At 37.1% G+C, this 72,089-nt stretch overlaps 1 protein-coding gene across 3 annotated transcripts; it reads left to right on the forward strand.

Annotated features, from left to right (window-relative positions):
- The first annotated feature begins 5,172 nt into the window (after positions 1-5,172).
- LOC103542698 (lipase member K-like) lies at positions 5,173-45,616 on the forward strand. Of its 3 annotated transcripts, XM_070610853.1 has the most exons (8): positions 5,173-5,291; positions 11,675-11,802; positions 28,852-28,969; positions 31,099-31,271; positions 32,763-32,935; positions 34,568-34,701; positions 42,436-42,507; positions 44,888-45,616. In XM_070610853.1, the coding sequence occupies exons 3-8, from the start codon at positions 28,943-28,945 to the stop codon at positions 44,963-44,965; spliced, it is 657 nt and encodes a 218-aa protein (XP_070466954.1). In that variant the 5' UTR covers positions 5,173-5,291; positions 11,675-11,802; positions 28,852-28,942; the 3' UTR covers positions 44,966-45,616. The 3 variants fall into 3 exon arrangements, with proteins under 3 accessions (XP_070466954.1, XP_070466967.1, XP_070466963.1); XM_070610866.1 differs by lacking the exons at positions 42,436-42,507; positions 44,888-45,616 and adding an exon at positions 34,873-38,060; XM_070610862.1 differs by lacking the exon at positions 11,675-11,802 and having other exon boundaries at positions 5,188-5,291.
- Positions 45,617-72,089: the final 26,473 nt, after the last annotated feature.

Consider the following 72,089-nt stretch of genomic DNA (forward strand, 5'->3'; position numbering starts at 1 on the left):
TGCTTTCCATAGCCCGTAGTGCACGTGTAACCTTTAGGCCATCCTATCAGACATGGCGTATGCGCCTCCTCAGAATCTCTCAGCCTCACCTGCCTCCCAGGCCTCAGCCACTTGCTCTGCCAAGGCCACTGATACCCATTGGGCAGTAATGTTATGCTTTACACTGGTTAATTTTGTAGGAAAAAGGTGATTTCTCAATGTTTGCTTTTGCCTTGCTATGCCTTAACAATGAATTTGAACATTCATTCATACCTATGCTTTCTATTTGTGTATAACCTCTGTGATTTTTCATACCTGAACTTTTCTAATTTTTCAAATGGAGTGCTGTCTTTTATTCTTATGTACTCCTTATATATAAAGGTTGTTAACTCTTTGACTACTATATAAGTTGCAAATATTTTTCCAAATTCATTGTTTTTGAATGTTCTTTATGGTACTTTTAGGAATGTAGAACTATTGAAATTTTATGGAGTTTAATCTATTAATGATTTATTGTCATGATTTCTGCCTTTGTTATCATTTTAGAAAGCCCTTCCTCACTCAAAGACTATAAAAATGTTTACCTACATTTCCTTCTGGTTTTGTGTCATTGTGTTTCACATCTAAATCCTTAATTCACAAGGAATTTCTTTTGGTGTTTGAAATGATGCAAGTATCTAGCTTTATTTTCTTCCTAATATTTAGTCAATTGTTCTATTGCCATTTGGGAAATAATCCTTTGTTCACAGATCTTAAATAAGCCTTTATTGTGTCCTAAAGTCATGACATTAAAATACACTTTCCTATTGAAAGGTTTCATTATATTATTCTACCTTTGCAGAGCTAGAATGAACCCTACTTAGTGGATTATATTTGCTCATGTTTTATTTTGTATCAACGTATCACAATATATAAGTAAGCGTATCTTTATTTGCCTTGAACTTTTTTGATTTTTTATTTTTAATGAGAGTTATTCCAGCCCATCAGATACATTAGAAAACTCTCCTTCTTGGTGCTCTGTAATGGTTTGGGTAGTGTAAGAATCGTCTGTTCTTTAATGATTTGACAGAACTATCGTCTGTAACTTCTTTAAAGGTTATGCCTTTTCTCACAAAGAGATCTTTTACTGCCTTTTAAATTTCTTCTAAGATCTATTAAGTTTTCTATTGCTTCTAGAGTTAATGTTGATCATTTATATTTCACAATAAAGTTTTCCGTTTGTTCCAGACGCGTCTATAAATCTAATGTGTATCGTGAATCTCTAAGAGTACAATGTAAAGGGTTTCTAAACTTTTTTGACTGGGAACATTTTCTTATTGTTTAATCTCTCCTTTTGTAGGACTATTATTCTAAGTTATACTCCTTAGGATATGCTGACACAATGTCTTAGAGCATTCATGTAAATTTGTATTTAAATTGTCTCTGTACAAAGAATTGTATTTCTTTTCTTATTCTGAATCTTGTATATTACTTTTTCTCACTTTATTTTATATAATTATTTTTACTCAAAAAATTAGCTTTTGGGTATGTGTGTTAATTCTGTTTTTCTAGGATTTTTTTTCTTTAAAAATATGAATTTCCAAATTCTTTATAAAGTCAGACACCATGGACAATCAGTCTGTAGAGAAAATATTTTGAGTGTAAGGGAATTCTTTTTTTTGCCTCCTTCCGTTTGATAGAAAGGACAGACTTGTACCCTGTCTGTACATATAGCTTATTGGATAATAACATAAACATAGATCAATGCTGACTTAGATACCCCATTTGAACTGAATTATAAACTGTATTTCTATATTTCAAAACATGTAGATAGTGTCTACAGAGGGCCATCTGGACTATGAGACCTGTAGCAAAATAACTAATATTTACCTAATAGGACAATTCAGGCATTTGCTGCTCTATGAATTAAATGTCTTGATGAGTTGTTAAATGTCACGTTATTTTTCCTCTGTCTGCTAGTTCTCTAAGCATGTTATAATTTCTCTGAATTTTAGTTTCCATACTTATGAAGTAAACATTATAATATCTACAGAACAGGAGTTAGGTGATAATTAGAGCTAACGGGTTACCAGCCTCAGGACCCTTTCCCAATAGTTGTGGCCTCATAAATCCCCTACATAATTTAAAGAAGAGATCTTTGGGGCTTGCAGAATTCTAGGTGATTTCTCTTCATGATAGGCCAAAGCACCCAAGTATTTTAACCCATGGATAAATCTGAACCATAAAGCTAACACTTACAAAATTTTAAAGTTCCTGCATTACAATAAAGTATATTTCATTGATTTGAAAATGCATTTTTGTACATTCTCAATGATCTTTACAATCGATGATGTCTTACGAATTTTATCAGGTTTTTTTCTTTCCGAAGAGTACATCATGTAATTTTATAAATGAGGACATCTTAGATTCAACAAAATATTAAGATCTCCAGGCTTTTCAAATTGAACACCCTCTACCTAGGAATATCCACATACCTTAATGAGTTATTAGCCATTAGCAGAGGGAGTAAGTTTTGATGTTTGTCTTGTCCATGAGCCTTGTTTCCCCGTGACTCGTCATCTCCAGTATATTCCAGCCATTCAAGATAACAGACACACATACACACAGGCACATAGAAAAGGTCTTCAATGCACAGCATTGGAGGGTTACATTCCCTAAAATAGGTCCCTACCAACAGGCTCATAAAAAGGTAAACCTCAGAGCATGGTACTCGAAAGCAATAAACCAAAACAATAGAAGTCATTATGCAAACATGAAGGAACTTCCTTGAGGAAACAATGCCAAATTCCTGTTTCAGACTTAAAGGCACAGATTCCCTTTTTTTCTTTTATTTTTACTAAGGTGACATTAGTTTATATCAGATGTTCATCATTATATTTCGATTTCTGTGTAGATTACATCATGTTCACCACCCAAAGACTAATTACCATCCATCACCACACTCATGTGCCTAATCATCCCTTTTACCCTCTTCCTACCCCCCTTCCCCTCTGGTAACCACCAGTCCAAGATCTATCTCTATGTGTTCGTTTGTTGCTGTTTTTATCTTCTTCTTATGAGATCATATGGTATTTGACTTTCTCCCTCCGACTTAATTCACTTAGCATAATGCCCTCAAGGTCCATCCATGTTGTCACAAATGGCAAGATTTCATCTTTTTTATGGCTATTTATATGGTATTCTATTGTGTATATAGACTACATCTTCTACTTCATCCATTTGTCTCTTGATGAGCACCTAGGTTGCTTCCAAGTCTTGGCTATTGTGAATAATGCTGCACTGAACATAGGAATGCACATATCTTTATGCATTTGTGTTTCATATTCTTTTGATAAATACCCAGAGGTGGAGTAGCTAGATCGTGTTGTAGTCCAAGCTTAATGTTTTGAGGAGTTTCCAGACTGCTTTGCAAAATGGTTGCACTGGTTTGCACTCCCATCAGCAGTGTATGAGGGTTCCCTTTTCTCCACATCCTCTCCAACACTTGTTATTTCTTGTCTTGTTAATTACAGCAATTCTGATGAGTGAGGTGATATTTCATTGTAGTTTTGATTTGCATTTCCCTAATAATTAGCCATATTAACATCTTTTCATGTGTTTGTTGGCTATCTGTATATATTTTTAAGAAAAATATCTGTTCAGATCTTTTGCGATTTTTTAATTGGTTTGTTAGTTTTTTTGATGTTGAGATGTATGAGTTCTTTATATATTTTGGATATTAACCCCTTATCTGGTATATGGTTTGCAAATGTCTTCTCCCAATTGTTAGGTTGTCTTTTCATTTTGCTGATGGTTTCCTTTGTTGTGCAGCAGGTTTTTAGTTTGATTTAGTCCGATTTGTTTATTTTTCTATTGTTTCCCTTGCCTGGTCAGACATGGTACTTGAAAATATGCTGCTATAACTGATATCAGAGAGTGTACTGCCTATGTTTTCTTCTAGAAGTTTCATAGTTTCAGGTCTTACATTCAAGTTTTCAATCCATTGTGAGTTAATTTTTGTATATGGTGTAAGATAACAGTCTTCTTTCATTCTTTTGCATGTGTCTCTCAGGTTTTCCCATCAGCATTTATTGAAGAGACTTTCCTTTCTCCATTGTTGGCATGCTAGCAGAATGTATTACTTTGCAAGTGTGATTGCCTGTTAAAAACATAGAGGTATAAAACTTTTCTAATAAAGCAAGTACATCTATTAAATTTCTACTTAAATTGCAGAAACTATTACAGTAATAGAAGCAAAAACAATTCCAACTACAATTTGAAATTAAATTGACTCCAATCTAATTACAAATTGACACAATCCAAAGAAACTTGAAGTTATTTAAATCAGCCTCAAGCCAGTAAGTTCTGGCTGCCTGACTGAAATGCAAGTTCTAATACAAGTGTTTGCAGCCCTGTCCTGTGCTCTGAGTTGATGTAGGCATGTCTGAAGCAACGATGAAAATTCAGGAACTAATTCCAGAATACTTTTCTTATTCTTCAGATGACTTTTAAACACGTAAAATGTTAGTTTGGGAATCATTTTAGAAGTTTGGTTGGTTTAATTTAACCAAATTAGATCTGCATCCTCATAATTGTGAAAACAGAAAATAGAAGTCTATGCAGTTCTGAAATTCCTTACAGGTTATTTCACAGCAAACCTCCCCCCAGTGCAGACACAGGAGCAGCATAGGGTGTAAGAAAGAGACTGATTAGAGAGAAGGAAAAAGTCTGTTTTTTTGCCTTTAAACTACCTGGAGATCTTGAATGAGACGCTATCTTTCTAGATTTCAGTTGAAGGAATTGGATACATTTTCTGCCTTTCCTGCCAGTCTTAATCCCCAATTTACATAACAAGGTTGAGGAAATTTGGGAAAGCCAAAGCAGTAATTGGGAGTGAACAGCATTACAGATGTTGTAGTTGGATGATGCAGGGAGATTAGGCATTTTATAGAGGTGCTTGTGTGACTGGATCTTTGCATCCATCCTTGGGTAAAAATTATTTTCTGAATGGAGAGTCTATATTCTGCTGAGAAGCTAAATTCCCCTAAACTTTGAGACACAGAAGTTGGGAACTGGCTTGGCAGGAATTTTAGTTCATTACCACTCTTTTTTCATCACTAGCTAAGAACTCACCCAATGAGTTTGCGTGGGCAGCATCTGTTATATTTGAAGACATAATTACGCTGCTTCCAGTTGAGAAATTTCTGCTTGCAACATCTCCTGGGCTGTTCCGAACAGAGTGTGCTCCATTGACAGCTGCCTCTGGAAGGAGCTGGAATCAATCTGAAGCTCCCAGGACTGAAAGACAGACCCCTAGAGACTACAGAGATTGGGTAATGACTTTTGATCTATTTGCGGAGCCCGGGTCATGGTATTTCAGGGACATATGGGAAATATTTGGAGGTACAGGACTTTACATGTTGGTGAGGAATGTTGTGTTTTGATTCTGTCAAGTTAAGCAAGAGATAACAATAGTTTAATGTGACCACTCCAGATGGAGAAGATATATTGCAGTCTTCTGGGCATGTTGTGGTGAGTGTTCCCTTTTAGAAAACTGTAGCATTTAGAAAGCAGACGTCGCTATATGTGATCTCATTGAGAAGAGGTATCATAAATCTACACCTAAGAAAGACAAGTGACAGATACTTTTATGTATTTAAGAGAATTTTCTTTGGGGTTTGGCATCTATACATTTGGATAATGTTTTAAAAATTGTTCAGCATTTTCAAAAAGCCCTTTCTTGTCTCATTTCAATGGCCTTGAGCATGAATATTTTTCGTTATGAGCAGGGTCATCTGCAGTAAATTATGGCCCGGTGGTTGGCAGGAGTCACTGTCCTAAGTGACATTCCTGCCTATGGAAATTATGAACACCTTTCTAAGACTTTGTGAAGGACACATCATTCTCCTTTGCTGTTGCTTTGTGATGAATAGCCTTACTGGGTGAGAAGTGAAAAAGTGGTTCATATTAATGTGGATGGTATTTAGAAGTAACATGCTCCTGCAACCCTTATAATTGCAGACCTGCATTCAAGGCTGGGGAGAAGAGGATGAGCCAACCCAATGGATGAACATTCCCCAGACATTGAGAGATTAAATGATTGCCCTTTAATTCAGTATATAAAAGCCAAACAGCTGTTGTTTTTTGTTTTTTACAATATACTTATTCTTTATTTTCTATTTCTAGAAATAAGAAATAAGTTGTTACCAGACTTTCTTCAAGTCTGAAAAAAGAAATCAGTTTAAATATATAATCACTTTAGTACACTTAAAGCGTCAGACCAGAAATATGATAGCATGGAACTAAATTTGGGGATCGGAATATGATGATAAAGGAGTCATTTTACTCTAAGACAGCTTGCTTTAATATTCCTTCACTGGCCTATCCCATGTCTCCTTGACTTTGTAAAAGAATTGAGGGAAAAATTATTTCTGCCACAGCTTCTCCTTTGTTGTCTACCTTATTTTATTTTTAAAATTTTGAAGCAACAATCTTTCAGAGGTCAAGTGCTTTGTCCTTAATATTGCAGAAGAGCCATGAAAATATAGTGCCCTCTAGATGTTTGCTATTTATTTTTCTTTTCTCCCTTGGACACTTTATTTCCCATTCATCCTAAAACTCTTTTCTCTTTTACTGCCTCTGGGCTTGGAGCGCTGAGCTATTGGCCTCTCAATCCTGTTTGAAGATCCTATCAAAAGTGTCTAGTCCTTCTTCCTTTTACACAAAGGTGCTTAATCCTCAAATCTTACATTTGTAAGCCTGGGTATCCTATTGTTTAGTGATTTCTTAGCCAGCCCTAGTGGTCTAATTGTTAAGATTCGGGGCTCTCACCACTCGTCTATCAGCTATTATACTGTGGCGGCGGCATTTGCTATGATGCTAAAAGCTATGCCACCAGTATTTCAAATACCAGCAGGGTCACCCATAGTGGACAGGTTTCAGCAGAGTTTCCAGACTAAGACAGACTAGGACCACTCACTTGTGAAAAATATTGACCATGAAAACCCTGTGAATAGCAGCTGAGTATTGCCTGATATAGGCCAGAATGTGAGAGGATGGCCCAAAAAGACCAGACAGGATTCTACTCTGCTGTACACAGTCACTAAGGAATTGTTACTGACAAAGACACTAACAACAACAAATAATTTCCTTCTTATCTGGCTGCATGCCCAGTTGTGCAAGTAGTGCAGGATAGGTTGCAAAGAGACCAAAGAAACGACTGAGAGATGGCCTACAAGACATGAGGTTTATTGGGACTTACATACAGGGAGTGTCCAGGTGTGGCCAGCTGGACAGAGTTGCACACTGCTACTGCAGGGCAGGGAAAGGGAGTTGCTTATATAGGCAAGGGGCATAAAGGCTATGAGCTTGCCAAGAGGGACTATCTCTGGTATGGCCAGTGTTCCCAGGAACAGTAGCTCACATGCAAGGGCTCTGTGTTCCTTCATGATGTTCTTTGAATGAGATAAGTTAAGATCTGGGGTGGCCAGGCCCGAGATTGTTACAAATCCCAGCAGCTGGGTGTCCTGCCTAGACGGTTGGGGTCCTTCCCAGAAGGGGGCCAGAAGGACACGTGGTTCTAATAGGGCACACAGGTTATTGCTGAGCAGCGGGCCCAGGCCCACACTGCACCTGCCATGTGTTCGAACGGCCCTTACAATCTTATCGCATCATTCTTCCACAGAGTCCCTTGACAGAGACACATAGAGGAGCATTGTAACCAGATACAACAGCAACAGAGAGCACAGCAAGAGAACAAAATCAATAACAAAAAGGCACAAGTGCCAAAGAGCACTTTTCCCCATACTGAGGGGAGGGATTGAATCCAAGCGGAGACCAGGTCAGTGGACAGGGCGTCAATAACCCGTATATGGGTGTGTAAGGAGGCCACTGTAGAAGAAATATTATGAGCATAGTCCAGGATATAGACACAAGCCCCTCCCTGGGCAGCAGAAAGCATGTCCAGAGCCATTCTATTTTGCAACACTGCTTGTCTGATTTGTGATGTTTCCTCATTCAAAAGTGTTATTGCATATCTGGTGTGATCAGAGCTGTTGCCACATGTTGGGCTAAGGCAGACACTTGCCATTCTACATCAATGTCACAGAGGTTGACCACCCTTGGAAAAGGATTGTTACTTTATTGACAGTTCCTTTCCTAATAGCAATGTCAATACTGTCAAATGTTCCTTTGTTAGGGGTGTCAGACTGTTTTGCAACCTGGGACAACTCACCATAGTAAGACTCAGGAGAAGAGAGAGGCTTTTCCTTGGTAAACTAGAGTTGGAAAAGGAGAACGTGATTGAAGCTAGAAATTCTCAGGTCATATCAGTTTTAGGAAAAGTGTGATGTGGGAGTCAAAGATCTAGAATTTGATTTTTTTTTAAACTATATGCCTGTCTATTTCTTGGAAAGTCATTGCACACCCTAGATGGAGACTACTGGGATATACACTTCTTCCTCCCAACAGTTTTTCCCCGTTGACATAATATTATAAATGTATCTTCATGTTATTATGTAGTCTTCATTAACATTTTAGTGACTTTATCTACCATATTTAATTAATTAGCTAATATATTTAATTAACGTATTATAGTTTATTTACTCTGTTTTGAATTTCTTTTTATTGCAAATAACAAGCATAAAAGCAATTTTGTAGAAAAAGATCCACCCTACCTTCAAATTGAGAATGTATCCTTTTAGTATAAATTTATTGAGTGGAACTTCTGGGACATAAGATATGGATGTTCTTAAAAACTCCTGGTATATATAGCAATACTGTTTACCAAATAAGTTGCACTAATTTATGCCAGCACTAGTAATCACTGAGAACAACAGCTTTGCAACACGGTTTCCCGTTTCTTTTTAATGAAGTCATAATTATATTCAGTAAATCAGGACAGATCTTAAGTGTACAATTCAATGAGTCTTGACAGTCATCTCAGTCAAGATACAGAGTGTACCATCACCCTGTAAGTTTACTCTTTAACTCTGCCTGCAACCCCACCATCAGCCAAACACTATTGTGATTTCTATTCCAACATATTGATTCCACCTCTTCTTGATCTTCATAGAAATGGAATTATAGATTAAGCATTCTTTTGTGTCTGGTTTCTTTCACTCAGCAAAATGTTTGTGAAATTTATCTATGCTGTTGCATGTGTCAGTCCATTCCATTGCATAACTATAACATGATTGTGTATCCCTTCTACTATTGATGGACATTTGGGTAATTTCAAATAATTTGCTATTATAAATAAAACTTCAGTGAACAATCTTGCAAACAAGTCTTTACATAGACCTATATTTTCTTTTATTTTGAGCAACTACCTAAAAGTGGAATTGAAATCTCACAGGGTTGTAAGAAACTGCTAGAATTGTTAACAGTCGTAATATTATAAACTGCCACCAGCAACATATGAGAGATCCAGTTGCTCCTCTTCCTCTTCAACATTTGTTGGTTTTGGTCCTTTTCATGTTGGCTAATCTAGTGGGTACGCAGTAGTAGCTCATGACAGTTTTAATTTGCATTTTTCTGATGATGAATAACAATATTGAGCATCTTTTCATGTGTTTATTGGCCCTTTGTGTATCCTCTTTTGTGAAGTGTCTGTCCAGTATTTTGCCCATTTTAAAATTTAATAGCATGTCTCATTATTATTTATTTCTTGAAATATCCTGGATGTGAGTACTTTATCATATGCCTATTGGAATATTTCATTTTGTCTCTGAATTGCCTTTTTACTTTCTTAATCATGTTTTTGATGATAAGTTTCTTATTTTAATGAAGTCTTGTTTGTGATATTTTTTCTTTTATAATTAGTTGTCTATCCCAAATTCATAGAGACATTATCTTCTGTTTTCTTCTAAGGACTATAGTTTAGTTTTTACTTTTAGGTTTGCAACATATCTCAAGTGTATTTTTGTGTCTGGTTTGAGAAACGTGTCAGGGTTATTTATTTTTTTTCAAAATTGATACCCAATTATTCCAGTAGAAATAATCACCACAAAGATTTTCCTTTTCTCATTGAACTGCATTGGAGCCTATGTCAAAAATTACTTGATTGCATATAATTTGGTATATTTCTGTACTCTACTCTTGTCATGGATCTTTTTCAAATCTTTTGTCAATACCACACTGTCTTAATTACAGTATCTCTATAGTAAAGCTTAAAATCAAGTAATGTAAGCTCTCAAATTTTATTATTCTTTTTCAAGACAGTTTAAGCTATTATAGGGTCTTCATATTTCTATAGAAATTTTAAAATCCGCTTGCCAGTTTTTATTAAAAAGGTTGCTGAGATTTTGACTGGAAGATAATCTATAGTTCAAAGTGAGAAATGGCAGCTAAACAATATTAAATCTTTTATGTATAAATAAGGTATATCTCCCCATTTATTTTGGTTTCTTTATGTCTTGTAATTTTCGTGTGACAATCTTACTGGTCTTTTGTTCACTTTATTTCTTGTTTTTCTTTTTTATATTATTTAACTCATTTTTAAAATTTTGTTTTCTAATCATTTTCATTAGTGTAAGGTAAACAATTGCTTTTCTTTATATTGGCCTTGTATCCTGGTACTTTTCTGAATTCACTCATTAGATCTAGTAATTTTTGTGCAGATTAGTTAGGATTTTCTAAATTCACTATCATACTATCTGCAAATAAATTCAGTTTTACTTCTACTTTCCCATCTTTGAGCATTTTTGTTCTATGTTGCTTTGCTTTTTCTTTTTGCTTTATTTTATTAACAGCACCTGCAGTACCATGCTGACTAGAAGTGATAAGAGCAGATATCCTTGTGTTTGTCTCTCTCTTATGGTGAAAATATTTAATATTTTACCATTGATTATAATTATAGCTGTAGAATTTTTTGTTCAAGTCCTTCAACTGATTGAGGATCTCTATTTCTATGTCTATTTTGCTGAGAATTTTTTGTTAGAAAGAGGTGTTGAGTTTTGTCAAGTGTATTTTCCAACTTCGAAACTTGTCATCTTTTATTTGCTGATTTGATTAATTTCCATATTATTCTAATAATCTTGGCTACCAAATTATCCACCCAGAACATTAAGAACAGTTTCTCAGGACGGAGAGTACCCCGATAGCATTCTGCAAGAACAATTAATGTGTTACTGCTCAGTAAGATTGTTGGTGAGTGTAATGACGACCTTGAACTCTTTCAGTTGAAATCATAGTTTTTGCCATTTTTAAATAAGAAATGTGCAATACACTTTAGTAATATTTTCAGCTAAAGAGAGTTAAAATTATCAATGACAACCACAATAAATGTTGCAAAAAAAGCAAGTAAGTTTCTCTTACCTACTTACCATTCTCAAATTTATGCAGCAAATCCATATTGTGTACCTACCATGTTCTGTGTGTTAATGGCCTAAATTCCCATAAATGGTGAACAGATATTTACTATAAATACACTACCACTTCCTCAGGTATTTTTTGTAGCAGTCATATCCTGGTTATTCCAACCAGTGTGTTTTTATTGTTCCATACTCCACACTGTAAGTCATTAGAGCTACAGTTTGTTTTCCTCTTTTTGTTAACATATAGCACCTGTTCAGCCTAATTAAAGCCTTTGTGGGTATCTAAAACTGATTTATCTCTGCTGTTTCCACTTACTCTTCCGTTTATCGGCCTCAGAGAAAATAGTCCTATGTAGAAGCCCTTTAAAACCAAAATACTGATGTCATTTTTCCTGCCACAGAGGGAAGGCAGGAGGAAGAGAGAAAGAGCAAGAAGGAAAAAGAAGAAGGAGGGAGGAGTGAAGAAGAGAGAGAAGGAGGAAGGGACTGAGAGAGAGAGAGAAAATCCTTGAGGTGGTACACTACAATGGTCAGTAATTTCTCTTTCTCTTGAATAAAGAAATTTATCCCATTTTTTTCCAGAGGGCCAGGAATGAGGAAGCTGGAAAGATAACCAACTTCTTTTGACTAAGATTTTCAGCCTGTAACTTTTTATATTCAATTACTGAAAATTCCATGAAATGTAGTCATGCTGATCGTCATTACAAGAACTGAAATGATACGAGGAATGCTCCACCACATATACCAAGTAGTTTCTGGGGGTACTGGTTAAAAATGCAGCTCTTGAGTCTTATACTTTATCTTATAATCAGAATCTCTGAGAGAGAGAGCTGAAGGTTCTAGTATGTTTGACAATTCACCCAGGGATTCTGAGCTTTGAGAAAAGGAGTGAATGGAAATAACGTGGTAAGGATATTGGACCACTGAGGTTGCTTCTTTTTCGGTTTTCAATAACTTTACTGAGGTATAACTTGTATATTATAGTGTAATTAGCCATTATAGGTATACAAGTCAAGAGTTTTGACAAATAAATAAACCTATGTAACAGCCATAAGATCAACCTAGATGTTAAACATTCTCATCACCCTAGAAAGTTCCTTTATGTCTCTTTGCCCCCGCCCAGCCCTAACCCCCATGCACCCTTGATCTGATTTCTATCAGGATATATTGGTATTGATTTTTTTCTAAGATTTCATATAAATGTAATCATACTATACATACTCTTTTGTGCTTGCCTTGTTTCTTTTGCTCAAAATAATGTTTTTGAGGTTTATCCATGTGGTTATATGTATCAGTAGTTTGTCCCTTTTTTATTGCTGAGTAGTATTTCTTTGGATAGATATACCACTGCCTGTTTATCCAGTCTATTATTGACGGACATTTGGGTTATGTCCAATTAGAGCTTATTATGAACAAAGGTGCTATGAATATTTGTTTACCAATCTTTTTGTAGACATACGTTCCATGATGTGGTCATTTTATGTTGTATGTTTAACTCTATAAGACTCTATAAGATGATGCCTAATTGTTTTATCTAGTATTTACCATTTTATACTTCTACCAGCAGTGCATGAGAGTTTCACTTGTTCAACTTCCTTGCCAATAACTGGTCTTTTTAATTCTTGCTATTGTAGTGAGTGTCAAGAGGAATCTGATTATAGTTTTAATTTGCATTTCCCTTATGTCTGAAGATATGGAGCCTCTTTTTTGTGTACTTATTAGTCATTTTTTAATCTTCTTTTGTAAAGTGTTCGTTCAAGGCTTTCATCCATTTTATTCCTGGCTATTTGACTTCTTATTAAACTGTAAGAGATCGTTATATATTCTGGATAAATTTATTTGTCAGATACCTGTTTTACAAATATTTTCTCTAAATCTGTGGCTTGACTTTTAAATTTTTTAATGGTCTCTTTTCAATAGTACAAGATTTTAATTTTGATGAAACCCAATCTATCATTTTTTTTCTTTTATGGTATTTGTGTACTAAGATATCTTTGCCTACCCAAAGGTCACAAAGGTTTTCTGTGTTTTCTTCCAAACTTTTATACTTATAGCTCTTATGTTTAGACCAATGATTTACTTTTATCTTTTGTGGGGTTTTTTCATGTGCATGGTTCTAGCATGATTTTTGAAAGTATGACTCTTTGCCATTAGCTTACCTTGGAAGCTTTGTCCAAAATCAATTGACCATTTGTATATGCCACTATTTGTGGGCTAATTATTGTATTCCATTGAACTATGTATTTGTCCTTATGACCCCACCACACAGTCAGTTTTGATTCCTGTAGCTTTACAGTTAGTCTTGAAATCAGGTAGTGTAATCATTTAAGTGTGTTTCTTTGCAAATATGTTTTGGCTATTTAGGTCATTTTAAATAGATTATAAATTTATATTTTCCTTATAAAATGATTTGGGAAGAATTTCTTCCGTAAATTTTAAATAGGATATTCACCAATGAAATCATTAGAGCCTGGAATTTTTGTTTGTGTGTATGGAAATGCTTTTGAAAACAGACTCAATTTCTTTAACATATATAGAGCTAATCAAATGTTCTGTTTCCTCTTGAAACAGTTTCTAAAGTTGTGTTTTTCAAAGAATTTGTTCAGCTAATCTAATTCATCAAATTTATTGGCATGTTTTTATCATATTTCATTATTATCATTTTATTGTTTTTAATATCTTTAATGATATTCACTCTTTCATTTCTGAGACTGGTACTTTATATAACTATTTTTCACTTGATTAATCTTCCTGGTGCTCATCAATTTTATTAATCTTTTCAAAGGACTAACAACTTTTTAAACTTTTCTCTAATATTCTATTTTTTATTGTGGTCATAATAGTTTGTAACATTTTGAAATTTCAGTTGTAAATTATTATTTGTCAGACACCGTATAAATGTGCCCCTTCACCCCTTGTGCCCACCTCCCATCCCACTTCCCCCTGTAACCACTAAACTGTTCTCTTTGTCTGTAAGTTTATGTTCCACAAATAACTGAAATCATATGGTGTTTGTCTTTCTCTGTCTGGCTTATTTCACTTAACATAATATCCTAAAGGTCCATCCATGTGATGCAAATGGGACAATCTTGTCTTTTTTATGGCTGAGTAGTATGCCACCTTATATATATATATATATATACCCACATCTTCTTTATCCAATCATTAATCGATGAGCATTTAGATTGCTTCCACGTCTTGGCTATTGTGAATAATGCTGCAATGAACATAGGAGTGCATAAGCCTCTTTGTATTGTTGATATCAAGTTCTTTGGATAAATGCCCAGGAGTGGGATGGCTGGATCATTTGGTATTTCTATTTTCAATTTCTTGAGGAATCTCCATACTATTTTCCATAGTGGCTGCACCAGTTTGCATTCCCACCAGCAATGTATGAGAGTCCCCTTTTCTCTAAAACCTTTCCAGCTTTTGATATTTTTTCTTGGTGATTATAGCCATTCTAACGGGCATAAGGTGATATCTAAGTGTGGTTTTGATTTGTATTTCCCTGATGATCAGTGATGTTAAGCATCTCTTCATGTGCCTATTGGCCATCTGTATTTCTTCTTTGGAAAAATGTCTGTTCATGTCCTCTGCTCATTTTTTGATTGGGTTGTTTGTTTTTTGGCAGTTCAGTTGTGTGAATTCTTTGTATATTATGGAGATTAACCCTTTGTTGGATATATGATTTGAAAATATTTTCTCCCAGTTGGTGGGTTGTTTTTTCATTTTGATACTGATTTCCTTTGCCTTCCAGAAGTTCTTTAGTCTGATGAAGACACTTGTTTATTTTTTCTTTTGTTTCCTTTGTCCAAGTAGGCATGGTATTCAAAAAGATCCTTTTAAGGTTGATGTCAAACAGTGTACTGCCCATATTGTCTTCCAGATGTTTTATGGTTTCAGGCCTTACCTTCAAGTCTTTGGTCCATTTTGAGTCTCTTATCATGTGTGGAGAAAGATAGTGGTCTACTTTCATTCTTTTGCATGTGGCTGTCCAGTTTTCCCAGCACCGTTTATTGAAGAGGCTTTCCTTTCTCCAGTGTATATTCTTGATTGCAATGCCACCAACTTTGTTCTTGTTTCTCAGGATTCTTTTCAGGGTCTTTGTTGCCCCACATTAATTTTAAGATTCTTTGTTCTATTTCTGTGAAGAATGTCATTGGGATTGCATTGAATCTGTAGATAGCTTTAGGTAGTATGGACACTTTAAGTATGTTTATTCTTCCAATCCATGTGGATGAGATATCTTTTCATTTCTTTATGTCATTATTGATTTCTTTCAGTAATGTCTTATAGTTTTAATTGCGTGGGTCTTTCACCTCCTTTGTTAAATTCATTCCTAGATATTTTATTCTTTTTGTTGAGATTGTAAATAGGATTGTATTCTTGAGTTCTAGTTCTGTTACTTTGTTATTGGAGTATATAAATGCCACTAATTTTTGTAAACTGAATTTGTACCCTGCAACTTTGCGGTAATTGTTGATTATTTGTAATAGTGTTCTGATGGATTCTTTAGGGTTTTCTATATATAAAATCATGTCATGTGCAAACAGAGAGCGTTTCACTTCTTCATTGCCTATTTGGATTCCTTTTCTTTCTTTTTCTTGCCTAATTGTTCTGGCCCAAACCTCTAGTACTATGTTGAATAAGAGTGGTGAGAGTGGGCACCCTTGTCTTGTTCCTGTTCTCAGAGGGATGGCTTTCAGTTTATCTTTATTGAGTATGATGTTGGCTGTGAGTTTGTCATATATGGCCTTTATTTTGTTGAGGTACTTACTTTCTATACCTGTTTTATTGAGAGTTTTTATCACAAATGGACGTTGGATCTTGTCAAATTGTTTCTCTGCATCTATTGAAATGATCACATGGATTTTGTTCCTCATTTTGTTAATGTGATGTATCACATCGATTGATTTGTGGATGTTGAACCATCCCTGTGTCCTTGATATGAACCCCACTTCATCACGGTGTATGATCTTTTTAATATATTACTGTATTAGTGTTGCCAATATTTTGTTGAGGATTTTTGCATCTGTGTTCATCAGTGATATTGGCCTGAAATTTTCCATCTTTGTGTTTTCCTTGTCTGGTTTTGATATCAGGGTGATTTTGGCCTTATAGAACGTCTTAGGAATTTTTCCACCTTCCTCAATTTTTTGGAATAGTTTGTGAAGGATGGGTAATAGGTCTTTGAATCTTTTGTAGAATTCTCCATAGAAGCTGTCTGATCCTGGACTTTTAGTTTTTAGGAGGTTTTTGACTATTGTTTCAGTATCTTTACCTGTAATTAGTCTTCACTTTCTCTATTTCTTCTTGATTCAGTTTTTGGAGGTTGTAAAAGTCTAAGAATTTATCCGTTTCTTCGATTGTCCAGTTTGTTGGCATATAGTTTTTCATAATATTCTCTTATAATCTTTTGTATTTCTGTGGTATCTGTTGTAATTCCTCCTATTTCATTTCTAATTTTATCTATTTGAGCCTTCTCTCTTTTTTCCTTAGTGAGTCTGGCTAAGGATTTGTCAGTTTTGTTTATCTTCTCAAAGAACCAGCTCCTTGTTTCATTGATCCTTTCTAGAGTTTTTTTGTTACAATTTCATTTGTTTCTGTTTTAATTTTTATTATTTTCCTCCTTCTGCTGAGTTTGGGCTTTGTTTGTTCTTCTTTTTCTAATTCTGTTAGGTATAGTTTAAGATTGCTTATTTGAGGTTTTTCTTGTTTGTTAATGTGGGCCTGAATTGCTATAAATTTCCCTCTTAGAACCACTTTTGCTGCATCCAGTATGAGTTGGTATCGTGTGTTCTCATTCTCATTTGTCTATAGATATTTTTTTTATTTCTCCCTTTATTTCTTTGATGATACATTGGCTGTTTAGTCTCCACATTTTTGTTACTTTCCCAGCATTTTTCTTGTAGTTGATTTCTAGTTTCATAGCATTATGGTTGGAAAAGATACTGGATATGATTTCAATCTTCTTAAATTTATTAAGGTTTACCTTGTTTCCCAATGTCTGGTCTATCCTTGAGAATATTCCATGTGCACTTGAGAAGAATGTATTCTGCTGTTTTTGAATGGAGTGTTCTGTATATATCTATTAACTCCATGGTCTAGTTTTTCATTTAATTCTGCTATTTCCTTGTTGGCTTTTTGTCTGGATGATCTATCCATTGATGTAAGTGGAGTATTGAGGTGCCCTACTATTATTGTGTTCTTGTTGATATCTACTTTTAGGTTTGTTAATAGTTGCTTTATGTACTTTTGTGCTCCTGTGTTGGGTGCATATATGTTTATAAGTGTTATTTCTTCTTGGTAGAGCATACCTTTTATCATTATATATGCCCCTCTTTGTCTCTCTTTACCTGTTGTGTCTTGAAGCCTACTTTGTCTGATATACATATAGCTACACCTGCTTTCCTTTGTTTGCCATTAGCTTGGAGTACTGTCTTCCATCCCTTCACTCTAAACCTGTGTTTGTCGCTAGAGCTGAGATGTGTTTCCTGGAGGCAGCATATTGTTGGCTCTTGTTCTTTAATCCATCCTGCCACTCTGTGTCTTTTGATTGGAGAATTCAGTCCATTTACGTTTAGAGTGATTCTTGCTATATGAGGGCTTAATACTGCCGTCTTATTAACCATTTTCTGGTTCTTCTTCATTTTCTCTTTTTCTCATCCTGTGTATTTCAGACTACCAATTTGATTAGATAGTTTTCTATGATGGTTTTCTTCATTTTCTCCTTGTTTATCATATATCTCCCTGTTCTAATTGTTTGTTTAGTGGTTACCATTAGGTTTGTATAAAAAGTCTCATAGATGAGACAGTCCATTTTCCGATAGACTTATATTTCCTTGGACTATGCCAATTCATCACTTTTCTCTTCCACTTCTAAGTTATTTTTGTTTTTATTCGATCTTGTTTTGTGAGTTTTTGGTTAAAATTATGAGATTATTTTTATGTTTATGTTTTCCTTCTCTTTATCCTTAATGTTAAAGTTAAGTGTTTACTAACCTGATCTGAGAGAGAGCTGCCATTTTCTGTTTATTGCCTTCCTAGTCATCTCCTTGCTCAGGGCTTTGTAGCCCTTTTCCTATTTTTTTTCAGGTATGAGGACCTTCTTGAGCATTCCTTGTGGGGGGCATCTTGTGGTGATGAACTTCCTTAGCTTTTATCCAGGAAAGTTTTTATTTATCTGTGTTATCTGAAGGATATTTTGACTGGATAGAGTATTCTTGGCTGAAACTTTTTCTTTCAGAAATTTGAACATGTCATTCCACTCTCTCCTAGCCTGTAAGGTTTCTGCTGAGAAATCTACTGAAAGCATGATAGGGGTTCCTTTGTAAGTTATTTTTTCTGCCTTGCTGCTCTTAGTACTTTTTCTTTGCCATTGACTTTTTCAATAGGTCTTTTTACATTGATGTAATTACAAGATCAACTCGCTTTGCTAACTTGTATTTCCAGCTCTTTCACCAGGTATGTCAAGTTCTCAGCTATTATTTCTTTGAACAAGATTTCTGCTCCATTCTCCTTTTCTTTCTCCTCTTGAATACCTATAATCCTTATGTTGCATTTCCTAATTGAGTCAGATACTTATCTGAGAGTTTCTTCATTTCTTTTTAGTCTTAGTTCTCTCTTCTCCATCTGAAGCATTTCTATATTATTGTCCTCTAAATTGCTAATTTGGTCCTCCATATTGTCAGCTCTGTTGTTTAGGAAATCCAGAGTTTTCTTGATCTCCTCCATTGTGTTTTTCATCTCCAACAATTGTGATTGCTTCTTTATCGTTTCAATCTCTCTGTGAAGAAGCTCCTGAAATCATTGATTTGTCTTTCTGTGTTTTCTTGTAACTCGTTGAGTTTTTCTATGAGAGCTATCTTGAATTCTTTGTCATTTAGGTTATGAATTTCTGTGTCTTCAGGGTTGGTTTCCGGGTACTTGTCACTTTCCTTCTGGTCTGGAGATTTAATATACTTTTTCATACTGCATGATGACTTGGATTTTTGCCTCTGCATAGTTATCTGGTTGCAGTTTCCACCTGCTACCATTGGGTGGGGATCAGGTGATGCGTATTCTGGACCCAACATGATCTGGGGCTTCCCAGCTCCAGTTGCTGACTTCTTTTCTCTCTGTGCAATGCTCTGACCAACGGCAGATCTGGAGTGCCAGGCAGGGGGAGGGGTGCTTTCTTTCACCTGTGCTTCCCCCAGGCTCTGCTTTTTTCTCTGTGTAGAGCTCTGAGTGATTGCACGACTGGATTGCCACCTGGGGGAAGGGACACTTTCTTACACCTGCACACCTTTCCCAGCTGCCACCTCCCTCTCCCTATTGCACTCTGTTATCACAGAGTGGAGTGCCAGGTGGGGGAAGAGGCACCTTCTTACACTTGTGCACCTTTCCCAGCCACTGCCTCTCTCTCCACATGGTGCTCTGGGTGATTGCAGGGCTGGAGTACCAGGTGAGTGAAGAGGCACCTTCTTACACTGGACCTTTCCAAGCCCCCACTTCTCTTTCCACATGGCATTCTGGGTGATCACAGAGACCTGTGCACCTTTCCCAGCCCCTGCCTCTCTCTCAGAGGGGTGCTCTGGGTGATTACAGGGCTGGAATGCCAGGCAGGAGGAGGGGCAATCTCTTTCTTTTACGTGATCCCAGTGTTCTTCCTGGGCCCTCATCAACTGCTCTCCTGGGGTGCTAGTTTGATGGAGACACCCCAACAAACACTGTCTTCTCTAGGTGTGGGGCTGTCCCTCAGGTGGTGAGGGAACTCAGAGAGCATTGGTGTTCCCATGGAGGGCCGCCCCGTCCCAGTTTCCTCTCAGAGCTGTGTGCTGTCCCAAGGTCGCTGACAACCATTGGGAAGAGAAAAGCCCCCCTTACCAGCTTCCACTTCCTTTGGAGGATTCAGCCCCACCATCTTCAGATGTATGGCTACATGGGTCTCTCAGATGTCTTTTGTGTTGTGTGAATGTCCTCTGTTGGTATATGAGTGTCCTTTTGGTTGTACCTTAGAGAGGAGAGTTCAAGGGGAGAGCTCACTCCACCATGATGCTGACGTCACTCCAATATTCTATTTTATATTTTGTGATTATTTCCTCTTATCTTTATTACTTCTTTCCTCCTACTTACTTTGGGCTTAATTTGATGTTTTTTCTACTTAATAAGATAGAAACTCAGATTACTGATTGTAAACTTTTCTCTTTCCTAATATAGAAAGTTCAATCTCTAAATTTCTTTCTAAACACTACTTTAGCTGCACCCCTAATTTTGATATGTAGTGTTTTTATGATCATTCAGTTGCAAATATTTTGTAATTTCCCTTTCAATTTTTTAGTTATCTTTGGGTTCTTTAAACATGTTCTGCACATATCAATTAGATAAACTTCATTGATAGTATCATTCAGATTTTCTATATTATTACTGATTTTCTGTCTACTTTTTCTATTAGTTTCTGAAAGACAGATATTGAAATCTCCAACCAGGAAATTGAATTCCCTTTAATTCTGTCATTTTACCTGTACATATTCTGAAGTTCTATTATTAGGTGTCTAAACATTTAGGATTGTTTTTTCCTTTCTGAGGAATTGACTTTTGTGTTGCAGATGAATAAACATTATGAAATATCCTTCTTTCTCTCTAATAATACTCTTTGTCTTGAAAGTCTACTTTGTCTGATATTAATATACCCATGCCAGTTTTCATATGCTTACTGCTTACATGATATACTTCTTTGTTTATTTTACTTTCAACCTATTCCCCTTCAGATTTAAAGTTTGTCTTTTGTTAAAATCATGTAGTTGAGCTGTGCTTTTTTTATACAGTCTGACCATATCTGTCTTATAATAGTATTTTGTGCACTAACATTAAACATAATTTTTGATACATTTGAGTTGAAGTTTACCATCTTGACTTCTTGCTATTTGTTTTCCATTTGACATTTCTTTTTGTTTCTCTTTTTCTTTTTTCCTGCTTCTACATTATCCTTTTTCTACGATGATCAAATATTTTTTAGCATTCTGTTTCAATTCTTCTATGGGCTTCTAAAAATATACTGTGTCAGGATTGCAATATTATACCCTGTTGTCTGATGTCTGAAAACAATCACTTGTATATTTTATCAGTGAGAGAGATAGTCTTATATGATTTACTCCATCATAATTGGAAGTGGAAATTTTTCATTATTTTTTTTGAATGGAAATTTGACATTATGAAATAATTTTATAAAAATTAATCTGGCAGCAACATGCATAATGATTTGAGTCATAGAGACTAAAATATGAATGATTAACCAGGAACCCAGCAAAATGATACAGGTATTAGATATGAGACATTAGACTGGAGAGATGGTGGAAGTGGAAATATTTTTAAAAGAATGTCAGAAAAAGAGAAAATTTGAACAAAATTTTGAAAAGCAGTTTTAAAAAATTTGAAAGAAGAGTATGATTATTTAGTAATAGATTGGAGATAGGATTTTAGGAAATCATAGAAAATGAGAAAATTTATAATTTTCCAACTTTCAAGATTAGGGAAAAAAGAGTCTACAGTTAAGAAGACAAAACAGGAAGTGAGAAAGGAAAAGAGGGTAATTTTATTGGTGGGCTTGTTGGACCAAAGATTTCCAAAAGGAGTGAAACTGGATATGTCCTGAACACCCCAGGGAAATATGGGATTAGAGCTTAGATGAGTGGTCAGGGTAAGATGTACAGATTTGTTTTTCTTTCTCAGCTAGGAAATATATGAAAGCTTGTGGTTAGGGAGAGATACCTGAGAGGATGCCTATAGGAAGAAAAAAAGTAAGCAGTGGACGGAATATATGGATTTCATTGGATCAAGGAGAATGGGAACAGCTAGTGGGTGTGGCTGGAGAACAGTTTAGCTGGGAATCAAACACTAGAAGTGAAGGAAGGGATAGGCTACTAGGAAGACAGAAGGAGAGAGCCTACAGGTTTTAGTTGTGGCATTTGTCTGGTTTGCTCCCAGTACATTTAAATGAAAAACACAAGGAAAAGCTCTTGAACCCTCTGCTAAGTACCTCATTGTGAATACCAGCTTCCTTTGGAATGTCTCCTCCATCTTCAAGATCTTTTCATTCAAGGATGAGAAAGGAGAGATTAGGATTGCTCTTTCAACTCTAAATGAATTTAGAAACACAGTAAAAGGCATTCGCTTTCTGCTCTTGAAACTTTCTAAAACTAAGAAGCGCATTGCCTTATATTCTTCCATTTAATAATTCTTCATAATTTAAATATACTGTCTTTAACATTGGCTCCTGGACCCTTGCAACAACCTTATGAGGTACGCTGCACAGGGCCGGTCTTTTCAGCCCCATGTGTTTTCCTAGATGGATAAAGAAAGGCCCAAACTACAGGTCTCTGTCTTCACAGTCTTCTAGAGTTCCTTCACTAACTCCAAGTACCTCTCATAGTTCTACACTGTGATGGAGAATAGGATAATAAACTTTCCCTGCTCTGTTCACAGTTAGAGAAATAATGATGTGCTGATTCCAGAACAAAAATAAGTAAATGCATAATAGCCATAAACTTTCTGCTAATATCTCACTTAAACACATACTCAGAAACAAATGTAGCCATTTTTAAGCCAGGAGGTAAAAAAAAAAAAAAAGAAAAAAATCCAGACTGTCCAAAAGTTTTATGTAATATGTAATTCTTGAGCCAGCCTTGATGGCCTAGTGGTTAAAGTTCAGCATGCTCCACTTTGGCGGCCTGGGTTCACTTCCTGGACGTGGAACCACACCACTCATCTGTCAGTAGCCATGCTGTGGCAGCATCTCATGTAGAAGAACTTACAACTAGAATATACAACTATATACTTGGGCTTTGGGGAGGTAAAGGAAAAAAGAAGATTGGCAACAGATGTTAGCTCAGGATGAATCTTTCCAGCCAAAAAACAAAGAGTCTCTAAGCTAATATGTAATTCTCTCTTTTTAAAAAGTTTTGCCCACTTTTTCTCTCTTTGGGGCAGGGAATATGCTCTTTCAGTGTATTATTCGGCCTGGTTAAAATCATATAGGTAACTCTGATTCATTATAACTTGGATCTTTTATCCTTTCATCCAAATAATTGTCTATGATATGATTGCTTTCTTTCTCCCACTCACTCTCTTCTACATTTCTTTTTTCATCCTTCTGAGTTTATTAGTCAATAAAAGATGAAACAAAAAAGTATGCCATCACTGAAGACAGGGAAGATATGATTTCATGTCTCTTACTAATATGGTACTTGGTATATAGATATAATTTTCATCCCAATTATCACATCTCTCTTGTGCTGTGAGAATGTCACACATTTTATTTACATTTTATTGTGCATGTTCACAATAGCTTTGTCTTGTGTCTTTAATTTGGTTGCCAAACAAGCTGCATACACAGGATGGTTTCTTATTTCTAGGCCCTATCCAATTTTCAGTTTTGTCCTGATAAGAATTTTATACTCAAATCTGTTAAGACAAAATTGCTCTTCTTCTCTCATCTTCTACTGAGTTACACTGTGCCCAAACTTTCTAACATCTATTAATACTTTTATAAAATTTCATTATAGAATAGTTTTATGAGAAGAAGTAAGACTCAGTGAAAATAACATGGAGTAAAATAGATCTTGTTCAAATCCAAAATTGACATTTTCTACCTGTGGAAAAATAATTGAGATGATTAAGCATATAAATGCTATATCTGTGGTATAAAATTTATAGATTAAATAGGTAAGGTACTCTATATAGAAAAAATGAGAACTCTTGGTAGAATTTATAAGCAAACAAATTCTTAACTGCTCTTTTAGGTTTCTATTTGAGAAGACATATTGGTACAAAACAACCTGTCATTTATTCACAACTCAGTTCAAAAAATTATACTATATCTGGCATGAACAAAGCTAGAGACATGAAACATGCAAGCTGTAAATACAGGCAGAGTATAAAATGTGGTTCTTGCCTTTAAGAAGCTTATGGATTAGTATGACAGACAAGACCTATCCATCTGAGACAATCACTGAACAACAGAAGGTATGTTATAACAAGAGCTACCATTTATGGAGTGCTAAGCAGTATTACATGTTTTATAGACATTATTTCTCATCTTATTTATCATTTAGGATTATTTATTGCCTTAAGCTAACCCTACAAGGTAAGTGTTATTATCGCCATGGTACAGTTTAGCAAACTAAGTTTCAGGGAGGTTCAGTTGACTAACAAAAGTTACACAACTAATAATAATAACAAAAATAGCCATCACTTACAGAGTACCTACAAGGTGTGGCCTCAGTGGGGGCACAGTGATGGAATTTAGAGCATAGGACCTGTAGCTCATGTCTAGTTCTGCTCCCTGTAATCGGAGATCTGAGAGATGCATTCTCATGGCCACCATATCCTCTAAAGGACAGAGTCAGAAATTTAATTCAAAACTTTTTGCAAAGCCCTCTGGAATTCATCATTACCTTTATCTCACCATTGAGAAGACTGAGATTAATTAGGATGCCATAAGTAGAAACCGGCCTTTATGTGTTTTCAGAACCAAAGCTTGCTTAGAGCTACCTTAGACCCCTGTGGGGTCTTTGTATCCTCATATTCTGGTCAATTCTCACCTCCATTTCTACAACATAGTTAAGAATTGAGTGTGGATTCCTTGAAAATACTGTCCAAGCTTCGGCATAAGCCCTACATGTCTTCTTGATAAGCTTGAGAGTAACTATAATGGGGCAATGAAAAAAGTAGCACAAAGGTCTCTATTGTTTCTGTTATTCTTTTGTTGAGAAGTTGGTATCCTTGATCTCATCATCAATGTACCTGTCAGTACAAAATGCATTATTTATGAGAGTTTTCTATATAATCCACATGCATTTGATGAAAATGGTCAAGCCCAATATGAAACAGAAAATGCATCAACGTTCTTTTGAAAGTCTCGTATTTCCCTCTTGCTGGAGTAGCTAGAGGGAAAGACAGAAAATAACCGTGAGAGAAGGGAGACTTTTGAACAATGGAGGAGAGTCTTACAAATGGCACATTCTTGGTATTATCTTTTTACAACCAAATTTGGTTAAGTCTGCAGCAGCTCTCACCACAGTCGTGGAGGCCATCTGTCTGCAGAAAACTTTTCAAAGGTTAGGTTCCAATTTTTGGCTACTTGTGTCATTTTATCCTTCCCTTCATTACACAGGTGTGTTTTTTTTTTTGGTATAGTGAATAGAAAAAGAAATAAATATCAAAGCAGCATTTCCCAATAAAATTCAATAAAATTCAAGAGCAAATATGACTACAGAAGAGTAGATTAAACAAAGTTAAACAGTCTTGATTACAGGACTATACTGAGCCTTAATTATGATATTGTAAGTTAAGACTCTCAAAACAAGTCATGTCTTTAGCATTTGTAGATACTTATTATATATATGTATGTAGTCTGTGACTCTGCAAGCAAGTCATATGTAAACCATTTATATATATAATCTAAAAAATATATATACATACACGTTCTAACATTTTCCCATAGCTATTTTCACATATACCATCTTAAGGGAGTCATGTTTTATAAGAAAGCAGGGTGAATGCTGATTTAGAATGATAAATCAATATAATCTATGTAGATTATATATATGCAAATCTATAATAACTATAATCTATATTGATTTAGTCTTGGTATTTGAAGCTAAAGGTCTCACTTTCAAGGACGGAGAATCCCCTGGAATTTATAATGTCTGCTCTCATCTTAGTCTGACATCCTTATACACATTAGTGTGAACCAGCGGGATATCAATGTGAGACACATTCATCAGGGAGCTAGTATAGAAACAAGTCAAAGAAATAAGAGGGCTGTAGGAGTATCATTAAGGAGAGGTGCTTGAACCAGGAAGACTCTCTCAACAATTGTAGTTAATATTGTGAGCCTGAGATATGGCAGAGCAGGTAAACACAGCCCTTGAAAGTACAGGTAGGCACAGTCCTGGTAAGAGGTGCCTGAAGAAAGGCTGTTTGCTTAGGACCTGCTACTCCTTACAAAATGGAATACAGAGACTCCTCCTGCCTCAAGGTGTCACCCTCGACACCCAGGTCCATTACACAGAGGAATGAAACAGAGGCCACTGACTGGGCTCTATGTCATGGCTACGAAACACAATCTGTCATGGCTAGTACATTCTTGTGTCATCCTTGGGACTAGACTCCAGCTTTTCCTATGAGAAGCACACAGTGCTAGCCATTTAGCCCTCCTCCCTGCACCATTATAAGCCCCACAGGCTCTCCAGCTTGCCCATTTCAGAAGAGAACTGGATCTGCTCTAACGCAGTGGCCCCAGGTTCACTTGCCAATGATTGCAATTCAGAGGCCTCAAATGCCAATCACTCGGCAGAAACTGGAGCATCTAAATTGTAAATGCCTTGAGAGAAAAGATTAGTTTTTAAAAATCATCCTACTACCATCTCATAAAATACAGTCCTGAACTTAGAACATAATCAACTCACAAAGCTTACTGTCAGAGAGGACCAATGAAGCAGGGTGAAATGAAACCAGGCAAGAAAGATATGATACAAAATAGTGAGTCGCAGTGGCAGTCTTTAAGGTTAAACGATGTACTCATTCACTCTTTCACCCATCTATTTATTGGACAACCATTTATAGGAACCTCCATACTAGGTCTCAGAGACAAAAATGAGAATGAAACAGTTTCTCAAGGAATCCAGTGAGTCCAGCTGTTTTTCACACCCTGGAATGCATATCAGCTACCGGGAATGATGGTTTAAAATGCAGATCCCTGGTCACACTCCCATAGATTCTCCTTATGTTTGGCTGGGGTAGATTCTAAGTCTTGATTGTTTGTTATGGTGATTATGATGCGCGCCATCTGTATGATATATGTAACTCTAATCAGGCACCTAGCAACCAGAGGGCGCTAGTATATCTCTTCTGAATGGACTGAGGGGTTAGGAGCATAGTGATTAGGAGCATTTCTTTTAGAGTCAGGCAACCTGAATTCAGATTCTGGCTCCGTCACGATCTGTTTGAACTCAGATAAATGACCTGACCTCTTTAAGACCCAGTTTCATTTGAAGTAAAATGGGGATAATGTTTCTTATCCAGTGGCTTTATTTTGAGAATAAAATGAGATAACGTGTGTCTGGCACATTACTTGGTATATAATAGGTGCTCAATGCATACTTATAACAGTAACAACAATTATTACTGTCAGTGGTGCTATTGTTATCACTACCAGAGTGATTCACCAAAATTAAGCTATATTAATCAAAATTAGTTATATATAAATTTTTAACATAAAATTGCATATTTACTATATAGTTCACACATTATTAATCATTAATTATAGTATAGATTAATTATGTTAATACATATAACCAGCAGAGATTATGACTGACAAATCCAAGAGAGGAATTTGTGGAATTTTCTATAAAAGAATAGTGAAGGTGTCATCTGAAAAATCCTTCCATTTCCTACAAGGTAAGACTTACCATCTCTCTTATATGTTGATTTGATATAAAAATCCTATTTGCAATGTAGAATTGTAATAATTTGACTAGGAAAGAAAAAAGAAAAAGAAGGAAGTTGAGGAAGTGGTGTTGAAAACACAAAGAGAGAGAAGTGACTGCTCTGCTTTATACAGCCCATAATATACACACACCTCTGCAGGCCTGGAAGGCAAATGCATGACCCTGTGGTACAGGTATATGGTTTGGAGCTAAACTTATTTTCGCTTAAATTTCTACCTAGTGAACCGTCTTGGACAGATTATTAATCTTCCTGAAATTCAGTTTTCTCAACTGATAAATGGGTACAATTCTATCTCAAAATCTCTTTCTTAGAACCTCCAGTTGTAAGGATTAATAAAACAGAGGATATAAATTGTCCTCTATGCTAAAGATGACCAACAAATAGTAGTTCCCCTCTTCCTTGCGTATCTGTGGATGGGGTACCTTCTGTTTACCCCTCTAGATCCACTCTCTAGTCTTTACAGTTTTCTGCCCAAGAGACTGACTTGTGAGAACTAGGTCAACAAGTCCCCTTGACCATCCATTTTCAGTTCAGTTAAGACAATGGAAATCTTGAGCAGGAGACCTGAGGGAGGCAGGAGAGTGACATCAGATGATTTATTGCCCTGGCTCCCTCCATGACGTGACCTTACGCAGGCTGTCTCCTTCTGCTGAAGGTCATAGCTCCTTTCAGTGTGGCTCTCTCTACTTGACTTTCTCATTCTGGGTCTGGTAACTACTTCTTTTCCTCTCTAGTTAGGTCTAAGGTTGGTAACAGCTCACTTGTTACTAGCCACAGGGCATTGCACAATCCCCTGGGGTTTCCCTCATCAGATGACCATTTAATTTTTTGTCAAACATTCTGAGCACAAACTAAGTTGCGTTAATAATACTAAGCCAAGCAAACCAGGATGTGTGGTCACACCACCTTGCCTTACGCATGCCTTTGCATGCATCCTCCTTCTAGTTATGCTGATTTTCCTGCTATATTCTGTCCCAATACATAGGTGGACTGTAGGTTGTGACTTCAAGTACTATGTTGGAATGTATGTATAAAAATCAATAGATTACATCATAAAGGTATATATTTTTCTTTCCTCTTTCAGAGCCAGATTATTTCCTACTGGGGTTGTCCTTATGAAGAGTATGATGTTGTGACAAAAGACAATTATGTCCTCATAATTTACAGGATTCCTCATGGAAGAGGATGGCCAAGGAGAACAGGTAGGATTTATTCTGTAATGAAAGGAAAAAGACTAAAGCAGAGATTCCCACATGTGCTGATTGATGCCAGCAGGGCAGCTTTTGTCCTGAAATAGAACCTAGTCTCTTCCCTGAGAGGAGGAAATTCATCACCTCCACCTCTACTACTCCATTGCATGTGTATAACACTTGGAGTTTTTAAACATTTTTATGTTACTCTATTTGGTCTTTTCTTCTCTCCAGCATTTTGTCCTCCTTCCAAACAAACACAAAAACAAAGAACACTTGGCCTTACTCTGGAGATACCACTTTCTAGGCTTAAAAAACAGAAACTTAAGAGATATTTTTGACATTTTCTTCTCCCTCACCTCCTATATCCAGCCAATCACCAAGATCTATCAATTTTGCCTTCTAAATTTCTCTCTCTTCTGAAAAGTTCTCAACTTGATTATTGCTGAAGTCCAGTCTTGGGCATCATCATCATCTTTTGCTTCAGCTACTACAGTAACTTTGAATTATTTCACTTGTAATTCGTTCTCTACCCAAGTCAGAGGGATTTCATTTTTTTAAGTAAATCTGACATTATTAGTTCTATACTTAAACTTATTTAAAGAGCTCTTTCTAGCTCCTTACAATACAGGTTGATATCTATAGAGGGATCCACTTGACAAGAAGTGCTTGCTTTCTTCTCTCATTTCTTAGCTCTTTTTGTTACTGCACAAAATCGAGCTTCTCTTGCCTGATGCAAATAAACAAGCCAATTAGTTACAGCATCGGCCTTTGGGAAAAGAAAGCAGCTTTATTCTGCGAGATTGATCTGCAGGAAGAGAGGGGCTGTGTGCCCTCAGATCTGTTTCCCTAATTCAGGATTTGAGGTGAAATTTAAGAGGTTAGGACAGCAGGCTGTCACACAGAAACGCTAGTGGGCAGGTTTTGATTGGTGGACTTCAAGCATTTATGGTAAGGTTCTAAACATTTAGGATGAGGTTCTAAATATTTATGATGAGTTTCTAAACATTTATGGTAAGGTGGGGAAGGAATTTTAACACTGGACCTTCCTGAATGATGGACCCCTTTTTTCTGATAAGAGTCCTCCTTTTAAGTTCTGGTCATATCCCGCTCCTTTGGTTCATTGGGGAGGAGAATCTTTGGTTCCGCAGTCATTTCAGGTCAAGATTTCTTCTGTATGTGCTCTGCTTAGGTGACTTTGCAAATTTTCTGAAAGACAATTTCCTAATTACTCTGTTGATAAGAGGGGGTCAGTCTAATTTGTCCTGGAGGGCCCATGGTTACAATTTTATTCTTTGGAGTCTTGCATAACAAAACTTCTCAATAGCAGAAATGTTAACTATTTAAAGAGAAAATCTAGAGTTTTTAAAAGAGAAGGAGATGGAATGGTGGTGTTAACTTTGTAGAAACAACCTTCCTCCAAATAACTCCATTACCTTTGTGAATACCCAGGAGAATTTTGTTTTCCAAAACTTTCATCTTGTCATTTCTGCCAGGTTGCTGCCAAAATGTATGAGATGAAAAGCTGTCTCCACAGTGATAAGCTGCCTGAGGGCTCTGATAAGAGAGGGGCCCTGGGCTATGAATGCTGTTTGTCAGTAATTTAGCAGAATTAGTAACACCTTTTCTTTCTGTTTTCTCAAAAGGTGCATAAATGGACGTAGACTCTTAGTTCCTTGATTCCAGATGGCTGAAGACTCTCTAAGAGTCCAGTCTAGCCTACACAACCTGAGGAAGCTGATCTAGCCACAAAAGCATCATAAAACCATTTATAAAAGGCAGGAAAGTTTTGGTCATTTTTCTCTCTCCTCTTTGTTTTCAACACAATTTCCCCACTTCCTTATTTTTTTCTCTCCTTCTTAGTCAAATTGTTCCAATTCTACATTACAAATGCATTATGTATAATCTCAATGTTACAAAGAGAAAGATAAGACATAAGGAAAACAAATAACTTACGCACGTAACTAGTTCAGAAGGGATTAGAACCCAGGTTTGCCTGGTGCCAAATTTCATCTCTTAACCTCTCATCTACACTACAAGAAGTCAGGAAAGATTATTTTCTTGTAGACACTAAGGAAGTTTAGACACAAAATTCTTGTTGCCTGTGTTTCCCAGCTCTGAAGGCTGTTGTGTATTTGCAGCATGTCTTAATTGCATCTGCTGGTAACTGGATTTGCAACCTGCCCAACACGAGCTTGGCTTTCCTTCTGGCAGATAATGGTTATGATGTGTGGATGAGGAGCACTCAAAGAAATACCTGTTCCAGAAAACACTTCAAATTTTCAGCCAAGTCACCAGAATTCTGGGCTTTCAGGTAAGGAGATACCTACTAATGAATAAAGTGTATGCTTGCTCATTTATATGGCTGAACACCCTTTTTTTAAAGATTTTATTTATTTTTTCCTTTTTCTCCACAAAGCCCCCTGGTACATAGTTGTATATTCTTCGTTGTGGGTCCTTCTAGTTGTGGCATGTGGGACGCTGCCTCAGCGTGGTTTGATTAGCAGTGCTATGTCCGCGCCCAGGATTCGAACCAACGAAACACTGAGCCGCCTACAGCAGAGAGCGCGAACTTAACCACTCGGCCACGGGGCCAGCCCGTGACCGTATAGTGGTTAGTACTCTGCATTGTGAACACCCTTTGTTTTTTCCCTTTCTGTGCAAATGTACCCAATGGAATCCACCAGAAAGAAATAAACATTTTTTCCTCTTTCTAGGCTTTCTTCACAGGCTCTGAAGAAATCCCATTTTTATTACACTTTTATTTGTTTTAAAAATCCCATTGGTTGGCATATCTGTGTGTGCATGTAAAATATATATGGGAAAAACTCAAAATGCAGAAGTCAACTTTCAAAAGATTAATACCAGGACTATCACTTTGTCAATGTGGATGCCAAAGGAAATTTATATGGTATCCTCACTAAATGGGAAAAATGAAACTGATCAAGAAATGGAATAAGATTCTGCTTGAAAAATCCTGAGAACTACTCATTCATAATAAACCAAGATTGAGCCTTGTCCTCAGGCATAGATCATTCTCAGATGTTTATTGGCTGAGTAGTGAAGGAACTCTGCCCTCCATAGGCTGGTGGTGCCGGACACTGTTCCTAGATTCTGCTCCAGGAGAAGTAAGGAGAAAGCTTGATCACAAAGGATGACTAAAGAGCAGAGCTGGCAGCAGTGGCCCCTGGGGGCACTGTCTGTTCTAGAAGTCAGGCCAGCTTGGTCACAGGGAAAAACTCCTGCACTTGCATCAGAGCTAAGAACCAAGCCTTGAAGGTCACTAAAGCTGTTTATTCCTTGTCCTCATTACTGCCTTATTCCTGGAAGCCATTTGGCATTTCTTATTCCACACCCCAGTGCAGTTGTGTCATTGCACTATTGCAAATAACATGATGATTCCCTAGGTGGGTGTTTTCCCAACTACACAGAGGAAAGAAGCACCTGAGGTAATTGGTAAACAGGCTGATGTCTGCAAATCTGTTTGTTTCATTCTGTTTTTTAAATAAACATTCCTAGTCATTTTTCTTTTTAAGGGATTTTGGTAAATCTGCTATAGAATTAAGTGAAAAGCCTCTGTTGGCTTTTGCAAGTCAGATTTTTCTGATTTCAGTTTCTTAACAGTGTTACTCTTGCAATCAAGGTGACATTCTCAAAAGTTGCACAGACACATAATATGATATATTAATTTTAGTCTTATTTTTAACAAAAGCTAAGTATCTGTATCTGCAATAAATATGTTTAAATATTGCAGGCCAAACAATGACATGTTTTGTCCAATTTTGTTGCTGTTTTTCTTTGACAGTTTAGATGAGATGGATAAATATGACCTTCCAGCCATAATCAATTTTTTTGTAGAGAAAACCAGACAGGAGCGACTCTACTGTGTGGGCCACTCCCAGGGCTCCAGCATTGGTGTGTTTGCGGCAGATGTGATTTCAGAGTGTCAGAGGATCTTCTTCCATATTCATGAAAGGGGTCAGGATTTCTTCCCTCTGTGCAGTCTCTAGCTTGGGAACCTGAGTTGGGAAACCATTTCATCTGCCTGGTTTCTGAAGAATAAATAAAATGAGGATGATAATAGGGATTTTTCCCCTCAGGACTGAATTTGGAGACTGATGGATAAGTCTGAAGGAGAGAGAATTATTTATTTATTCATTTGTGTACCCAGCAAGCATTTGTCAGACACTGGGTTAGATGCTGGAGAGCCAGATATAAATATGGTATACATCTTGCAGTCTAGCGAGGGACACCAAAAATAAAGCAGAGAATTACCAATCTCAGTGATTATATGCCACAATCAGTGTGACTTTCAGTTCCCAGCAGATGCTGGAGTAGGCTAAATGTGGATAGGGCCATGTTGGCAGTGCCATGAAGCACTTCATTCCCTTCTCTGCTCTCCATTCAGCTAGAGACCTCGACAATACCAATAGAATTTCCACCAGTCTCTTTTCTGTGTCTTAATCGTTATCAGGTTTCTAGTGTAAAGTAAGTCTCTATATGCCTGTACTATAGTATACATCTTACATGCATTCTCTCATTCGAAACTACAAACATTTGAGAGCAGTATCACCCATATTTTACAAATGGCTGAATTTAGGAATATTTTCTAATGATGATAATGCCAAATAACACCTTAAGTGTAATATATACAGGCGATCCCTGACTTACAACAGTTCGATTTACAATTTTTCAACTGCATGATGGTGAAAAAGTGATATGTATTCATTAGAAACTGTACTTTGAATTTTGATCTTTTCCGGGCCTAGCAATATGCAGTATGATGCTCTCTTGTGATGCTGGGCAGCAGCAGCCAGCCACAGACAGCACAAGATCAAGGAAAACAACTGATACACTTGCAATGATTCTGTACCCAATGCAACCATTCTGCTTTTCATTTTCAGTAGAGTATTCAATAAATTGCATGAGCTATCCAAAAGTTTATTATAAAATGGGCTTTGGGTTAAATGATTTTGCCCTACTGTAGGCTAATGTAAGTGTCTTGAGCAGGTTTAAAGTAGGCTAGGCTGAGCAATGATGTTCAGAAGGTTAGGTGAAATAAATGCATTTTTGACTTGCGAAATTTTCAACTTGTGGGTATATTGGGATGTAATCGTATCATAAGTCAAGGAAGATCTGTATATAACTTAACATTTGAAAGAATCATCTTATAAAGCTTCTATTTTCCACATTTACAGATTGAGAAAACTGAAACTCACACTGGGAAGATAACTTGCCCAACTTTTCACACAGCTAATGAATGAGAAGCCAAGATTATAGCCCAGTTTATCTGATACTAAGTCCATAGTCAAACTGGAATGGCCCTTGGAGTTTACCTAGATATGCCCCACAGTGGATGTTTGAACCTGCTCTGCAACATTCTCTTTAGGTAGACTTGCACTCTCTGGGGGCAGGAAACTCAATTCATTCTGAATCAGTCAATTCCATCCTTGAGAAATTTGGAAAATCTTTCTCTAAACATGCTACTTTCTCTGAGTGTTTTTGTCTGTTTATTTTGTTATGTTTTTAATATATCTAATTTTACTATAATTTAAAAAACAAGTTAAGAATTGTTTTAAATCTATGAACTTCTATCTTCTTCCTTATCAGCTTATGTAGCATTCTCTACAAATCCAGAGGTGGCTAAAAGGATCATGATACTTTTTGCATTGGCTCCAGTCATCACGGTGAAATATACTCAAAGTCCTATGAAAAAATTAACTCTTTCCAGAAAAGTAGTCAAGGTATGTGACTTCCCCAAGTTTAAATCTGTAGTAACTAAAATTAGCTCTATTTCCACTGACTTCAAGAGAAGGGGATCTCACACAAATAACATTTTACAAACTTTGTAAGAATATAATAGGTGCTCAAGGGATCCATATGTGTTTACTGATGATGTACCATTTTACCAACAGGGTTCAGAGAGCTCGCTCTGATGCTATTCTACCCTATTGTCTTCATCCATGTCCAGAGGCTTCTCTACCATGTCATTCTTCAATCACAGATAAAGGAGGAGGTCATTTGATCAGTTGAGTTGTTTAATATAGTAGGTTAAATTTTTCTCTGAGGCCCCCCCAGTTTTTCAGAGGCACGATAATGTAGTAGTTGAGATTACAGCATGGTGCCAGATAGCACAGGTTTGAATCCTAGCTAGATGAGTGATTGGTCAAAACCTTAAGTGTTCTAGGAGTCATTTCATCTAGAAAGTGGGAGTAATAATAGTCCCTACTCATAGGGCTGCTGTGAGAAATAAGTGAGTTCCTACATGTAAATCCCTTAGAGGCAGGAATTGCACACTGTATGCCTTTAATAAATGTCAGCTATTGTTATTGCTGTCTTGATTTTCATAGAACACATTATCCCATCACTAAAAGTCTAATCTTGTTCTATTGCCCACACTGCACAGACTTTCAATCAACTCCTCAAAACCTAGGCATATCCTAGACCTCAGGTCCTTTCTGCTAGCTGACAGCTAACTAAGCTGATCGTTTACTCAGCTTAGGAGAATTGATCTATGTGAGTTGGTGTATTTTCTTGTTGCATGTTAATATGAGTTACTCCCATGGCAGACTGAAGGTGATCATACTGTTCAGTGACTTCAGTGAAAGCATAAGAATGTGAAACAATTTTTATAAAAGCCAGGATTCCGGTTCATGAGAGATCGGAAAATTAGGCAGAGAAATGGATTGATCAGATTTGTATTTTTAGAAATATTGCCCTAAAAGGGCTTTAACTCCAATAGAGGAGATACCACATATGACTCACTAATTCCTAATAGAAATTCCAGGATCATTGTAATGATAGAGCAAAGAAATTGCTAGACAAACTCAGAGAAATGTGAAGATGTTTCTAATTGTTGGAATCACAGAAGACTTCTTGGATGAGACGACATTTGAGTTTGGACTTAAGGACAAGATTTCTACATATAGGGTGTTGTAGAAAGTCTTTCCAAAACCAAGAGGGAAACATGAGCAACATTAAGTGGTGAAGTTCAAGCTGGGAGAAACCCCATGTAACTGACTTTATTAGGGCTTTAAATTTGTGAAGAAGAGTATGAGAAAGAGTATTGGAAATGTAGGAGTAGCTTCTGAAAAAGCTTGAATGCCAAGTTAATAAATTTGGAATTTATTCTGTAGCTAATGGGTGACCATGGAAGGTATTTGTAGAAAGGAATGACATGCATAATGCTCTTTTTTGGAATGAGTCTCCTGGTAAACAAGTGGAAGTAGATGGGAGTAAAAGACATCAAGAGGGGCTAAAGATAAGACAATGGTTATGGGATTACTGTTACATGTCAACTGATAGATGTTGGGAAACTGAGCCAGAGTTGTGCAAAAGAAGATAAATCTACAGAATTTGACAATGAAATGATAGACAGCTTTATAAGCATGGTATAAACTTTGAGAGGGTGGGACTTTCACTTCTTCTCTCTTGTTAGCCAAATGTTCTCAGGCATGTTGGAGAATGGCTTCCCATTTTTGCTGGAGAGCTCCTGGACTGGGATGACCCTTTTGCTATCTCTGATTAGAGAATTCTTTTTATTGATACTATCAGTCCTTTTCTATTGCTCCTTCATTTCAATTCAATTCAATTCAATTCACATAAGACATTAGCATAAGGTCTTGAGTCAGACAGAACCAAGTTCCCATTCTGCCCTATGTGACCTTGGATAAGTTATTTAACCATGCTAAGCCTAAGTTTTCACATTTATAAAATTAGTAGAATTTGAAGTTTTGACATCAGCAAGACGGTGGGTTAGGAGGTCCCAACACTTGTCTCCTCAACAAAAACAACAAAAACAACAAATAACTTCAAACTGACAGAAAAAGCTCTGGAAAAGCTCTGGACTATAACGAAGAAGCAGCAGAAATGCTGTGGATCTCAAAACTCAAGCATGGCTGTAAAGAAAAGCATAGGAAGCATTTTACCTCCATCACCCCATCCCACAGTCTAGAGTAGCTCAGAGCCAAGAGGGATCCTCTTGGAGGGATTTTATTTCCATGGGGGAAAGGAGAGGAGGAGAACACCCACAAGACTTGTTACTACCATGGACATTTTTGGCTTTTATTACCAAGGATCCACACAGTCTTCATCAGTGCTGAACCCAGCTCACAGAAAAGCTTGGCATCCTTGCTGCTGCTTCTGGTCCCTGGGGCTAGAGCAGTCGCTGAGGTGAAACCTGTTCCTAGGGGCTCCAGTTACTGCTGTGGTCTATACTCCGGGATAAGGACAACACACTGTCTTGCCATCTATGGAACCAGACCTGCCACTGCTCTGACCCAAGTCATGGCTTTGACCCACCATTACCAGGGCCACACTGCTGCCAGTCTGTGCTCTGGTCCCTGGGTCCTGAGCTAGGGCTTCAGCTCAGTATCACTAGGGCCAAGCTGCTGATGCTCTGCCTCTGCCTCCAGGGCCAGAGTTGTGAATTTGACCTGCCATTCCTAGGACATGTTGCTGCTGCATGCTGCACCTTGGGTCCAAGCCACCACTGCATCCTGTCATCCCTGGGTCCATGCTAGTGCTGAGTTTCCCAAGCTCTCCCCCTAGCCCAGGGCCCAAGTCATTGCAGCAAGCACCACAGACTCAAATTCCAGTTCCATAGGAGATATGTACATGCCTATATCTCAGCCACCACCACAGCAAGTGCACCTATTCCCCAACCCAGATACTGTGCTAGTTCTGAACCCAGGACACTGGCTCTGCTACTGCTGAGTGCCAGTGCCCCAGACCCAGCACCAAGGATACCTCAGCTACAGCTTCTCTCCATGGGAAAAAAAGAACAGGAGGATATCAACAGTCTTTGCCACTGAGGAACACAATAACTCTAGCCGCCACTACCACCTGCAGGACCTCCACAGTCTTGACCAGTGAAGATCCCCACAGTCTTCAGCATTGTTGACCTCAGCGGATGGAGCTGCTCAGAGGCTGTGATTCTGGGTACTCCCTAGAACCAAGACACTGCACCCTATGAGCTGGCACCCTTGCAGCCAACTTTAGGTGAAAATCTTTCCATACTAAAGTCAGTCTGAAAAGGCTGGAAGAGGTGACTACTCCCTCAAATATGCAGATATTAACACAAAGCCACTAGAAACACAAAAAAGCAAGAAAACATAACACCACCAAAGGAACACAATAATTTTCTAGGAATTGAACCCAAAGAAATGGAGATCTGTGAGTTACCTGAAAAAGAATTCAAAATAATTATTTTAAGGAAGCTCAGCAAGATTCAAGAGAACACAGATAGGCAACTCAATGATCTCAGGAGAATGATGCATGAACAAAATGAGAAGTTCAACAGAGAGATAAAAACCATATAAAAGAACCAAGAAAATTCTAGAGCTAAAGAATAAAATGAATGAAGTAGAAATTGGGATAAGACAGCCTCAACAGCAGTCTCAATCAAGAAGAAAGAATCTGTGAACATGAAAACAGATCTCTTGATATTATCTAATCAGAGGAGAAAAAAGAAATAAGAATGAAAAAGAGTGAAGAAAGCCTGCATGAATTAGGGGGCACCATAAGCATAGGAAAATTTCCATTATAGGAGTCCCAGAAAGAAAAGACAGAGAAAAAGGGGAAGAAAGCTCATTAAAAGAAAAAATACCTGAAAACTTCCCAAATCTGGCAAACAAAAGCTGAAGGAATGGTTCATCACTAGTCCTGCCCTATAAGAAATACCACAGCTTGTTTCTTCAAGCTGAAACAACAGTATGCTAATTAGTAACATGAAAATATAAAATTCAATGGTAAAGGTAAATATATAGTCAAGTTCAAAATACTTTAATACTGCTGGTGGTGTGTAAATCACTTTGAACTCTGGTGTGTAGATTAACAGACAAAAGTGTTAAAAATAACTATAGCTACAATGTTTTGTCAAAGGATACACAATATAAAAAGATGTAAATTGTAATATCAATAACATAAAATGGGGGGGCACAAGTAAATGTGTGGAACTTTTTCATGTGATTGAAGTTAAGTTGTCTTCAGTTTAAAAGACTTTTAAAAGATGTATTGTAAAAGTCTCATGGTAATCCCAATGCAAAATCCTATAATGTTACAAAAACGATAAAGAGAAAAGATTCTCTTCAATAAATTGTGTTGAGGTAACTGGATAGCCACATGCAAAAGAATGGAATTAGACCCATATGTTACACCATTTACAAAAATTAACTTGAAATGGATTAAACTCTTAATCTGGACTTAATTCATAAGATTTGAAACCATAAAACTCCTAGAAGAAAATATAGGGGAAAAGCTTCTTGACGTTGGTCTTGCCAATGATATTTCATATCAGAAACCAAAAGTACAGGCAATAAAAACAAAAACAAACAAGTGAGACTAACTAAAAAGCTTCTGCATAAGAAAGGAAACAATCAATAGATTGAAAATGCAAACTGCAGAATGGGAAAAAATATTTACAAACCATGTATCTGATAAAGGATTAATATCCAAAATATATGAAGAATTCATACAACTCAATAACAAAAAACAAGTAATCCAATTAAAAAATGGCAAAGGACCAGAATAGACATTTTTCCAAAGAATACACATAGATTGGCAACAGGTACATGAAAATGTGCTCAACATCACTAATCATCAGGGAAATGTCAATCAAAACCATAAAAAGCTGTCACCTCACATCTCTTAAAATGCCTATCATGAAAAAGACAAGAAATAACAAATGTTGGCAAGGGTGTGGAGAATAGGAAACCGTTAGACACTGTTGGTGGAAATGTAGATTAGTACAGGCCTCGTGGAAAACAGTGTGGAGGTTCCTCAACAAACTAAACTGGAAAAATTAAAAAGAACATAAAAAATACTGCACTTGCGATGACACGGATGAACCTGGAGGGCAGACAGAGAAAGATACTGTATGGAATCACTTACATGTAAAATGTAATTTTAAAAAGCCATTTTCATGGAAACAAAATAGAATGGTAGTTGCCAGAGACTGGAGAAGGAGGAAATAGGGAGGTGTAGGTCAAAGGATACAAATTTTCATTTATAAGACATTTAATGTCTTATGGTGTCAATTACTGCTTAATAATAAAGTTGTAAACAAACAAACAAACAAACCACCTCGGTAGAATTTGTCAAGTTGTTTGGGAGAGTCACTGAAATAATATATGTTTAAGCATCATACCTCATTTATAGCACGTGCTCAATAAATATTGTCTAGTATTATTAATTGAGTTTATTGTAGATTCATGGCTACAGCACTTGGTGTTTCAGATCTCCTGCTTATTCATTCTTTCCTCCGCTCCCCTCCCTTGTTCTGCCCCTGGGTATTTATGCTTTTGTGTTCTTGTCTGTTTTTTTCTGACCTATAGCTTGCTTTGACCCTTTGCTTTTTACGTGCTACAGTAATAAGAATTCTAAGTATTGTGTCCATTTCTTAAAAGAAGAAACTGAGGCTCAGAGAGGCTAAACATCCTGTCCCAAATCACCCAGCGATTGGGTGGCTAGTCAGAATTTGAATTCAGATCTCACCAGGCCATCTGTGGTTAGTGCGCTTTCTTATATGTTGTCATTTCCCCCACCTTTTCCAATGTCAACCTAAAGAAGTCAGTCCTGGATCCTCATGCAGCCATGCACAAAGGTGCCCAGCACAGCAGGCAGTTGAGGGCTGAATCCAGCAAGCCATGTGCCCTGGCATGAGGCCATGTGCCCAGAAGAAGGAGTACTTTTTCTAAATTTTCACAAAGGTACCAAAAGAGCTAACAGAAGCAGGCTATGTCCACACTGTTATGTGACAAATATGCTCCCTCCAGAACCAACTTGGAATTACATCTACAAGTCAACACGTTTGCCACTCTGCAAGTAGGTGCTGCATGGCTTGCTGGCCTGCATTACTATCTTCTCTTTTAGATTAGAGTAAATGAGCAAGTATTTATGTTATAAATGTTTGGTAGTTTTGATGAGTCGCTCACGTAAGGATATAGAGGTGAAGTGAAGTCAGAGACTGTCATACTAATTCACTCTGTATTTGGGAAAGCCAACTATCAGAGCAAAGAACAAGGACCTCTTCTGGTGGATATAACCTCTTCCTTCACATCATATTTCCATGGTTGATTACTTCTATGAACTTCCTTTCACATGGATTTTCTGCCAAGTGTAGATCACAAAGATACTGGTAAATGAAAAATAAAAATGTTGACTGATTAGAGCCAGATCCTACCTTCTACTTTAATTACTTGTTTATGTGGAGATCTATTTACGTTATCACACTCAAGAACATAGAATAGATGTCAATAATATTTTAAAAGATAAATTCACTCTATATGTCTCCTGCTGCTATTACTAAATTATCATATAGACAGTGATGGCGGAAGAGTTACAATTTTGTTTTTGTTTTGTCTCTGATCTTAGAAGAAAGGCTTTTAACTTTGTATCATTTTAGCTGTGGGCTTGTCATATATGGCCTTAGCCACTGCCTTTTCACCTTCCTTTCTCACTTTCTCAATTTAATGGGGAAATTATGCTTGCCTGTCACTTAGATGGAAGCATATCGTATAGTCAGAGCTAAGTAAAGAGACTTTTGAGCAAACTCAATAATTTCAAAAGCATTGTCTTGACATGGCCTAAGAGTTTGCTAAAGAAAGACTTCACAAAATGACACCCTTGAACTTTCACTGGGGGCCCTCACTGTACATTTACATAGTCAGATTACCTTTTTCCTCACTGTTGGAGACTGGACTGTGGAATGTTACAGTGCCTGCAGGGACGTTTATTTTAGTGGAGCATCACAAAGGATACATAGTAGCGTTTGTGGAACTTTGAAAAAATACACATGTCTAGAACTCAACCCTAGAGATTTGGATGTTGATTCATAGGCTTGGGTAGCTCTAAGTAGTTGTATCTTTTTTTATAGCTCCAAGATATTTCTGATGCCCACTTTCATAGAAAAATAACTCTTTTGCATAAAACAAAATGCAATTGAAAATATGAAAAAAATCAAGGTTATTTTGTGATCCAGAAGAAATCTAAATGTTAATGGACATTAAAGTACTGGATGGATTATGTCCCACAAATTTTCAAAGAGCCCTGTAGAACATTTACCACATTTTTAAAATGAGAAAGCAAAAGGAAATATTCAGATCTGTTCCCAGTGCCTTATGATGAACTTTCTCAGAATGTCCTCTGGGACTTAACACAGAGTGAAGCAGACGGTCACTGGGGCTTTTAGCCCTTGACCTCCTACACTCTTGGATCTGTCTGAGGTGAGACTGGGAAGAAAAGGTGCATTACCTCTGTCTTTGACCAGCAAGATGCCCTCTGTGGGCTTTATGAAGAAACTGCCCAGGACAAAAGAATAGAGCTAAGAGAAGTTCTTAAAGATGGGCTTCTTTGGTTAATGTGTCTTCATGTTATTGTACGTGTTTATTCCCTAAAAAAAGGAAAAAAATATTCATATTTACTTGTGGCGTGATTATATGATTAACCTACAGATGAGAAATTATTTCTTTACTTGGCAGAGTCGCTTGGATGTGTATTTGGCACAGAGCCCCACAGGAGCGTCTGTTCAGCACATGCAGCCCTGGGCCCAGGTACATGCTTCCTGTTCCTGAGATGACTCACACGTATCTCTGCAGGATCCCCGAGAAGCGCTCCCAGAGAGCTCACTGCACCGTTTATAGGCACTGTCACTGGCATTTGATGTTTCTAGAATCAGCATCAACTCATGTCGATTTCCTTCTTTTCATTTCTGTGTCCTAGGTGCTTGATTTTTGGGCCTGGTTCCCAGATATGCAGACTGAATTCTGATCCTTAGATTACCTAAAACTGCCTTTTCTGGGGAAAGCTTGTATTTCCCCTTTTGGGAAATCATCAGCTTTATACGACATGATACAGGCTATTCCATATCTGCTCATACTCCAATTGTCATATGGGCCATTTCAGAGTGTGGAAATAATGCTTTATTCACAGCAAATTAAATGTTAGAGAGGGGTTAAAATAGATTAATGGTTTCCATTTTTACCCTCATTTTAAGGTTTGGGTTTTTTTTGTTACTATATTACTCAATATTTGGCAAGCTCAGAGACAAGTCAAATTCAATTGGTATGACTTTCTGAGCCAAGTATGAGTGTGTGTGTGTGTGTGTGTGTGTGTGTGTGTGTGTGTTTGTGGTGGGGGGAGACAGAAAGAGAGAGAGAAAAGATCTTCCCAAAGTTTTAATATATTTGTGTTCTCTAGGAATTTGCATTTTAAACTATGCCCTAATAAATTCATTCCATGCTTTCAAGTTGAGAATCACTGCTATAGATATACTGAAACACTAGTTGAGGATTTCTGAAATTCTCTGAAGAGCTCTAACCACAGGAGATAAGCCTGCAAGTTCCTATGGGAAGAAATATGTTCAGGACACAGGGCCTCCTACTGGTGAGGAGACAGATAGACTCTGGTGGGCATGGCCTTCCAGGTAATACAACTTCAATTTCACGTTTATTGAGCACTTACACTGTGTCCTTCTTGCTGTTCATATACATGATGTCATTCAGTCTCACTGAATTCTCCTAACAATCTTTCAACAAAGGCATTGATAACCGCATTCTACTAATGTTATAGCCAATCTCTTACACATCTCACTGCTGACTCCTCTCAAAGAGAACTCTTGTCCTTTGACAGCAAGTCCTTTTCAGGATAGAAATAAGTACAAAGGGGAGATAAAATATTTGGTTATAAGTTATGTAGAAAGCTAAGGCAAGGATGCTGCTGCTGCTGCTGATGGTAGTAATATTAGTAAAAAGAGCAATTTTTTCAGCATTCTTAAGTGCTACATGGTTTCTATGCCTTACCCTATTTAACCTTCACAACCCTGTGAGAAGAATGTTACCGTCTTTCCCATTTCACTGACTAGAAAGTTTCAGAGAAGACGAATACCTTGCTCTGGATCACAGATTCAGTAATTCCTTAAGCCTGTATTCAGACAAGCTCTGTTTGATGCTAGAACTCAAGTCCTAACTAGTACATTCTGTTGCTTCCCCTTGCTGAAAACCTGCAGAGACTCAATAGCAGCAGACTACTCCCTCTGTAAATATAAACCATGATTGGAATAATTTTAAAATAAAAATCAGGATTAAATCAGTGAATGTGAAAAAAAATCTGAGATTCAAGTTAAAAGGCATACCTGAGATTTGGTATAGTTTGAGAATGATTTAATGAAATGCTTGAGGTAAATGTGAAAATTATCTGTCTCCTCCATCCTACACGGGTAACAAATAAAAGGAAAAGGAACCCTAGGTATATGAATGTTTCTACTCTAATATCTGAAATCTAAAAATTAAAATGCAAAAATGGCTGTGTGGTCGCTCAGCCTGCGGCCACATTACTGACAACATGGCAGGCTGCTGGGCCCTGCAGACGGGAGACAGACAGCAGCGCTGCACCTCACACAGAAAGAACCGAGGGCGTTCTGGGGGTGAACATTCCTTCCAATAGCAACAAAAGTGTTTCAGGATAGAGAACATGGTCATAACCTCCTAGACCATCTGACAAGGATAATAATATACAGAGTTGTTTAATAATAATAGCTGTCATTTTTTAATGTAGGAGATGTATAGGTAATGCTTGATTTAAAAAAATTTATAAAAATTCCTGAAGCTAAGATATTCAAGAATCATTCAGTTCGGCATCTTTTGAAAAATTTCTTTCTATAACACTGTAACATATAAAGGCCTCATTGTCTGAGGGTTGTCAGTGGAAAAGTATAAGGGGATGTAAAAGATAGTTGCGTGGATTGATATCAATTTTCATCATTTTTATTATTTGACTTACTAATCTTTATTGAATTTTAGTTTATGTTCCTAAAGAGTGGAACATAATATCAATTCTTTTCTTTTGTGTATCTCTTGTTTACTGTCTTTAAATGTGTGTTATTGTCCTACATCATTTTAATGCTTAGTGTTTGTTGTTTTTATTTTATTACAGGCTGTTAATTCTGGTCTGTTCCAAGCTTTTGATTGGGGGAAACCTGATCAGAACTTGATGCATTTCTGCTGGGTATGATGATACTACTACTCAACAGTTGCACACTGCTGATGAACTAATAAACGTCGTGTCCACTCATTATGCACCTACTAGGCCCCAGGCACTATGCCAGATATTTTATATAGATCAGATGCTACTTATTGTGTTCTTATCATGTGCCATATCATTATTTTTGATCCTCATGGTGACTTTGTATGGTAAATATTATTGTCTCCATTTTTCCAGAGGCTCAAAGAAGTTAAGTAAATTGTCAAAATTAACTAGTAAAGACCCAGAATATGACCCAGGGGTTCCTGGATCTTATGTCCACTCTTCTTCCACCACACTTATTCCTTCTCAAAAACCAAAAACTCTCAGGACTTAATTAAGACCGTACTTTAAAGAGAGAATTAATGATATACAATCTTTTTTTCTAGAGCATATTCTCTGACTTCTTATCCATCTCTCACAAAATAAACTAACAATGTCCTAACAGTACTTTGGGATGTCATTTACTACTCATTGTTTTTACAAAGCCAATATATGGATCATTAAAGATACACTAGACAGAAATATCACCTTTAGCAAGAGCCTGTGCTACCTGCCAGAGAATGGTGTATCAAGATATTTCTTGCCATTATCTGTGAAACTTTTGGAGCAAAAATTCTATATTAAAGGGAAATACACATTGCTGTTGTTGTTATTGTTATTTTTTTCTAATATATAAGGAAATCCAGTAATGATTTTGGCTTCTGGCTGATATCCTGAGCTCTAATTAAATGAATGATCATCAGAGATACATGGGTTTTTCAAATCAGGGATGTGGAAATTTGGAAATTTTTTAAAAAGTACATTTTAATGCCACCATCGTAACTACAATAGTGAAAATGTATAACTTCAACTGGTGTGAAAAATCTGATTTTTCTCCTAAACTGTTATAATTATTATGTATGTGGGAGTGAGTATGTCCACATACAGAGACTCATACACTATGCCAAAGTACTAGTTGTTCTTGTAATTAACCAATTCCTTGTCCCAACAAAGGTATACAGTTGGTTTAGGAAAAGTTTTTTAGATGAGGACCTTACCCTGTAAGACTCAGATACCTACTTGAATGAGAGTTGAGTCAGATATTAGCTTTATCATTGTGCTTGCAGACCCTATCAAAATACATGGGGATTCAAGTTCACTTATGCATCTCTTGCTTGGGACTGGGGGGAGAAGAAAAGAAAACCCAAAACAAACTTAAAATGAAGGATATGTGTGTTTAAAAGCAATAATCTTAGTCACAGCTATAAGCAATAACACCATAAATTAGACAGGTGTAATTACCAATGTAACCACCAATCCTTTATTACTATGAAAGTAAAATAAATTTATTACTATGAAAGTGAAAAAATTTATTAGCCAAAAGCCATCATATGCCATTTGGATCCTGATCTTGATATTCATTGTTGCTTTGCCATCTTCTGGGCTCCCCCATTCATCTTTAGCAGAGTATTAAAATCATTGTAGTAAAGGAATGCTGATTTCAGGGACTCCTCAGGCCCACTTTGTGCCTTAAAGCTTGCTAATATTTATTGCTGCCTCTGTGTTGTGTTGTTTTTCTATTCTTTGTCTCTCTCTGTCTTTGTATTTAAATGTTTATACTTTGCATTATTCTACGTAGAAAAACAGGAGAACATGCCCCTTCTTTCTTCAGTTGCACTTTGCATGTGGGTCCCTGTACCAGCCTTTCCTGAGCCCATCTTCCCCTGGCATGCACTGCTGGTCAGTGCTAATCTGCCCTCATTTCCGTCTCTGCCCTTTGCATTGGCTTCTCATTCTCATTTACCACTTGCTCTTAAGCCCAGGTTATTATAGGGTAAGAGTGATATACTTAAGATGTTTAGTAATGCAATGACCCAGGCACTAACCAATCAGTCAACATCTCGAGTGACTATACCAGTGTGCTCTGCCTGACTGTCACCCTGCTAAGAGAACACAAGATGTACAATCACCAAAGTAGAGTCTCCCTCAGAAACATTTCTAGTCCTCTAAGAAACCTCTCCCTGGCCAAGGTTACTGTTTCCTAAGGATCTACAACTTTGTCCGCGTTACCTTCCCTTCCTTATCTTGGTGCCAGAATTAACTATGATGTATTAATTTGCTTGGGCTGCAATAAAAAAAAAAATACCATAGACTGACATGGTTTAAACAACAAAACATTATATATCACAGTTCTGGAAGCTGGAAGTCCAAGATCAGAGTGCCAGCATGGTCGGGTTCTGGCGAAGGCTCTCTTCCAGGCTTGTAGACAGGCACCTTCTTGCTGTGTCCTCACATAGCCTTTCCTCTGTGTGTGAGCTGGGAGAGAATGGCTCTCACTGTTTCTCCCTTCTTATAAGGACACCAATCCTATTGGACTAGGACTCATTACTTATGACATAATTTAACCTTAATTACCTCCTAAAAGCCTTATATCTCCAAATTCAATTACATTGGGAGATATGGTTTCAACGCATGAATTTTGGGAGAAAACAATTCAGTCCATAGAATATGGTAACAGTCAAGACTCTTTTAGTTGCAGGTAGCAGAAACTAAATCTATTTTATGTTAAAATATACATATATATATACACTGCTTTGCTGAACTAAAAAGTATAATGGTAAACTCACAAGAGCCAGAAACTTGTCCTCAGGGCTCTCTCCCTCTCTCCCTCTCACTCTCTCTCAATTCTGCTTTCATATGCTCTTTCAGTTCTTAGTCTGTTTACAAGAAAGTAGTAAGATGGTGACTGGATGCACTTACCTCATATAGTGCTTTTAATTGCAAATCCAAAGAAAAAGCCAATATTTTGGCAAAAAGTTCCAGAGAGAACTCTGGCCCAGTTTTAGTCACGTGCCCATCTCTCACACAATCACTGTGGCCAGAAGAATGAAAGACAAATTGGCCAGACCTGGTCACCTGGACCACACTGGAACTGGGGGATTGGGGTTTGTTGAATCAGCACAAGAAAGATTGCGCTACCAGAAAGAAGGGGGAAGGAAAAATTTGCCAGGAGCTTAGCACCACAGCCATTCCTTTTCTCTATAACAGGCTGACTCCTCTTGAACATCATTTTTCAAATGTCTGTGTTTGTACATTGGTCTCAATGCCTCCTGAAGAGGCTCCCCAAGTGTCAATAATTCCCTGGAGCCCAGATCTCTGCATATGAGAAGGGGCATTTTTATTTACCCTATTCAATACTCCCAGACCAAGTGCTACTACAAAGATCATCCCCCATAGAAATAAGAGCCCCTTCCTCTAGGATCTTTTCCTACTTTTCAGAAGTGCAAATTAGAAATATAATGGTTGTCTCTTTTTATTTACAATTCATATTATTGCACAGAAGTGCTTTCAAGTATTTTTAAGTTTTAATGTTTATATATCATTAAATGTATCCTAATTGTACAATTTTATCGTTTGAATAACTTGCTTAACAACTGATTGCTAATGTTACTTCTATAATGTGCTTTTCTGTGAAAATTCTTTTTTTCTCTCTCTCTATTTAATTATATTTAGCTTACACCTCCCTTATACAATGTTACTAAGATAGAAGTTCCAACAGCGGTGTGGACTGGTGGACAGGACCTTGTGGCTGATCCCAAGGACGTTGAGAATTTACTCCCTAAATTACCAAGCTTGTTTATTACAAATTGATTCCACACCACAATCACGTGGATTTTTACCTTGTCAGGATGCACCCCAGGAAATTTACTATGAGCTAATTAGATTGATGGAGGGATGTTTACAAAATTATATATACTTTTTTTCTGTAAGCAAGCAGATTTTCTTAACAATTATGTGGCACATAGACCCTAAGGTGACCCCTTCAGTCATTTTCACTTCCTAGTCTCCATACATTTGTGTAATCCTCTTACCTTGAATTTGCAGGGACCTGAGACATGCTTCTAGCCAAAAGAATTGGCAAAGGTGATGGGATATCACACCCTTGGTTAGATTATGTTTATGGCAAATGTGATGGGATGTCAGTTCCAGATTACATTCTATTATATGAGAATCCATCTTAGCAGACTGAAGCAAGATATTCTCTTTGTTGGCTTGGTGAAGTAAACAGACAAGTTGAGGAAGCCCACGTGGAAAGGAACTGTGTGTGCCTTCTAGGACCTGGAGATGGCTTACAACTAATAACCTGAAAAACCCAGGACTCTCAGTCATACAAGGAAATTAATTCTGCCTAAAACCTGATGGAACTTGGAAGCCCATTCTTCCCTAGTACAGCCTCCATTGGGAAAGCAGCCTGGCCAACACCTGGATTGCAGCCTGGTGAGACCCTGAGCAGAGGACCTAGCTGTGCCATGCCCAGAATACTAACCCACAGAAACAGTGAGATAATAAATATTTGTTGTTTTAAATTGCTACGTTCGTGGTAATTTGCTATCAGCAGTAGCAAATTACTATTACTATTAACAATAATAAATTATTATTATTATTTTGTCTCTGGATAGAAGCTTGAGAGACCCTGTTTCTTATTTCCCTTGGACTGATCAACTTCCTTGGCTATTTCTTGTTTTGCAGATCTGCTAGTGATTGATGCCCTCAGTGTTTGTCTGAAAAAGTCCTTATCTAACCTTCATTTCTTTTTTTTTATTGTGGTAAGGACACCATTTGAGATATACCTTCTTAATGGACTTTTAAGTGTATAGTACAATATTGTTAACTGTAGGCACCACATTGTACAGAAGATCTCTAGAACTTTTTCTTTTTGCATAACTGAAACTTTATACCTGTTGAACAACTCCCCATTTCCTCCTCTCCCAGCCCCTTTCAACCACTATTCCACTCTCTCCTCCTCTCTCTTTAGATAACTCACATAATTTGAATCATGCAGTATTTGTCCTTCCGTGACTGACTTATTTCACTTAGCATAATGTCCTTCAGGTTCATCTGTGTTGTTGCATATGACAAGATGTCTTTCCTCTTTAAGGCTGACTAGTATTCCATTGTATGTATATACCACATTTTCCTTATCCATTTGTCCGTCAATGAACATTTAGCTTGTTTCTATGTCTTGGGTATTGTGAATAATGTTGTTTGAAACTGGGAGTGCATATGTCTTTTCAAGATCTTGATTTCGGTTCTTTTGGATCTACATCCAGAAGTGGGATTGCTGGATCATATGGTAGTTATATTTTTAATTTTTGAGGAACCTCCAGCTGCACCATTTTGTATTCCCACCACAGTGTGTAAGTGTCCAATTTTGCTAGGAATTACATTTAAATCTTTTTTATATCTTCTGCATCTCTCTTCCTTATTTTCATGTTTTTTTAATATCCTCAAGCATAGTAAGCATATTTTAATACCTATTTTAACATACTTTCTGCTTGTTCAATTATCTCTGACATTTATGAGTTTGTTCTATAGACTGACTTTCTCCTGGTTATGGGTTATATTTTCCTGCTTCATTGCATGCTTAATAATTTTTTTTGGATGCTAGACATTGAATTTTGCATTTCTGAGTGCTGAATTTTATTTTATTGCTTTAAGATTGGGAATATTTTGGAAGTCAGTTAGTTTACTCACAGCTAAGTTTCATTGTTTTGAGACTTGTTTTTCATCACCCTAAGAGCAGGTCTAATGTAATTTCTCCTCTAAGGAAGTTTTGGCCTATACTGAGGGATGCACTTTCTGAGGTCTCTATTGAACATCCTATGTGTTCAGAAAGGTCTCTCCATGCTAGCTGGTGGGAATTCAACTTAATCCCTATGTGTACTGTGTACACTCTAGAAACTGTCTTACTTAGAGTTCCCTGGCAACTGTTCTTTCCCTGAAAGTTTTACTTTGTCCACTCTTCTGGAAATTGCACCCTGGAGATTATTATTTAGCCAAAGGCTCAAGGGGATGCCACTCGATATTTCAGGAACTCTTTCTCTGTATTACTGTTCTTTCTCCAGTGTTCTGACCCACAAATCTTATTGTCCTCTTCCTTGAACCGCAGTTTCTCTCTCCTTAAGTCAGCTGGACCACTGAGCTTTCATTGGGTTCCCCTACATTGACTGCAGCCCAGAAATCGCTGGTAGGCAGAAAATTACAGTTTTCATGGGGCTCACCTCATTTGTTTTCTTGCTCTCAGTGATCACAGTTCTGTGCTGCCTGATTTCCAATATCTGAAAACTGTTGTTTATTACCTTTGTCCAGTTTTCCAGTTTTTATGGTAGGATGATAGTTCCAGACCCTGTCATTCTCTCATTTCCTGAAGCAAGAGTCAAGATTCATTTTTAAAATTATGACATTCTGCTAATGCATACCCAGTATAACTTGACATAAAGAAGGTGATTGTAAAAAAAAAAAAAAAAAGATAACTATTAAAAATTTTAAAGTTCCTCTATGTGCCATCTAAAATTGTCTATCTTACTATCAATATATTGCAGGAAACTGTGATGGAATCTAACTGATCTTAGATATGAGTAAGCAGAGTCATAGAGAGTTTAAGTGACTTGCCCAAGGTGTATGAGTTAGTGAGTAAAATGAGATTAGAACTATGCTCTCAGAATGCTGATACAATGTAGTGTTTCTACTACACTAGCTTTTTTGTGCAAAAGTTTTATGACTTTCTCCCTAATATCTTGAATTACGGGATTTCCCACTGATCCATCTTCTCTGTTACTCTTTCAAAAGGTGTTTTCACCGTGAAATACTACTGTACCAGAATTAAAGTGACTCTCTACTTTTTATTTTCTAACTCCCCTAACTATCTTTCAGAGTTTCCCATAGTCTGACTTCACCTGCTTTTCCAGTTACACTTGCCTCTGCTCCCTTAACCAGATGTCCACCTTTCACTCAAACAAGGTTTGTATGCCTGTCTTCCCACACATCTTTCCTATTCTCATTGACATTTGCCCATACTGTTTGCCATAAACTGAATGAAATTTAATTCAAATTAAGTCACAACGTTGCATTAAAAGAATATTATCCACCCGTGAAGAATTGAATCTTAAGGCATCTTTTTTCCTCTAAGTTCACACACCAAAATCTGTAGACTCAGTTAGCCCTCTCGTACTTTTAATCAATCCTGTTGCCACCATTTCTTTTCTCAAAGTCAGAGGCTGGGCTTCTCAGTATGAACTAAGCACCTTAAAGTAAAATTTTCCAATGTTTTCTAGACTGACATATTTAAGGCTATTTATTAGTGGAAACGTAGATCAATTAAGTTGTTTCAGAGCATCAAAACAGTCAATCAGATCAATCAATTTTTCAATAATGGATTGAATTGTTAGAGAAATGATCCTACTAGCCTTTAAGAAAACTGTAAGAGCTAGACTATGTGTATTTTTATTATTTTTTAAATGAGCTTGATTAAGGTGTGGTTTACATACAATAAAATTCCCTAATTTTATGTGTCCAATTTAGTGAGTTTTAACAAATATATTCATTCATGTAACCACAACAAAATCAAGATCTGGAACATTTCTCCCATTTCCTTTCCATTTCTCCTGCCCTTCAGACTATGTATATTCACAAATGCATATATTTGCAAATTCTTAGGAAAGGACCAGAAAAAAATAAACAGAAAATGTTAAAGTGGTTACTTTCAGAGAGGGGAAGAAAGGAGGAGGGAAGTAGATGGACATGAAGGAATAAAGGAGGCTCCCATTTTGAATTTTATATACTTCTGTTTTCTTCCATTATTTTTAATGAGCTTGTTATATTTATACATTGTACATTTATACATTGTATACATTATACATTCCATTTACAAGAAAATGGAACCTGAACAATCACACACACACCGTTAAAATCAATTTCTTTTTTTTCAGCTTTATTGAGGTATAATTGACAAATAAAACTGTAAGACTGAAGTGTACGTAATGATGACTTATGTATGTGAGAGTGTAAATGTCCTTAGAATTTGTCAATTGTTCGCTGGTTCTGCCCTGTTCCAGGCCAGTTCTGTTTTGTTTGTTCATGATTTTAGATCATTTGAAGATAATTTTTATTACATTCTAGTCTCAACAGTTTGCCCTCTCCTTAAGTTCTCAGCACAATCTCTATTCTCACTCTATGTTTTATCAACAATAAGGGGATTAGCCTATGTAAGCACTATGAGGGTAGGGTTCCTTCTATTTTGTTCACCAATGTTTTCTGACCTGGAAGAGTACCTGGCACGTACTGGGCCCTTAATCCTTACTTGTTGCATGAATGAAATTTCTTAACTTTCCTCTTATCTACCTCAAAGTGTCTCTGTCCTCTTGATTTGTTCCTTCCTTTCTCTCTCAGAAAATGAAAGTCCTATTATTTTCCAAGTTAACCTGGTCTCCTTGACTCCTCCTCCCCCCTCGACTCCATCTCTCCTCATCTCCCCTTCCCTCTGGCTTGTTTTATTATCTTAAATGAACTCCTGTCTCTTATGAAAAACAAACAAAAAAATCTTCCCTCACTCCATCAATTCTATCAAATCGTGATCTATCATTCAGTTTTTATCAGCATTTTTTTAATATTTAAAAGGTCTGAGTATCTTTTACTCCCCTCTTCCACTCATTCTTGAACCCTGGAAAATATAGTTTTGGTCTTCATCTTTTGTTATAGCTACTCTATCTAAAATCACTCATGGCTTTTAATTGTCAAGTTCAATTGCCTATTCTCACCTTCAGAAATGTGTTACGTTAGTTACCAGAGTCTCCTTTTAACTCACTCCCCTAGATTGGACCTCCATAATGCAATGATCTCTGATATTTTTCCTTCCTTTTAGTTGCTCTTTTTACCCTCTACATTGGCTATTCTCTTCCTACAATCACCCTCAAATTGTCAGCGGTCTTCTAAGTTTCTTCACAGCTCTCTCCCTTTTGTGGAGAATTTAGCCATCACCATAGCTTCAATTATCCCATCTTTGGATGTCCATATTGCTTGTCTAGATTTTTTCAAGACGTACCTCCAACCTACCCCTTTCTCAAGTCATCCCATAAACTGATGCCCATAGAGTGATCCTAAGGCAGAGTTCTGAGAAATGACCTTGCCTTGTCTCCAAAACTTCTGAAAGCTGTCCAAATACCTTAGCCTGGCATTGAGACTTTAACTGTTCATCTCCAGTCTTATATCCTACTGTATTCTTTCCCACATTTTGTTCTCTGGGCACACTGGAGAGCTTGCCATGCCTGATCATGACACGCACAGCTCTTTCTACCTGATAGGAATCCCTCCTACGGAGTTAAAATTTCCTTCCAAGCCCTTAGGAGGCTTTGGAGAAAATGCTGAATAGCAGTGAGGTTTACTCCAGCGTCCTCTACCTTGATGCTGTTGTTGAGGTGTTCCCTTATCACAGCATCCCAACTAGCAATTATTTCAACTGTTCTGTTCTTTCTCTTAGAAATGCCCACATCTGAAATCTCAGAATCTCTTCCTCTCAGTCAGGGCCAGGTCCTCTTTGTCATCAAAGATAGTCTAGTAAGCTCTCCTCTGCTAAATGCACACTTGGGAGCAGAGTTAAAAGATCCCTTTTCTTTCCTATTTCACATAGAAGCATCCCTTGTTTTATTGTGCTTTGCTTTATTGAGCTTTCAGATATTGCGTTTTTTAAGACCCTCCACCAGCAAAAATATTACAAGTCACTGAAAACTCAGATGATGGTTAGCATTTTTTAGCAATAACGTATTTTTAAATTAGGGTATGTGCATTTTTTTTTAGATATAATGCTATAGCACATTGAATAGACAATATAGTGTAAACTTAACTTTCTTAATGCACTAGGAAACAAAAAATTTGTGTGACTTGCTTTATTGCGATATTTTCTTTATTGCAGTGGTCTGGAACCAAACCCTCAACATCTCCACCCATATATATAGTGGCTTTATGCAAACAATACCTGCTCCCCATCCCCTTTTTCAAAGGATTGAACATAACCACAGGAATTCTGGCCTAGAGAGAAAGACCCTTCTAGGCAGCCAATTGGGCATGTATTTTGGGTGGCTGTGATCTCGTGGCTTACTCAAAATTATAATTAGGTCAATAGTCATTATGGTCATCTATGAACAAGCCATGAAATAAGCCCTGGCCCACATCAAGTGCAAAAGGAAAGAGTGGAATGGAAAATGAATAAAATTTAAGTATTCCAGGAGATGATTTTACTGTTACAAGCTTAAAAATAGAGAGAGACAGAAAACTGAGAGTGACTAGAATAAACTGAATTGCTAATTGATAAAATTTTTCACTACAGGCCATTGTGTTTGAAAAAAGGTTAAATTAATCAAGCTTTCTGATAACAGTGTGTTAGAGCTCATTGACAGTGGGTAACAGTCTTAAGTTATAACACATGATAAATAATTTTCTCTCATTTTTCTCTAAAGATATACTAACCTGATCAGCCATTATGTCTTCATTGTCAAAGTAGAATTTATACTACTGCATTTGTACCCAAGTAACATCTAAAGCAGCTCCCAGACAGCCTAATTTAGAACCAGCAAGGGAGGCACTAGAAATATCCAAAGTCTTGCTCTATTTCAGTCTCTAAATGACGCTAGATGTTGATTTTAGGATTTAGTACAAAATTCCAAGAGTAGCAAGAAATTTTGTTGTCAGTTCCTGTATTCCTGAAGGCTGTGAACTTGGGAAACTCCTGTATCTTCTATCAAGATGCAATTAGTGAAAAACTGTTTGTGATCCTCAAGAAATCATAATAAATGACATATATACATGCCTTCAACAGTTTGTTTTAACTTAAAAAAGGTAAATGTAAATTAGTTCACTAGTATTTGCAAGTAAGACCAAGGTCTAAGATGTTGGATACCACATCATCATTCTTCAGTAAATAATCCATAATTCATCATTTTTAACTTTTAGTTTTAGTGTTTTTAAATAGGATGAGAATTTTAAAGCACTTGGGAACCAATTTTGAGTACAAATCCCTCTATATTTTTAAAATTTGTATTTACCAAGATTAGACTGCCTAATTTTATCACAAGTTTTTTGTTTTCATTTTGGTGAGGTAGATTGTCCCTGAGCTAACATCTGTGTCAATCTTCCTCTATTTTGTATGTGGGATGCCACCACAACATGGCTTAATGAGTGGTATAGGTCTACACTCGGGACCCAAATTCACAAACCCCAGGCTGCCAAAGCAGATCAGGCAAACTTAACTACTATACCACCAGGCTGGCCCCACCACAGTTTTTAGTGGCTAACTTTTATTGAGCTTTTCCAAAGAGTGCAATGCAATGTATATATTTTCATACCAGCAATAAGTTCTTTTTTTGTCACATTTAATCAAATTAACAATTCATTACATAATTTAACTGATATAATGAGAAGAACAGACATAAATCGGTCTGAGGACAAATATCTAACTCTTAGTAAGAATACGATTCAAGTAGAAGAAGTACAAGGATGTGGCTGTACTAGATTAGCCTACTAGTGATGCACATTTAGGCACTGGACATTAATTAACATGCTCACACAGAGGAAAGCATTGGTTAACATAAGAATCTGGCTATGTGGAGGTCAGTTAAGAGCTCCTGTGGGATTTCTCTTATCCAGCTATTGCTTCAACAATGCTGTGAAACAATCATGAACAACTCTGTGGCTTACAACAGGAAACACTATTTTCTGTGCTCACAGGTCTGCACTTTGGCTGGGGTGGCTCTGGTTTAGACTGAAATCACCTGGACTTGACTCAAAGCTGTGGGTTGCCTCCAGGTTTGCCCCACATGTCTCTTCATTCTGGAACTAGCAGCTATAGGGATTATGTTCTCCATATGACAGATCTCAAGAGCACAAGAGGGCCAGCTAACTCACACCAGCATATTTAACCTTCTGCTTGCTTCTCATCTGCTGCATGCCTTTAACTAATGCAGACCATGTGACCAAGCCTGATCACAGTGGGGTGAGGTGGTCTGCCTCACCTACAGTAGGAGGCCACAAACCACATGGCAAAGATAAGGATATGTAATGCTCTTATGCAGGACTGTATAACTGGGGAAAATAATCCATTCCTCACACACAGACAAAAATTCAAAAGACAAAAGTAGAGAATACAATAAAAAGTAAATCTCCCTCCTTCCCCCGGCTCCAGGTCATACAGTCTCCCCTTCAAAGACAACTAACTCTTACCAATGTTTTTGTGTATTTTTCTACAGATTACACCATGCATTTTCAAATAGATGCATAGATACTCATTTAGTTTTTCATCTAAATGTACCATACTATACATATACATACTTTCCCACATCTTACTTTTGATCGCTTAATATATCTTGGAGATCATTCCCTTTCAGCTCATATGGAACATTGTTAAAGGCTACATGGAAATCTATATAAACAGAGATTTAGATAGATTAGAATCTTTTGTATGTTCACACAGTGCTGTAAAGAATATTGTACAAATATCACTTTAGACTTTATAAAATACCATTTACACCTACAAGATAAACATCTTTGGACCAGAGTTGATGGTTCAAGGAGCATAGTAGAATTTTAATTTTGGATGAAAATATTTCTAACTTTGCTGGATGACATAAAAATCCCAGCTTTGACAGTCTTCTGTTTGAAACATGCAACCAGCTTAGAAACTGAGTAGAAGGATACACACAGTAATAATATCTGTTGCTGTTCTAACCATTCTAGTGAGCTTTGATAACATCAACTTTTGTGAGATATCCACAGACAGGTTGTTTTCTAGTAGAAGGGGTCAAACAGAGTTTGTTGCTCTCCCTAAGTGAGGCCCAGTGTTCATGATGCCACGTCTCTTGTAAGAGTTAAAGAATGGAAAGTTATTGCTGTGTCCTTCCCAAAACAGGAGAAATGGGAGAAAAGTGGCAATAATTCCAGAGAATGCCAGGAAAATGCCTAGTAGTTCTCGAAGACAGCCACCCTCTGGTCCTAGGCATAGTGTAGTCAGAAAGGTAGAACCTTTTGACCTCAGTATATGTTGCAACCTGTTTAGGGGCTTCCGTTGGAAGATCGTGAATACAGCTGTATTATTGTAATGCTGCCATAAAGAGAACTCTCCTAACTCACACTTGGAATAATTAGAAATGTATTATTTCTAGATTTAAACTCTCAAAGACTATGCACTCTATTTTCTAAGAAATCCCCAAGTATCACAATTTCTTGTTTACTTGCTTTACCCCTGCCCTGGTAGAGAAGCTCCCAGAGGGCAGTTACTATGTCTGACTATATTCTCGAGCCTCACATATTTTCAGCCTGCAAATAGCTGGTGATCAAACATAATTTGTTAACAGAATACATGTTAAAGAACAAAATTAATTATTAGAATGGATTCCTAATATTAAAAAGTTTACTGACTTAGCAGTAAGAATGACTTCAGTAGCAGAAAATCTACCAGTTTCAATAACTGTTCCAAACACATTATCTTACAGCAGACTGACTATGAAAGTTCAGAGAGATGATAATCGATTTTCTTTTCCAAGCTCATTGCATTAGCCTTTTATTTATGTTTAGAGGCATCTTTGCATGGGGCCATCTGCAGGTCTTTGTGAAGAATGAGATAGATTGGGCAAAAAATAAATAAATTGTTAACCTATTTGATATTTAAGCCTAATTAAGTTACAGTTTTTAGTATAGAACATGGCGTGTGGCAAAGTCTAAAAGTTCAAAGGAGAGTTGGGATTCTTTTAAGGTCCTGTGTAGAAACTTCTCTTGTCTTTTTAGTTATATTGGTTGCCATGGCAATGGGAAAGCTATGGATTTGGGAGGAGGATCAGCAACTACTCTGTGAAAGTTTCTTGACTCTGCTGGGCATATATTAAACACTCCTAACTCTCTAACTATTTCACATCAGAAATCCAGGAAATTCTCCTAAGATTCTTGCAGACAAGCAATCTCTTCCTGTAATCTTACCAATGGCTATAGGGTATGTGGTTTCTTGGATCCACCATAGAACATGTGCCTACAATTATCTTCACTGCAGCAGAAATCAATTGTACGGCCTCTGCAGATCAACTTATAGGGAGACTGCCTTATTCAGAGCGCAGTGCCCCTTTACAGGCTTTTTTAAAAGCTGTTTTAATATTCCATATAAAACTGACAAATGAGAGCACAGTGAGTTTAAGCTAGAGATGGAAGCTGAGGGCAGAGTAGGTGGTATCTAAGTATTAAAGGTTTTCTTTCTTCATCCTAAGATAAATGAGAAGCCACTGAAAGAATTTACCTAAAGGAAACTCAATCTCTGTATTTTGAAAAGATCAGTCTAGCAGCTGTGTAGAGAATGGATTGGAAGGGACCAACAAAGGATTCTGGGCAAATTTGTAAATCTGACCAAGTCTCCTGATGCAGGCTGCACCCCTCCTACAGTGTTCTCCAAAAGAGCTGATTCCTGATAATCTAGAGCCATCTCAGTAATCGTACCCTGCTCTGCTGGCACATCCACAAGCTGCAGGCTCCTGGAGCCATTCTTCCCCAAAACGTAGATTAGTATTCATCGACTTAACGTACAAGTATTGATGGAGAACAGCAATCATTATGAAAACCATGCAGCAATGTAGAAAAATATCCATGATATAACATTATGTGAAGAGAAGTAAAATAAAAATGGCATAATTCTATGATTTTAAACATACACACATATTAAAACAATTATATGCATTTATTAAATATAAAACTGAAATATAAAATAATGTCAGGGTAGTAACATGAGGAGTGATTTATTTTATTCTTTTAAATTTTTTATGTAGTAATGATATAATTGTTAGAACTAACCGTTGAAAAAGATAATTCAAAAATTAACTTTATGTACACATGAAATCAAATGTGAAGAATAAAGCTGCAGGCATCCTGAATTCAAAATGTATTATAAAGCTACAGTAATTAAAACAACATAGAGCTAGCACAAAGACAGATACATAGGCCGATGACACAGAATAGAGAGTGCAGAAATAAATCCACGTGTATGTAATCAACTGATCTTTGACAAGGGTGCCGAGAACACATATGGAGAAAGTATAGTCTCTTCAAAAAATGGTGTTGGGAAAACTGGATAGCCACACACAAAAGAATGAAATTAGACTCTTATCTTATACCATACAGAAAAGATCAACTCAAAATGGATTAATGACTTAAATACAAGACCTGAAACTGTAAAACTCATATGAGAAAACACAGGAGACAAGCTTTATGACATAGATCTTGGCAATGATTTCATGGATATGACAACAAAAGCCTAGGCAACAGAAGCAAAATTAGAGAAGTGAGACTCTATCAAACTAAAAAGTTTCTGCACAAAAAATGAAACAGCAGAGTCAAAAAGTAACCTTTTACATGCACCCCTAATGTTCATTGCAGCATTATTCACAATTGCTAAGACTTGGAAGCAAACTAGGTGCCCATTGAAGAACGAACGGATAGAGAAGATGTGGTATATACACACAATAGAATACTACTCAGCCATAAGAAATGATGAAATTCTCCCATTTGTGACAACATGGATAGACCTTGAGGGTATTATGCTAAGTAAAATAACTCAGTGGGAGAAAGTCAAATACATATGATCTCACTCATAAGGAGAAGATAAAAACAACAACAAACAAACATATAGCAACAGAGACTGGATTGATGGTTACCAGAAGGGAAGGGGAGAGGGAGGAGGGCAAAAGGGGTAATTAGCCACAAATGTGTTATGATGGATTATAATTAGTCTTTGGGCAGTGAGCATGATGTAATCTACACAGAATTTGAAATATATTATGATGTACCTCTGAAAGTTATATAATGTTATAATCCAATGTTACTGCTACAAAAATTAAAATTAAAAATAATTTAAAATTAAGAAAAGATTATTCTCCCCAATAAACTATATCCATTTTCTCTCGTACATAATAAAGTTTCTGTTAAAAAAAAGTAACCTACAAAATGAGAGAAAATATTTGCAAACTATATATCTGAGAAAGGATTAATTTCCAAAATATAACAGAAATTCTTAGAACTCAATGGGAAAATAATAACCTTATTTAAAAATGATCTAAAAACTTGAATAGACATTTCTCCACAGAAGACATACAAATGGCCAACAGGTATATGAAAAGATGCTCAGCATCACTAATCATCAGGGAAATGCAAACCAAATCACAATGATATATCACCTCACACCTGTTGGAATGGCTATTATCATAAAAACAAAAGACAACAAGTATTGATGAGAAAGGGGAGAAATTAGAACTCCTGTACACTGTTACTGGGAATACAAAATGATGCAGCTGCTTTGGAAAGCGGTAGGTTCCTCAAAAGCTTAAAAATAGAACTACCATGTGATGCAGCAATCCCACTTCTGGATATTTATCCAAAATAATTGAAATCAGGATCTCTTGTACTCCCAAGTTCACTGCAGCACTATTCACAATAGCCAATATATAGAAACAACCTGAATGTCCATCGACATGGATAAAAAGAAATGTGTATACATTAATATATACGTATGTATATATATATGCACACACAATGGAATATTACTCAGCTTTCAAAATGAAGGAAATTCTGCCATTCAATAATATGGATGAGACTTGAGGACCTTATGCTAAGTGAAATAAGCCAGACACAGAAGGCCAAATGCTGCGTGATTCCACTTACATGAGGTATCTAAAATCGTCAAACTCATCGATGCTGGGACTAGAATGGTGATTGCCAGGAGCTGGGGGTAGGGGCAATGGGGAGTTGCTAATCAACAGGTGTAAATTTCCAGTTATGCAAGATAAGTAAGGCTAGAGATCCGCTGTACAAGGTTATGCCTATAGATAAGAATACTGTATTGTTCACTTAAAATTTGCTTAATAGGGTAGATCTCATATTGCGTTCTCACCACAACAAAAAAAAACCTATCAAGCTATACATATATAATGTGTGCATTTTTTTCTGTTATGTATGTTATATTTCAATAAAGAGTATTTTTTAAAAGAGCTAAGCTTATCTGCTTTAAATCAATAAGCTAAGAAGTACAGAAGAAAAGAATGCCCCATTCTTGGCAACATACTACTCTTGATTCTTTAGCTCTGCATGTGGTAACAAATATATTGAATAATAGTTTACTCTTTGCTAAGAGTTCTACATAAAATATCTCATTTAAAACTTATAACCCTATGAGATAATACAGTCATCTTCATTTCACAGTTGGGAAAATTGAGGCACGGAGAAAAAGGATGGTAAAAGCCAAATTGCCTAAGACTGCATAAGCGAATGAGTCATGATTTTAACTCAGGAAATCTGACATCCAAACACTTCAGCCTATACCTACATAAATGTGTTCAAATGGTATATAAGCGATAATGGCACACCATGGCAAAGGTCATATTTGTATTACCCTATGCCAAAATTACTTGGAAAATTAAGGCAGGGGATGGGAAAATGATTTTTTTCCAAACTGTAACTGTCAAGTTGATATGAATGGCTAGAACTACCTATGATGCAGCAATCCTACTGCTGGGTATGTATTCAGAGGAAACGAAATCACTATTTCCAAGAGATATCTGCACCCTATGTTCATTGTAGCACTACTCACAATAGCCAAGAAATGGAAGTAACCTAAGTGTCCCTTGACAGAGGAATGGATTAAAAAGATGAGGTTACGTATATACACAATGAATTAATATTCAGCCATAAAAAAGAAGGAAATCTTGTTATTTCCCACAACATGGATGAAACTTGAGGGCATTATACTCAGTGAAATATGTCAGAGAAGGACAAATACTGTATGATCTCACTTATATGCAGAATCTAAAAATATCAAACTCATAGAAACAGAGTAGCATGGTAGTTGCCAGGGCCTGAGGGGTGGGGCAAATGGGGAGATGTTGGTTAATGGGTACAAACTTTCAGTCATAAGATGAACAGGTTCTGCGGATTTAACGTACAGCAGTGACTATAGTTAACAAAACTGTGTCATATACTTGAAAGTTGCTATGAATGTAGAGCTTTAATGTTCTCACCATAACAACAACAGCAAAATGGTAATTATGTGAGTTGAAGGATGTGTCAAGTAGCCTTATTTGTAGTAAGCATTTCCCAACGTATACCTGTATCAAATCATCACATTGTATGCCTTAAACTTACACAACGTTATGTGTCAATTATATCTCAGTAAAGCTGGAAAAGCATTGAGATGAATGGAAAATTGCTAGACAGGTCAATTATAACACATTTTTCACCATTTTGTCTGAAATATCAGGATCACTTGAAGTAGTCATGGAATCTAGCAATCTTTCATTAATGAGAAACTTGGCTAAAACCACCACTACAATTAAGATATAGGACTGTCCATTACCACAAAAATTCCCCTTGTGCTGTCCATTTATACTCAACAACCACCTCCACCACCCCTCAACCTTCCTTGAACATAATCCCTGACAACGATTAATCTGTTCTCCATCTCTGTAATGTTGTATAAACAGAATCATGCATTTGTGACCTTTTGATTATGGCTTTTTTCATTCAGCATAATGCCCTTAAGATCCATCCAAATGGTTAATGTCTATCAAGTTTCTTCCTTTTTATTGCTGAATTGTATCCCATGGAATGGATCCACCACAGTTTGTTTAACCATTTACCCACTAAAGGACATCTGGTTTATTTCCAAGTTTTGGCTTTATCGTCTAGCTTTTCAAAGCTTAGCAAGGTGACTTGAAAAGAGAAAACACTTAATTCAGATTCATCAATTTGAATTAATTGCAAGTCCCACCCAAAGCTGAATTCTGTGCTGATATCATCTCAAATGTGTATATTGCCGTAAGGGGACATGTCAGTGTCTGTAAAAGCTTCCATTGACTTGACTTCACAGTCCTTCACTCACATCTTGGTCTGACATTTAGAAATTGCAAAACATTGAAGTTGTTCTCCTTACATTTTAGAGTTCTAATGTGACTTAAGAATTGCTTTGGGTAGAGTGAAAATAGACTGCTGGTATTCTTGATAATGAAATACCTCCCCCAGCCCGTGACTAAGTGTGACAGGTTTTAGTTCTATCAAAACCTCCATTAGCATCATGACTTCTCCCAGATAGACTTCTCCCAATTCAAATGATTAAAATAATAAGACGAAGAGCAAGAATATTGTGCAATCATTAAAAATCTTGTGTAAAGTACAGATAAAAGCACCAATTTTTTTTCTGTACCTCCTCCCTTTGTTTGCCATTTTAATTTCTGTGCAAATTGCTTTCCTAACAAAACAAGTCAACTCAGCTGAGAAAGTCAATTTATTTGGAATACTGTGTGTCCTTGATAAGCTTCATCAAAATAAGCACTTTACAAAAAAAATACCTTCCATGCTATGCCACTGCCCATCCCCCACTCAGGAAAGGATCCCTTGAAACTCTGCTAAAGGTAATGGACACCTGGTTCTGGACTCTGTCAAAGCATGCTGCCAACAGTGTGGGGTGGAGAAGCTCTGAACAGCAAAAACAGAAGCCAATAAATCAGCACAGAGGTGGAGCAAAGGCAAAATTACTAACCACATCCTCTGCAAGACTTGTCATAAGGATATTTGGAAACTGCACATGTTTATGTGTTATAATGAAATAATAGTATTCATATTATAAAACTAATATATGTCCATGATAGGAAATTAGGAAATGCAAATGTTATAAAAATTATTTAATACAAGTAGCTTCATTAAATGGATTTTTTTTTGGCATTGGTGTAACACATATTTGTATTTCCAGATATTTAAGGTATCAGAGACAAATATTGAAAGTCACATGGTTTAAAAAAAAAAACCTTAGCACTTTTAATATTGAAAAGACTTAGTTTTTCTAAGTAATCAAAGACCTGATAGAGATAATGTGACGCACAGGAAATATTTGATAAGATATAGAATCTCTGCTTCCTAGGCAGATTACATAAAAGGTAAAGAAAAACCTTTTATAATATTTTATTAAGAGAAGACGAATAATCTAAGACATTTTATGATTTTAACAGAGAGAAAATTAAACTCTAGCTTTGCATTTGCACATTTTTTAGTAAGTCTGGCAAGCAGTTGGTACTCAGAAAACCTTCTTTATACTAAGGATGCCAGCACTGAGAAACCTAAAGAGCTGACAGTGATGAAGCTCCCACCCCAAGTGCTTCTTGGGGAAATTCCTGGTAAAGTCCCTGAAGAAAAATTATCTTCACCATGAAGAGATCCTTGATCCTCACCATTCTCGCTCTATTCCATCCTTACCCAGTCCTGGCCACCTGCAAGCTGAAGGAATCATCTCCCTGATTGAACTCAGTAGTGCTTTATAATTCCTTTTCCTAAGGACCCAGCCTTTCCCTACTCTATATTGTGCTGATTTGTCATCATCCACCAGAGTGAGATCACATGAGTGCAGGAACTTACCATTTACCGCTCAGCAAGCCTGCAAGAAGACTGCACATAGCCAATGCCCAATAGATGATACCCCACCGATTTTCCACTGGAGATTTGCATTCTCTGTGAATGAGAAGGAAGATCTTTCTCCCTGTCTTACTGGTTCATCCTTTATTCATGTACAAAACCAACTGTCAAAGGGGCTGAAAGGAAATTTTGTCACATTCCTCAAAGGAGGCCTCATGTAGAGCTAAGCAGGGAGCAGAGTTATGCCTAACTGTCCTGATTCTTCCCTAATTTTAAGTGGGGTGGTGTTCTACTAAGGCAATATTTCCTAAACTTTTGTCATTCATGATATTCACCACAGCTAAATGCCACCTATAATACTGCTTATTTAAAAGTCTCAAGATCTATTCACCTATTTAACTTAAACACATTTGTTAAAGTAACTTTCTACAGCTACTACAAGTGGGAGGAAAAACTATTATTTACCAAAACTTGATGTCAATAAAAAAAGACATCAATAAAAAGCAGATAATTGATAATAAAATGAATAGATGCCATGACTAGTCAGGGTATGTGAGTTTCAGAAATGCCTTCTTTTGGTTAACTATCTGTTCTTTATATGAAAGGGGCTAGAAAGAAAGACATAAGTCAAAGTAGACTTTCTCCTTGATACACTCAGAAGGTTGAAAGAAATTTGATTGGGAGACTGTGGTAGGATGAATAACAGCCCCCCAAAGATGTCCATGTCCTCATCCCAGAAATCTGTGAATATGTTACTTATGTGGCAAAAGAGACTTTGCAGATGTGATTAAGTTAGGAAACTTAAGGTGAGGAGTTTATTCTGGCTTATCTGGGTGGGCCCAATGTAATCACAAAAGCCCTTAAAGAGGGAGACAAGAAGGTCAAAGTCAGAAAAAGGAAATGTGACAAGAGAACAACCGGAAGTTAGAGTGACGTGCTAGGAGCCAAGGAATGCAGGCAGCCTCTAGAACTTGGAAAAGACAAGGAAACAGATTCTCCCTTGAAGTCTCCAGAAAGAACGCAGTCCTAACAGCACCTTAGATTTCTGAACTTCAGACGTGTAAGAGAATAAACTTATATGATTTTAAGCTGCTAAATTTCCGGCAATTTCTTAAAGTGGCAATAGGAAATTAATACAGAGACTAACTCTCATACCGTGCGATTCATTATTATTTAATACCATGGCCATGTATCAGCTAAAATCTTCCACAGCCTTAGTGAGGTATACCCTACACCTGGGGAAACACTACCTAATGAACTCCACTAGGTCATCAGGGAAAATGGCAGCCTTCCATTAAAGCAACTGCAGGAGAATTTAGACCCGAGTCAGAGAAGCTGGTCGCTAAGATGATGGCTGATTATAGCGGAAGCTCTGTGTGGTCAGTGTCCTGCTTCCTCCTCTAGTTCAACCTTCCTTTAAACTGTAGCATCCAAGCTGAGGAGACATCATTCCTGAATCAGCCCTCCCTCAGCAAATGGGCTCTGCACTCAGGTAGGTCACAGCTATGGTTCTTTCTGCTTCTAAACTGCACTGTCTTTCTCTTAGATTAAAATAGGCTTGGGAATATTTTCTTAAGTTAAAGATTTATTGTGTTTTGTCTAATTGAAAAGTAAAATCTGTTTATTATAGACATTTTAAAAAATAGAAACTAACAAAGAAAATACTGAATAACCAGGGGCTGGTCAAGTGGTGTAGCAGTTAAGTTTGTGCGCTCCGCTCCGCTGGCCCTGGGTTTGCTGGTTTGGATCCTGGGCACAGACATATGCGCCGCTCATCAAGCCATGCTATGGCAGACATCTCACATATAAGATAGAGGAAGATGGGCACAGATGTTAGCTCAGGGCTAATCTTCCTCAAAAAAAACAAGAAAAAACAAAGAAAGAATAAATAATGAATATCCTCACCATTTAGTTAATATTTTGATAGATTTCTCTTTGGTCCCATTTCTAGTCATATCCATTTCCAACTGAAAAATATTCAATAAATTCTACTTAGTAGACTTTATTTTCCCTGTTAAAACACTTTATCAACACTTTTGCATTGCCTATAACATAAGTCTGCAATATTTTTGAATGATTGGGTAATATTCTGTTGTAAGGATGAACTAGAATTTCACTCACATGGCTATTTATGCTGATTCAAATTTTTCACTCTGTCTATTATAAATATTTTTATTTATAATTGGTGACTCAGAAATAAATTTCTGAATTAAGAATATTTAATTGTTTATACATATTGCCAAATTTCCATCAGAGAGTTTACACTGAAAAAAAAGGAATCCCTTTAAAGGGAATTAATTCCCAATGCGAGTGAATAAAAAAGAAGGAATGAAGTAGTAATCTTTATTGGGAAAGAATGAGAAGAATCCTTTTATTTCATATTTCATGTATTAAGCAAGAAAATAGGCTTGCCTTTCTCTTGACGTGACCATCTATTGTAGGAAGAAGAGGACAGAAAGAGATGCTCTGGAAACATCTTAAAGGGGAAAAAAATAAGTGAGGAAACTTTTTCCTAGGAGTATTTAGGTGGATTTATAAATACTTCTAGTGTCGGTGTTTTGATCAAAGACAGGTGTAGCAAATGGACAATCCTCATTATGGCAAAACATGGAAGGTCTTTTCTAAATCTGCCTATTTCAGAAAAGTTTCATGGTACACACTCAGCCAACCATAGATTTGATGATTTAATCAATACAACAATCAAGTTGTGTAGCGTCAAAGTAAATTTCTGCTTTGGCTGCCTACAAAGATTGTTAGATGGAGAAGTTCCAAATTATTCACATGCCATAAAGCCCATGCAGCTGGAGCAGCCGAGCACCAGGCCAGGCAGCTTTGCCTAAACTTCACCCGACAAACTCTAACTGCTAAAGAGTGTGGTCTGTTGTCGGGATCACCTGTTCCAAGGTCCTCATATATTTTAACTAAAACATAAGATGGAAAATTTCCAACTAAACACCTTTATTTTCAGTCTTCTCCACCTCAGGCCTACAAGTTGATATTAACCCTAATAATAACAATAACTGGCAACAATATATTAAGTAGCATCTGGGTGCTAGGCACTATGCTGAGCACTTCACATATACATTTCACTCAGGCTTTACAATGATGCTGCAAGGAAGGTGTTATTCCTATCAACTTATAGGTAAGAAAAGGGAAAATCAGAAAATTGTCCAAGAGCCCACAGCTGGTGAGAGCAGAGTTGGGATTTGAACTCAGGTCTGTCAGATTCCACGATTCTCTATTGTGTCTTGTAGTTGGGACTCCGTGCTAGGTGTCCCTATGGCTTGAGGCTAAGATTGGTATTTCCAGGGTCCATAACTAAACCTACTCATCTGCATGCTTACCCCCTTAATGGCCCTGGAAAAAATTTTTGAAGAAACACAATGACAGCTCGAGTACTTTATGATCCTCAATTATTCCATCTTTCATTAGGTATATGTCTGAAAGGGCAGGGAAAAAATTTTTTCTTCTATATCTTTATAAGCATTTTTGGAACAATGTCCTTAAAGTTTTCTCGCTATTTTGTTTGTTTTGATCTATTTTGTTGGATGTGTATTAATGTGATTAAGGATAGGCTGGATCGTCCCTGTTGGAAAGATATACTAGGCATATTTCAGACCATCAGATAAACATCTCAGGGCTGGAACCCTTGGGGAGAATCTTCTGGGAATGACGTATGTCAACGTTAGTGGCAGGATGAGGTAGGCAACCAGTGAGGTAGACTAACCCATGCTTGCCTTAGCCCCCATCATGCTCAAGCTGGTTTTAAACATTTCGACAAGTTGTTTCCCTCTTCTGGGCCTGAGCTTCTTCATCTGTAAAATAAAATCCCTGATCTGTCAGATCTTGTCGGCCTCAATGTGTTATACTATAGTCCCCTCTTATCCACGGGGGATATGTTTCAAGACCCCCAGTGGATGCCTGAAACCACAGATAGTACAGAACCCTGTATATACACTATGTTTTTCCCTACATACATATTTGAGGTGCAACAACAAAATCAACACAGATTTCTTTTTCCTTCTTCATAATTTCATGGATAGAAGATTCATTTTTACTGAATATCTTAGCAACCTCAGCATATGATGTTTTCCTTTCATTATTAACTCGAGAACTTTCACCTTTTCCCTTAAAGGAAGCAATTTAAGGCTGCTCTTCGCATATCTGAATTGCTAGCTGCACTACTCTTGTGCTTTGGGGCCGTTATTAAGTAAAATAAGGGTTACTTGAATACAAGCACTGCCATACTGCAACAGTCGATTTGATAACCAAGAAGGGTGCTAAGTAACTAACAGGCGGGTAGCGTACAAAACATGGATACACTGGACAAAGGGATGATTCACATCCTGGGTGGGATGGAGTAAGACAGCATGATATTTCATCACAGTACTCAGAACAGCATGCAATTTAAAAGTTATGAATTATTTATTTCTGGAATTTTTCACTTAATATTTTCAGACTACGGTTAACCAAGAGTAACTGAAACCGTGGAAAGTAAAACCATTCATGAAGGGGGGACTACTGTACTCCTATAAACGTGAACACTTTAAAAATCAAGGCAGGATGAAAGCATAGTTAAACAACCACGCACTTCTGCACCCACCCTATCAGCCTATATTCCAGTGTCTACCATGTTAATGTCTTTGAGTGACCCCTCCTGTGGTTTAGTTCCCCTCTCTCTTCATAAGGATTTGAGCTGCTTCATGCTGCTCTCTAACTGACCCCGGACCCTAAATTACCATCCACCACAGTGTGCCTCTCCCCTCAAGAGCTCCAGGACTAAAATAAGCCCCAGCCATTTCTCTACTGTCTACATCAGAATTTCCGAAATCTCAGAGTGACAATATAAGTAGATATTTTCTAATTTTTAGAAGGACGTAGATAAAATGTCAGAGGAGAGGGAGATAATAGAAACCATCTTGCCCAGTGATTTTAAAACATTTTTCGAAGCAAAAAATTTTCCACCAAAAAATATTACACAAGTCTCCAACATACATAAAATAAATGAGTCGTAGGTGACTAGTATAAATTCATCATATGAAATTCAAATTTATAACCTTAACCCATTATGAAGTAGAGTGATAAAGATGAAGCTGCTTTGGTGGTCCCCAGAATTAGGAATTATTACAAGCAACAGTCCTCTGGGTGTTCAGTCTCGGCTTCATGTTAGTGCTCTGTTTTGTTTGACTATATGAGATGACAAAACCTGCACAGAGAAGTAGTTGAAGTTGTAATTGTTTTAAAACAGCTAAGGAGCTTTAAACAGCTTCAATTCTCTTCAATTATACAAGATAGCAGAGGAAATTTTGTTCTAAGTTTCTAGCACAGGTCACTGATACTGTGAAATTTGATATACAACATATACATTGGAGATTACATGTGAAGCAAAGTTAAATAGGTAAAATTATATTTGAAAACTAAATTTAGTTCATATGTTGGCAGATTCCGTGAAGCCCTTTTACAGAAACCAGGATTCCACAAAACGCTGTTTGAAAACCACTGATCGGATTCCAAATGAATTTTATAGAGTCTAAGGGGAAGTGACTCTCCTACAGTCAATCAACTTGCTACCAAAGGCCACCCAGACCCTGACTCTTGCTCCAGCGCTCCTTCCACTTCACTTGAATGCCTCATTAAGCATGTTCTTTCTTTATTACTGAAACTTCAGGCTTTATGACAAAACAAAGTGAAGGAATTTCTCATAATTAGGGGGAGAAAGATATTTTCTCATACAATTTTAAAGCTCAAAGTAGTCATGGATATTATGAATCATCATTTTAATACATTTTTAGCTACATTTTTGATGCTGGAGAATAGAGGGAAATGTTTAACCCTAAAAGCACCTCTTATTTCACTGTCTGGGATTAAACTCCTCTCTGAGGAAGGAGCCAACCTGGAGCAATTTGCTCACAGGGGTTAGAGCTCCTCTCCCTGCACACTCACAAGATGTCTGTGAGCGCGCACGCTGCGGCCCCCAACCCGCTCATCCTCAGAAACACTTGGTTCATGTAATAAAAGGACAAATTCCTGGGCCCCAAACCTGAAGACTTTTCTTTAGCTGGTCTAGGGTGGGAACAAGGATCAGTATCATCAATCAGGTGATTCTCAGTCTGATTTTCGTGAATATGAGAGATAAAGTCAGGGTTGAAAATTTCAGCCCCACCAGGCCTGATTAAGGTCAATGCTTTGAAAAGAACACACAATTAATATATGCATTTGTTGTCCAGAGGATGAAATAGTCTGTTCCAGAGTTGATGAGCACACATATTTCAGTCGTAGAGAATAGGAAGCATTTCATAGAAATAACAATGAGAAAAAGTCACATTTGTTCTCTCCTGGGAAACAGACAACTACTAAATCATGATGACAAGCTCATATTCAAATGACTTTTGGAGGATTTATCAACAGATACAAAAAGCCAACAATTTAAAATACTGATTTAAAAAACACATTCATGGGACTGGCCCAGTGGTGCAGCGGTTAAGTGCACATGTTCCGCTTTGGTGGCCCAGGGTTTGCTGGTCCAGATCCCGGGTGCGGACATGGCACCGCTTGGCAAGCCATGCTGTGTTAGGCGTCCCACATATAAAGTAGAGGAAGATGCGCATGGATGTTAGCTCAGGGCCTGTCTTCCTCAGCAAAAAGAGGAGGATTGGCAGCAGATGTTAGCTCAGGGCTGATCCTCCTTACAAACAAAAAACAAAAAAACACACTCATAAACCTTTTCTGAGGAGGATGTATTGTTTTTCAGGCCTGTATTCACGTACTGAGATGACTCTAAGCCAAGATTTCTCAACCTCGACATTAACATTTGGGGTCGGGAAATTCTTTGTTGTGGGGCTGTCCTGTGCACTGTAGGATGTTTAGCAGCATCCCT

This window comes from Equus przewalskii, chromosome 1 (assembly GCF_037783145.1).
Source record: "Equus przewalskii isolate Varuska chromosome 1, EquPr2, whole genome shotgun sequence".
Lineage (NCBI taxonomy): Eukaryota > Metazoa > Chordata > Mammalia > Perissodactyla > Equidae > Equus > Equus przewalskii.

What these genes read in the sequence shown, in the direction of transcription:
- LOC103542698 (XM_070610853.1), top strand. Translation starts at nt 28,943, where the DNA reads ATGGAAGAGGATGGCCAAGGAGAACAG. An exon ending in CTTCCATATTCATGAAAGGG is followed by an intron (nt 32,936 to 34,567) that starts GTCAGGATTTCT and finishes CTTCCTTATCAG; the next exon opens with CTTATGTAGCATTCTCTACA. An exon ending in TTTCCAGAAAAGTAGTCAAG is followed by an intron (nt 34,702 to 42,435) that starts GTATGTGACTTC and finishes TTTACTTGGCAG; the next exon opens with AGTCGCTTGGATGTGTATTT.